Genomic DNA, 72,089 nt, shown 5'->3' on the forward strand with positions numbered 1-72,089 from the left:
CGTAATATATACTGTACATTATCATAAAACCCACCGAGTCTAATCCTATTAGTCAAATGCTTCCTTCCTTTCTGGATGCTGCAGATACTGTATTCACCTGAAATCAAAGATAGTTTATTTTTTTCATCTCATGGAACAAACTATAAAAATAATCTATGATTAACATCCATGAAAGTTGTCTTTGTGTGAAGCTTTGTGGTCTATAAATGGATGAAATATATCAACTCTATCTATTTTTGTAAGCCCTTTTCCAGGATGGAGAAGTGTTGTCTTGTTGGAGAGGCGTGCTGGTTCTTCTAGACCCACTGGTGGCCTTCCAAGAGTTGGACGGTAGCAACATCAACATCGTTCAGTAACATCCAACAGATGAACACAGAACGCATTCATGAGACATAACGAGATGAGCTCAAGTTGGAGGTCCATGTAATAACATCTGGAGATGACTTTGATTGGACCTCCAGCAAGTCTGAGTGGCTTCCAAAGCGGACTTGTGATTTAGGACAGGAGTTTTTCAGAGTGTCAAAGGGTGCCAGAAGACTTAAAAAGGGAGGTGCAGCAGCTTGAGAAAAAACAGGAAGCAGATTACGTGGGCGGCAGTGGCTCAGGGGGCCGAACGGGTCATGGTCGTACAGAAACTAGAAGGTTGGCGGTTCGATTCTCGCTCCCTCCACCCAGTCGCTGTCCCTGCCGTTGTGTCTCTGGGCAAGAATCCTGCCCACGTTGGAGCAGGAATGGCTGGAGGCATCAATTGGCAGCCCCGTTTCTACGGTTACCACCATCGGTTTGTGACTGAGGAGTGAACGAATAATAGGTGGACTTTATTGACAAGTGATTTGGGAGCCTTGAAAAGCACTGTATAAAATCCCATCCATTATTATGTATTATTATTATGTTAAAAAAGCATAATCAATACCTTTGAACTGAATAGAAGTGTGGTGTGGGGTTTGTTTATGGGATGGCTGAGGGGAGGCACGAGTGATACGATGTTCCATTCTTCTCATGAGTTTACCGATGAGGTTGATTAATTTTCCCAGGCCTGTTTCTCATTATAATAAAACTTGGGGGGGGGGGGTCACTGCAGACAGAAAATCAAAGAATACTTAATTTAATTTGAACTTTCTACTCAAGTTCTATTTTCAAAACAGTTCCAAGGAGGAAAAAGGTCAGATTCCTCCTGACTGCGAAGCCCTGAAAGAATTCTATTCTTCTCCAAAGAGTTGAAAAGAAAATAAATATTAAAACGATCATCTGCTGCACTATAAATGAAAAGAAACACGGAGCTGATTCTGCACTTTTCTACCTCACAAAGCCAAGCGAGTGTCGCAGCCAAAGGGCGGCTAATAGAATGCACATTTAGATTTGATGACTCGGTCCACAGACTAAACGGGATTTTTCAAATGACAGAACGTTACAATCATGGATGCTGATTGGAAATAGAAGTTCTCATCTAGAAGTGCCAATGGTTGGCTTTCTTACCGGTAGCCCATGATGTCCGGCACCAATACATGCGGGGGGGGGGGGGGTATATCTTGTTTATTGCTTCTTTTATCATCCATTACACAAATACAGTAAACACGTTTATGCAAAATACAATGCACAAATAAGAATCCAATTTGCAATTTGAGAAGCTGCACTTTTCTGTGTGGCACAAACATCTGGATTAGCACAAGGTGAAGTGCAAAGTATGAAACTCTAGACTAATACAATCAGTGAAATTATAAACTGGCCCATCATTGCTGTACTATGAAATAAGATCTATATTTTGCAGTCATTGCAAGATAGTTACAATCCAAAAGCAAAACTCCCAGACCGCTGATTTACTAAGCTAGAAAGCTTGTTGCTGCGTGGAACATGACGCCATGTATCATTATTGTTAGAAAAACAGATATTGTTACAAAGCAATATTGCAAATTTCAGCTGACATCTTAACTTTATGTAGCTGGTCACGGTGTTTTTAATAAGGAGTATTTTCCTCTATAATATAATATAATATAATATAATATAATATAATATAATATAATATAATATAATATAATATAATATAATATAATATAATATAATATAATATAATATAATATAATATAATATAAAAGTATTTTCTTCTGCCAGTGTCCACTTCTGACTGCCTTCCTCCATCAATCTGTTTATGTGCTTGATTTGGAGCCCAAAATCCAGTCGTACATCATAGCTCCAAGAGAAAAAAGTACATTCGGGTTGTTATGGGGGGGGGGGGGTGATTTAGAGACAGTAGAAAACCAAAAGACAGATATTGTTAAGGGTTGATAAAGGAAGGTGAGTTAGAGCCTTTCTATTCTCTCCTAGTAAATATAAACACACGTGCTCACACAAAGCAGTCCTCAATTTATAAAAAAATACTTTGTCATTCATTTAAGGATGACAATTTTTGGTGTAAAAATAAGCATTCTGTGCAACCGACGTGCATATATACGTACATTATGTAGTATCTGGTATGCAGTCAATGCAGTGCTTTATGTCAGGTGAAAGTACTTCTTGTCACATAGTCGGGTTTTGGTTAATAACAGAGCATAAACCGACATATGGACTCAATGTTTATTATCACGCTGTGAAACATAATTACACTCCAGTGTTTTCATAACTCGGGTACAGGGCAAAAGACCCGAGTGAGATTCAGTCTTCATTAAACGGCTGCCATGCAAGCCTTTGCCAACATTCTAGTTAAATAAATAAAAAGATGTTAAGCAACAGGAGAGGAAATGACTGAAATGAAAAATGCTTTATTGAGTTCATTTTTATTTTATTCCTTATTGTATGAGTTTTCATTTAGAATCCACCTTTGAGACGGTGAAGACTGAAGGGTGAGTGAAGCGTTTTACTCATTACTGATTATATATTGGATTGTCCAGGTCCATGGACTCGCCAGGCTGTTGGATTGTTATTATTCTGGTTCCACAAGGGAGAGTTTAAGATTCTTTAGCAATGAAAGCAAAGGTAAGAACATGGATAATGATTTCAGGCCATTTCAATATGCGGCTTTTATGGCGTGGTGTTTGTTTTAAATATGTTGGCTGGCTTGCCTTAATGTGCGGCTTCAGAAAACACAGGGAGACATTTCAGTCCATTCATTTTTTTACAACACAACAAAATGTCAAAATACAATGTATTGTCTGTTAGTGAACAATGCTAGTTCCGGGGCCTTGGTTAGCACCATTCATTTGTTCCAGGTCCTACTCTAACCAAAACACAATCATTTCCTATATGATATCATGTAAATCTTAATGAAACATTCCAGAAAACCAACAATGTTAACAAATTTTTTATGGTTTTATAATGAAAAAAAACATTTTAAATGCATATAAAGTAAGGATGCCCCATATTGCCAAACCTGATATGTCGATATTGTCCAACTCACAATTTCCGATACCGATATCAGCCAATACCGATATGTGTATCATGACATCTCCTGTGGTGGAATGAACACATGAGTTGTATAAGGCATTTTTTTAAATATCATTTTTCATGAATCTGCACGGTGGATGAGTGGTTAGTGGGTTTTCTCCGGGTACTCCGGTTTCCTCCCCCATTCCAAAAACATGCTAGGTTAATTAGCCACTCCAAATTGTCCAGTGAGTGTGAATGGTTGTTTGTCTATATATGCCCTGGGATTGGCTGGCCACCAGTCCAGGGTGGACCCCGCCTCTTGCCCCAAGACAGCTGGGATAGGCTCCAGCATGCCCACGACCCTCGTGAGGATAAGCGGTAGAAAATGAATGGAAGGACGGTTTTCATGATCTGGAAAAAAATCTGATACCAATTTCAAACGATATCGCATTTTTATGCTGATGTCTGGCTGATAATTATTAGTGACATCCCAAATATAAATCCATACAAAGATGATTGAAGATATGCCTTTATTCGTCCCTCAGTGGGGAAATTTGTAAGGGGGATAAAGGAACATTTCAAGTTATGTCTACCTTCACTGAAGATGTGATTGTTGCAGACACGGACACATGTTGATCTTGCTTAATTTGCGTCTTTCATTTGTCATTTCTATGAGAACTCTTTCATGCATGTACAACAACAAAACATATATTTTTTATATATTTTTGTCACCATTTTGTGGCGTAACAGCGTTAGTCTGCATGGAACCACTGAGGGAGGAAAATCAACTGGCCGTTGCAACGTGTGTCTGTGTGGACATTCTGTCCTTCAACTTGCAGCTGACCTTCACTCCTTCCTCTGCACGCTCTGTTGACCTTCATGGCCTGGATATGAGTTGGTTCTTCCGGGTCTCCCGTTACGTAAAGGAGAGCTAAACATCAAACTGCGGCTCTTATCCTTGGCCCTGTTCATCCATGGGCGGCCATGTTGGCTGTTTCATGAGCTCATTACTGACTAAATCATTCACTCGGTAGCTGGAAGAAAGCCATTTTGGTCAGACCGTTGGACCAGCCTGGAGTCATTTAGAAAAGAACCAACCTGTGCTGCTCGCATCCTTCATACATTTGCTGTTAATGAGCAATCGTCTTTGCTGCTGCCGTGTTTCACAGTCGCCCGACCGGAACTGACAGAGATATTTAGCCAGATGAATAAAGGCTGTTTTGGACACCATGTACAGTATGTGTTAGGTATATACGTACGTATGTGTTGGGTACTATAACAGCCCCAGATCTAATATTATAATGTAATGTTGTAGTGTAATTCTTTGTATCTTCCGTGTTCGGTAAATGACCAGTAGATTCTACGACAAACTCACTTTGCATTCCTGTCACTCTTACTCAAACAGAATGAGCCAACATTGGAAACTACAATTATTGTTGGGAATAAATCATTGGCAACCACATCATTGTATTTGTAATTGTATTTGTATTTGTATTTGTATTTGTATTTGTAATTGTATTTGTAATTGTATTTGTATTTGTATTTGTATTTGTATTTGTAATTGTATTTGTAATTGTATTTGTATTTGTATTTGTATTTGTATTTGTAATTGTATTTGTAATTGTATTTGTAATTGTATTTGTAATTGTATTTGTAATTGTATTTGTAATTGTATTTGTATTTGTAATTGTATAATTGATGCACTAGCAAAGTTGCCATTCATCTATGGATTATGCTTATTTCATTTTCTACGTCTCCTAGCTGTGTAGCCCACATGCTAACCCTGCAGCCTGACATATCAAGCCAATATTTTTATTTTCTATTTCTATATTCAGTTTAGAAAGGAGACAGATCCAGACTGTTTATGGTTGTGTGGGCATTCTACAAACAAATACAAACAATAAAGAATCTGTCTATGGTGTCCCAACTGTAAAAGAATCACCATCCATGGTTTGTGATTTCTATTTTAACATCTAATAATTGTCGGTGTGAAATGTAAGTCCCTGGGTTGCCATTGGACCGTGACTTTCGGGTTGCCAGGGTTTGTAATTATGCGCTTGGTTCTGTGGTGTGAAGGTCCGGTGACGGACTGCCCCGTCCTTCCTCTCTGTTGGGGGGGATGGATGTGCATGGCTGTGACACGCTCAAGGCCAGTGCTGATATCATCACCCCCCCCCCAGCTCTTGATTGCTCAACCCTGTCTGAAGGCATCTGCTTGGTTTGGTTTTGCAACCAAACATGTACCTTCTCCGTGTTTCCCATCTTGATGTCTGACCAAGATCATGAAGACAGTAAACATAAAAGCCCAAAATCTGTTTTTATTCTTCAATTCAAAGCTTTGCCTGCAAGAACAAAGCAGTTCTACGCTTTATTGCAAAGACTATGATTCAAATCCATATTTGTTACTGTGTTGCGTTTGAAGAGATGAACAACAATGAGAAGGATGACCTTAGCGCTGTGGAGATGAAGCGGAGTGTTAATGAGGGCAACTTGCTCTTGACAAATCGAGTGGTGTGTACTTCTAAGTCATCAGGCGGCTCCAAAGGTGCGGATCGTGTTGAAGGAGATTCTTTTATCACCTTAGACTTCTTATGACAAACACCTTATTTTACTCCCTCAGCTTTGCACACGGAAGTTGATTTAATATTTGATGCCTGAGCACACGTTGCTCTGATTGGATGTATTCATATACAATATCTCATGGCACCAAATGACTTGAACCGCATGCACTCACACACCTGATCCTCTGCAGACCTTCACGTGCACCAACGCAACGCAGCAACACAAGCAGGACTGAGAACACCCCTCCTTGCTCCACACGGTGGGGCCGTATAGCATTTTTATTTTTCTCCTGCCCGCCACCAAAAAGCTCATAACTCAAACAGGCTGTCCACTCCAGATCGTAAAGGCGGAGGTGGAGAGAAGGAAAGAAGGAAAGAAGGAAAGAAGGAAAGAAGGAAAGAAGGAAAGAAGGAAAGAAAGGCGAGTGGCTGCTTTATGACTGGGTGTGGGATGTACATTTTCATAGGCAGTCAAAGCTGGAATGCTGGGCTGTTGGGGGGGGGGGCTTTCTAACCACCAAAAGGCCTCACACACACACACACACACACACAGATCCAACACGACCCCCCCAATGTAGCGTTCAACTACATGCCTGATTTGTCATCCTAGCATCTTTTGCTTTTAGCTAGGCAGGTGAAGTTGGAGTATTTATGGATTTCATAGGGACCGCATGAATAATTCATGAGGCCTTATTATGGGATGTACCGATGTGACGTAGGTATCGCTCCTCAACGGCTCCTCCGTCTTTTACGCCGCCTAACTGGCATTGGACCGCTGTCCCGGTCATAATGTTTTACAATGGAACATTTCAGGCAAATAAAACACCTCACAGCTAGGAGACCCGGGTTCAATTCCACCCTCGGCCATCTCTGTGTGCAGTTTGCATGTTCTCCCCGTGCATGCGTGGATTTTCTCCGCTTTCCTCCCACATTGGCTGGCCACCAGTCCAGGGTGGACCCCCCCTCTCGCCCCAAGACAGCTGGGATAGGCTCCAGCACACACGCGACCTTTGTGAGGATAAGCGGTAGAAAATGAATGAATGAATATTCAAAGCCTTTTGTGCCCCCCCCCCCCCCCCCCCCCCCCCAGACAAGTGGGGTCTATTTTTAAGTGAACTACATTACACTAACATTTTCTTCCTTCCTCCCTTGACTACCGTTGGTCTCCTACGGCCGCAATAATGTCATCTTTCTAAAAGAAGGAATTATCCTACGGGCATTTGAAGTGAATGAAAAAGGGCAGGAAGAGAAGAATAAAATGACCTTGTGTCAGATTCCTGTTTGGAGTGTATTTCATTACCAGGAGAAAGTATATTAACAACTTCAGCGTTTCCTTCCACCCTGGTCTTACTATTAATATGGTGGACGTAGATTTGATCCACAGGAAGCTCTTCGTTTTAAAAACTCACCAACTCCAACTACTTTTTATATAAATCCAAAAAAGCATATTTGTGAGTGTTTGCATCTCACCTGCTGTGGCCAACGTAGAAGATAATTTCCTAATCCTTTTCATGAACATGAACACCTCATTAAGGTTTGGAACATCTGCCTGATCTCACGGCCTGGAGTACGTGTATGCTAGCTGTTGAACATGAAGCATCCTCCAAAGTGGAACTCCTCCAGACCCAAGTGGTGTTTTTTTTAGGCTCCCAGTAATCACGTCCATCCTGTCGTTAATCTGTCTTCAGTAATGAGAGATCTCATGCAGCTGCTTGTCGACGCATGCGTGAGTCGCCGCGTTCCAAAGGTACGTATTGCTGCTGCAGGGACACGAGGATCACGACGCACTTTACACCATTAATTCATTAGTGGGGGGGGTTGGGCTGCAGCCGTTTGTTCAGCCCCCTCTTCCAAAATTGGGAATGACGGCCCCGGTGCACGATGCAAAGTTCAGTCAAGGAACTTCATGGCCGACACTTTTGGGATGAACGATGATGGAGATTTGAAGCCACACCTCCTCATTAGTGCACGAACATACTTCATCCTAACTCAAAGCTCAATCAGGACTGGATTAGACGGGATTCATCATCGGAATTTACATGCAAAAGTGGAATAAATCTAATAGCCGATGTGCATTAGGTAATAATTCCTTCATGATGGATAACTTTCATTAACTCGTGCAAGAGCGAGGAGAACATGCAAACTCCTACAAAAGCCACAAGTCGTTACTTACGGAAAAGTATGTCCAACGTTTACAACGTTCTAACACAATTAACAACAATTAAGGCCATTTGTTGTTGTATCACGACCTCTGTTATGTTCCCTATTAGTGCTTTATGGTAATTAAACTGACTTGGGTTCAAAATATACCAGTTGTACTGCCGGTCGACAAAATTCATTTTAATTGAATTTATTATACTGGTTATGAACCCTCAAGGGGAATTTCAGTTTATACTCTGCTGTACATATTGATGCACAACAAACACACGCAGGCTTGCAAGGTGAGATATCAAACAGTGACATGAACTCTGTGTTGGAGATCAATGCCTTGCTCAAGGACACGCCAGCTGTAGTCCGAAAGCAGACTAGCGTCTCTCCAGTAAGTCAGTTTGCAGTGGCGCCCAAACCGAGACTGGCCAGTTCTAAATTCCCTACTGCCATGTGGTTTTTGTGACCGTTTTGTGACCAAGCTGTGACTCGAGAACTCGAGAACTCGAGAACTCAAGAACTCAAGAACTCAAGAACTCAAGAACTCAAGAATTCAAGAAGTCAAGAACTCAAGAACTCAAGAATTCAAAAACTCAAGAACTCAAGAACTCAAGAACTCAAGAACTCAACTCTATGAACCCAAGTCATCCACTATTGTATATTGTTTAAAAAAACAATAACAACAAAATCAACCCCCTGTAAATCCAGTAGACCTGCCCCCCCCCCCCAGAAGGCTTCTACCTTAAAGTCTCCCACATTTCTTCCACAAGCACAAAAAGACACGTTGTGCTTCGTCTCCTGGGCTGATTGCATCTGCTCACACAAACACCATCCAGCCACCAACCAGTCAGCCGTGCTTCTCTTGGGGCTCCAGAGGCCAGTTAGCAAAGGTGAGCATCAATCATTAGCCAGTGCGTCCAGGAGGTCGAGTGTAGGTGAAGAGCTCGTATCAGACCCAAAATGTCACCATAGCGAGGCTGCAAATAACCTCTGACGTTAAATAGCAGTTTTCAAGGCTTATTAAAAAGCTTTATTGAGTGCTCGGAGTTTACTATCCCAAAAACACACGCTGCGCCTTAAGGGGGGGGGGGGTATACAGTATCCAGTATCCAGCCATGCCCGTGTTCTCTTCAATTCATTATTACTGTACAGAATATGCCTAATAAAGTAGAATATATCGCTCCTCACTGGATGTATTCATTAAAAAAATAGTGCTGTTTCATTGTTGACTAGTCAAAGAATATTTTACACAAACGTTCACGACTAATTTAGTAATTGGTACAGTACTGGCATGCCAAATTGCATACCACTACAGGAACAAAATGCGTGTAAACGTGGTATTCAGTACGGTGCTACAGTGGCTATGCAGTACTAATCACAGTTCATAGTTCACGACCCAAACACAACCTAATTATTATATATATTCATATTTTTTTGAATCATGTAGTCGTGAGACACAGAAAACATCAGTTTCCTAGTTTTACCATTTCAAATACCGAGGAATGGTAGTAGCAATACAGAATAAATGAAATATATCTCACCAAGATTGTATTCATGTCTCTGTGGTGTTGTCACTGTTGAGGTGTTGGAGCTCAATCTCCTGTCAGGAATGCTTTTTAATTCCTATCATTTTCCTGCTGAAAAGCCAGGATTAGATGTGAGGAATGTTGCCATGTACATTCTAAATGGAAATGTGTGTGTGTGTGTGTGTGTGTGTGTGTGTGCACGCCAGGTGCATGTGTAATAGCCAACATGAGAGCCGTGATTGGAATCTTCTTCTTGAAGGCCAAAGCTGTGGTGAACACAGCAAACCCTTGAGCCTGAACCTCTCAGCAGCCTCAACCAGCTCTCCGTCTTCTTTAATCGCTGCTTCTTTCTCTCGAGCGTCTCAAAGCAGAAAGTGATGGATGGCCCTCGTGCTGCCTTTTCTTTTTGTCCCATTGCCAGATTCTTCTCTCTGTGTTGTTGTCACCGCATCCAGGAAGTAGAATGAGCCAATGAGGACCACCGTATGCTGATGTGGCCAATGGACTACAATTGACAAATCTGCCTAAAAGAGGCACCAGGCTACTGTAGTAAATTTGGAAATACTAATAAACACATTTCCAGTTAGCTTAGTTAGCTAGCTTAGTTAGTTAGCTAGCACCCTGCCCGAGCCTCAAAAGTGGTGCAAAGGAGCTCCAACGGTTTTTCTTTGTCACTTGTAGTACGTTCTACCAACTGTACTACTACTGTACTACCCAGTACACTGAATGGAGAGTACACTGAGTACACTGTACTTTATTGGAAATCCAATATCCAACCATGGAATCCATAAGGCTGCGTTGGTGGGAATGTGCTGTGGAAACATTGGTCCACTCCTTGGAGGACGTCTAATACCACAATTAGAGGCTTCATTAATACTCCTTGATGAACCGATGTTCCCGTCCTGAGATGGTTTTGAGGAGATGATGTTCAGCTCAATGATAGGGACTTCACAGATTTGATGAAGGGAATCATAAAAAGAATTCCATCTCGTAGTGCAAAGGACTCGAAAGGTCTATGCAGGACAAGGGAATGATCCACAGTCTCTGAAGGCATCGTTGAGTGGCAAGTCTTTGTCTGTGAAGCCGTGTTTTTGTGTCTTGGCAGTAACCTCTTGTCAACATCAGTACACAAAAGTAGCTTTAATGTGTGTGATGAAGTAGTACCAGTAGTACTAGTTTAAAGCCTTGATGACATTTGAATTATTGTCTGACTGTTGATGTTCTTCTTGGGATGCGGCGTAGGATGAGTGGACGTCACCAAGTTCAGAATATCACAACCCTTGAAACGTTGGCCTCGGTTCCATGCTGGTGGATCATCAGCCAATATGGCGTCACGCCAAGTAGCTTGTCAGCAGGAGTGGCATATTCAAATTAGTCAAAACAGTTTGTGAGCTTTGCATTCATTTTATCGTACGCGGCTTCAACGCTCAACAAAAATAACCACAAAACCGTTTTTTCAGTCAGTCCATCTTAACCAATTTAAATTAGCATTCCGGGTGATAGCCAGGCTTGTGTTTGAGCTGCTAGCTTGCTGGACCTTCATTAAGCAGCTGCTCAGGTTGGGGGGGGGGGGTTGACTTGATGAACAATCCTGCCACCATGGAAGCCAATCCACATCACCTAATTACTTTCTCTTCAGAACCGTTGAGCCTAAGAAGTCCAGAACAAGAGCCTCGAGGCTTGCCAAAGCTGGTTTGCATGTTTGCTCTCCAGATGAACGTGTTTGCGTTTTTATTTGCTTCCATGTTCTCGCAGTAGAGAGGTTAAAGTTCAATCTGTCAGGTTGGGCTGGCGGTGCAGCCGAGGAATCTGGGTAAGATGCAATTGGGGGCTCCATGAGGTGACCTCCCTTGGCCTTCATTTGGTAGGAGGCCACCCGCTGGAGCTCTTGGGCCTTGAGGTGAGATTACCGTGGGGGGGGGGGCGATGAAGCGCTACGTTCTTCCAACAGGGCAACACTCAAGGAAGGATTATTCTCCTGGAGAGACGAGCTTTCCCACACAAAGACAAGAAATTGCCTTTCTTAGGTTTGGTGTGAAGCCTGGAGCTTCAACATTCCAACATTCCAATTTGAATGTGCAGCAAACAAAAGGTGTTGTTTTGCCGGAGAAACAGCTGGGATGGTCGTTGAGTGTTGGACCATCATCTGGCTTCCCGTGTTGGACCATCATCTGGCTTCCTGTGTAATGTTTCTCTCGCTTTTCTTCTCTTAACCTTTGGACAGCTGTTCAAGGCCGTCAAATATTTGGAAACAGAGACATTTTATGAGGTGCAGAGAGACAGTTTGTTACCGGGGGGGGGCTGGGGGGGCCTCCTCTCCAAGATCCCCCCCATCACATCTTTTTATCATTCCCTTGTCTCCAACGGTACTCATCTCCAGAGTGTGAAAGCACTGGAAACTTGCTGAAATTTATCAATCTTATTCATCACAAAGGAATTTTACTGAAACTTGTTTGGTGCGTACATCATAACATCACTGGACACCTCATTAGATACACCTCCACAATGTCATAATATCCAAATATATTAGATATTCTATCCAAATGGTTGCCTTTTCAGGCGCAGCCCAGAGCTCTGCTAGTTAGTAGTAGAGTAGTACGTACATTCCCTCATTCCTGGCATTGTTCCGTGTAATACTCCAGGTCCAAGGAAAATCAGGATTCAAGATCTGGAATTGTGTGGATTGAAGATGGCACCCATAGTGTCTCTTTGAGCTTCTGCATTCATTCATTTATTTTCTATACCGCCTAGAGGAATTGAATGGAACATGGACTTTCATTGTAAACTCCATCCATCCATCCATCCATCCAGCCATCCATCCATCCATTCATCCATCCATCCATTCATCCATCCATCCATCCATCCATCCATCCATCCATCCTTCCATCCATTCATCCATCCATCCATCCATCCATCCATCCATCCATCCTTCCATCCATTCATCCATCCATCCATCCATCCATCCATCCATCTTCTACCGCTTATCTGCTGGAGCTCCACACAGAGATGGCCGAGGGTGGAATTGAAATCCGGTCTCCTAGCTGTGAGGCCTGCATGCTAACCACTTGACCACTGTGCAGCCCATTGTAAACTCACCACTTGAAAATTGGAATTCTCTCCCGTTGCCATTTAGCCAGTAAGACAACTTAAAAAAACCATTAGAGTCTTAGTTAGAACCCAAGGGATGAATAAAACCTTCAAAGCAGAGCTTCCCAAATAGCGGGGCGGACCCCCGTATTCAACTTGTAAACTAAAGCACTTGATTGTAAATGTCAAAGCTTTCAGTGTTTTAACCAACATTAGGTTTTTTTGTACAAACGTTTGTTCTTCAGGTCTTTGTTTTCCTAGATGATCTTGTATTAGCAAACATCTACAATCTGCATTCTACTGCAGTCCGTTTTTGGAGTGTAGCATAACTGTTACTACTACTACTACAACTACTACTACTACTACAACTACTACTACTACTTTAGCCTTTAGCGTTTAGCCTTTAGCACTTGACCCGACGGGGGAGGTGCTCTTAAAGTTGTGATGTTGAATACCAAATAAATGCCACGCAGTCTTTGGTCCTCTTGTGAAATTCCTTTGTGGAAGATCTTGTTTATCGTGTCGCCAAAGTTGTCACTCATCATTCACCCCCGACCAAACACTCAGTCGCTTTTCCTGTGTTTGCTTAGCTCGCTGACAGTCACTCGTCTCTTGTTGACTTCCATGACTCAATGGAGAAGATTACCTTCACGCTGTGTTCCAAGGAAGAGGAAACGCATCTTCTATCTTCTCTCCGTGTGGATTCATCTTCATGTGTGTTTGGCAATTCCTCCTGCTTGTTTTGTTTACCAGTTTTGAGATTATTTTATTATTTTTTTTAATACTGCTCCTAATAAGTACAAATAAAGTCTTTCTCATCCTTCTTTGTCGTTGCCGCTAAGCCTGCCAAGACGTTTTGTAAATGACGGACATTTCCTCCGAGGCTGATAACGATCTCCCTCTGCAAACGTAAACAAATGAAAGTACACGTATACACAAGGTATGCACGCCTTGTACTGCTGATTACTGGAGAAATGTGAAAAACACAATTTGGCCTGATATCCGTGTCGGCTCTCGCTCTCTCCATCGCCGTTCTTATCAAATCAAAGACTGGGAAATCTTTATCGCTGTTCACGTTGGCCACAGGAAGCAGATGTTATTCCGATTAAACACGCATCAACAACACTGGAAAAGCGGGACTGGGCTCCGGATCATAAAAACCTGCTGAACTTACAAACGCCTTGCCTAAAGACTAAGTCGTGGATTGGATGTTGGATGAAACTGTTCTGGTCTCTTGCCAAGAACCCCTCATGCAGGTACGAAAACTCCTTGACTTGGGAAACATCCCAATCCTTTTTGGACTCTCCTTGGACATCTCCGTATGTTTTCCTCCCAGATTCCAAAAATCATACCAGGTTAATTGTCCGTAGGTATGAATGTGAGTGTGAATGGTTGTCTGTCTATATGTGCCCTGGGATTGGCTGGCGAGTCCAGAGTGAACCTCGCCTCAAAGTCTCCAGCACGCCCACGACCCTTGTGAAGATAAGCGGAATAGATAATGGATGGATAGATGGACCTACCTGGGTCAGGTCTGGACCTTAATTATCCGTGATGAAGGAGGTTAATGTAGTTTATTAATCATACCAATATCAACTGATGGCGGTGTAGACCGCAGCTCTTTCTGTGTATAGCAACATGAATAAGTCCTACATACTGAAACATACTGGTCTTGATGGTCTCAAACTTATGTGGATATGATATCTCATTTTTATGCAAATATTGCCACTTGTTAAAACAAAAAAGACATTTTAAATATAAAATAAGCAGTTTAAGATCTTATATGTCGTGAATAAGAGACAGAAGAACATCATGTGATTTCTACTGTAATAAGAGTGCACTTCAGCACCCCTTTATTTCCTTCGCATGAGGCTATTATTTTACAAACTAGATATAAAAGGACATAAATAAATGTCATAAGTTACATGTACCTATAGCTCATTGACAAAAGAAGAACATGATCATGTGAAAAAGGAAGAAAAAGATGTTAGATCTACAGGACTAGATCACATGGCATCGGAAGGCATACAAGAACATCAACTTCTCTCTTCTGCTCATTTCTTCTTTTTTGTGTTTTGTCAAAGCATCACACATGAAGTCAAGGAAACAAACATTTTCCAGTACATTCTGGTTTCCTTCCTAACATGTCTTGCATATTTCCAAACAAGTCCTTTTATTTGTTGGCTGAAACCCAAAAGTTCCACGTTGGCGAGAGGAAAAAGCAGTGGAGCTGATTTAAGGACGGAGGTGTTTTTGTGACGTGTCACCAACGTAAGCTTCAAACGTTCACACTCACACGAGTACAGTTTGAAGACGTAAAGGACGTGAGCAAAAGAAGTCCGCCGGGTAAAACCTGGAGTTGTATCATTTGTTGTGGGATAAAAAATAGGAAAGACATCCCTTCTTTGTCCTCCAACTGGCTGCTGTTGTTCTACTGAGGCATCACGTTTAGCATCACCAGCTTGATTGACAGGTCCAAACTGGACTTTGTGGTTCTTTTTAGGCACACTTGTCCATAACACGGTGTCCAAATTGGTTTGATTCCACAAAGCGGTTCCAAAGACGAGCTCCCACATTTAGGAGCAACTTATTGTACATTGTTTTCTTTTTCCAGTCTGTTTTTCCAACGTCTGGTGGCTCCTGGATGGACACAGCTACTCATCTTAGGGACGTGACACACATTGGACACATTGGACACATTCGCACACTGAAATCTAACCTCTCACACACAAACCAAAAACAAGGCAAAAACACAAAGTCAGGATGATCTCTAAAAAATGGTAAAAAAAGGCCATCATCCACTGGAGCTTCTGGATTATATTACATTCTTCACGTAGTCTTTTTGCGATGCAGTTATCATTCATTTTATTCCAGTACGGCGCCGGATGGCCACAAGCACATGATAGGAAGAACGTCAAGTGGACACGTCAGGTGCTTGGGGATGGATTCAGCATCTCGATGTCAGGTGAGACTCCAAGGAGAGGAAGAGGAGGAAGACAACAAGGAAGGAGGAAGAATTCTGGAGGATGGACAACAGCAGCTGGGGGGCGAAAGAGAGAGACCCGTTCATTACGTGTTGCTACGTAGCATAGCATACTGAAAAACAACGTCCACCACAGTGGAACCTTGGTGTTCCGCTGTTTTCATATGGTTCAGTTTTCGGCAAAAAAAATTGCCTTGGTTGTTATACAATATATAAATGTATATACGTATATGTACATGGATGGACTACTCCCAGTAGCTTGTTCATTCAGCCATCTTGGATCACGCACCCACCACCAAATCTTGCTGAGTTCACGGATACTATACTAACCTGTAAGGTGCAACCATTTGGCAAACTCAAATAAAAATGTTATGCAAACTAGTTCATAAGCCGCATTATCAAAACGTTACACCCTTGGTCAAAAAGATGAGATTATTTCCTACGGGTCATCTCGTTTGATTCCACACATGCTACTTCCTAGCATGCTTTGCTGGACTGCTCTGGAAAATTGATAACATTGGTAGTTGCTGTCTTTTTCTTCTGTATATTTCCTTTCAGAAAGATATACATAAAGTACTACCTCTTCCTCAATGAATGGATGACTTGATCCATAAGTACGGGTTGGGTTTGAAGCCTAATTTCTAGCTGGCCCTGAACGTTTAAGCTGGGCCTAAATGCTAGCTTGCTTAAAAGCTAGCTTGTGGCCTAGAAAGAAAGCTGAATTACTCGTTTGTATGACTCTGACCTTCCTATCAGTATCGGCTTTACCATTACATTTGTACACATACGTAGTAGAGTGGAATCTCAGTTTTCATCATTTATTTGTTCCAAAAGGCCCACTGAAAAAATAATGTTTCCCATTGGAAATCATATAAGACGCCCAAAAATACATATCATAGAGAATATTTATAGTTTGACATGCAGAAGAAAAATGCAAACGAATTAAATGACAAATTGGTGGAACTTATTTTTGATTCCGACTTCCTTTGGTTGGCCCCATGACAGGTTATTTAGCAGACAGTGAGTTGTAACGTGCAATAAAGTACGGTGTATGAAAATGGGGGTCAGATTGTGGTGAAAAAGTTGTACCAAAAACCGGGGCATCCAAAAGACGAGGTTTGACTGCACGGTTTAGCATAACAAAGTAGCGATCACAAAAGCAAAGCCAATCAATTCTCACCTTGCTAACAGCTTGACTAATCCTCAGTGGAGGGTGATGATTGCTATTCACTGGGCATCCATATTGTATTTGTTTCAGACATCCTTTTGATGAAACGCCGCCATATGTTCCTTTGTGTTGCTGCTCCAATAAACCCAATTAAATCCAGCCAAACGATATTCCATTGGGAGCGCCGAGGAAGCGTCAGGGGCCCCGCAGCAGGATGTGTGAGGCCGCCAAGGCTGCGATTCTGATGCGAAGATGGGACGACCTGCACTGCCTGCTCCGTCCAGGTGAGGGAGGACATTTTAGGAAGAAAGGGGAGTTGCGTCTTGAGGGCCAAAAAAAAAGTCCAGAAGTCCAGCGAAGGAACAACATCCAGCTCCCCACCGTGCTGCCAAGTTCCCGCCCGGCCTCTGACAGATAAGATCCTCTATTTAGTGTGCGAGCTAGCAAAGCGATCCAGCCGAGACGGAACAATGGTGCTTGGGGACGTCCCACAGAGACAAAGTGTGTATGACAAACACGGTCGCATGTAAAAAAAAAACTGCTCTGCGTAGAAATAACACTTGGCCCGTGAGGAAAGGTTTCCCGTATGTCTTGCTTTTCCTTCCAATCCAATGAAGGCATTCCAGGTCGGCCTTTTGGAAGCACTTCCGGACGTTCCTCCATCAATCCACAAACGCTTCCAACAAAAAGAGAAAAAGTGCCGTTGTCCCCACTTTTCTTTCAGAGCAAAGTTAAAGTGCAAAGATGAGGTCGACTATTTCTTCATAGTTTGTCTCCTTTAAAATGTCTTTTTTTGTTTTTTCTTTGTTTTTCTAGGAAATGAAGTCACTTTGTTCCCGTTTCCTTCCCTGTTCTCAGATCTCAGACGGGAACCATTCTGCCTTGCATTTGTTGCATTTGGGAGAGCATTCCCTGGACGCTGGTCAGGATCTTGCTCTGGTGTGCTGCCGAGGAGATGCCGATGCGGGTCAGGTCCCTGCAAGAAGAGGAAGCGCACTTAAGAGCGAGGACCCGCAATAACAAAAACAGGCAGACTTGATGATCCACATGATGGATTTTGCAGCCTTCCAGAAGTTTCCCAGTTGCCGACACAGAAATCCCAATCCTGTCATTTTCAGATCTTAGATGAATGCTTAAAATAACAGAGACTGACACACGTCATAAATGATGTCTTCACCAATAGTATAGCGCGTATGACATCTGGATCATCATATATAATATTAAAGTCGCCATTTAACTACCTTGGCCTTCAAGCTACCAAATCAATAAACTATAATTAATATTTACATCCCTGTTTGATGACAAAATGGTGACATTTAAACAAAGGAAGGGAACAAACTTTAATGACACACACAAACCGGGGATGTCCAAATATGTTATATAATATCTGAATGATTTTGAACCAAATCATTTTCTGCTGTGTCAGCACAAGTACTTTGTACACTCACACGCATGTACTTGCTCTGACATCTGCAGGTTTTATTTTTCATTTATTCATTTATTGTCTCCGTCGTACTCACTCTTGTGTCATGTGGACCACCGCCTCAGGACTGGTGTAGCTGGCGGCAGTGAAGTTATCCAGGTATCGGTCCATGCCGATGGCCTGCAGCCAGTCCTCCACCGTGCCCACCGCCGACGAGCCCTCGGGGCTGCCGGGCTCCAGCAGAATGGTGGTCGGCCTGGTGAGGGTAGAAAGAACAGGAAGGCGAGGTTAGCTTGAGGTTGATCCACCACCTCGGGTCAATTTAGCACAACACAATTCAACAATAAAAATCAACCTTTAATTGGATTGGGTCTTAAAGGGGAACCACACTTTTTTTAAAATGTGCCCAATATTCACAATGTGAAATATGAACACATATTTTATATTTTGTTCCCTTTTGTTCCCGAGTTTATATGAGCTAGCTAGCAACGGCCGTCATGGGAAATACCTATTTTGATGCTACAGTGTTCCATTTACATCCTGACTTAAGTATATATATAAGCATATATAAGTATATATTAACCATTTAACCATTGACCATTTTATTAAGTATATATTAACCAAGCTACAGCGATATTAGCCGAATATCAGCTAGCATGAAAAACGATTTTTATCTCGAGGAATAACACGTCGCTAATCGCTAGTCTCAGAGTCATTCACCGACGGAAGAGAGGATACGTAGCTCTCAATTTCGCTACAAAGACTCAACAAGATGCTCGTTTGTCGTCAGCATGTTTTACCCGAGGACTGAAATGTTTGTGCTGGAAGACGCAGCCATCCCAATGAGAGCGGCACGATAATGCATGTTGTGTAATGATAATATTATATAATATTCATTAATATGACATAATATTCACCATCCTACTACTGATGAAGCCACTTTTTCCATATCACCGTGGTTATGGATACCAAAAACCAAGTCAAATAAGTTAAGTATTTAGCCTTCCTTCATGGAACCCAAAACCTAAGAGAAAATGGACACCCCCGTTGAGCCAAACTGTGGGATTTCTCCTGAAAAGTCACGAGAATGAGATCTTTCCTTCTCCTTTGTTGTCTGCTGTGCATGGACAATAGGTCCATCAGCTCCATTGGCCATGAAACATCTCCATGGGGTTGGTCAGTCTGACCCAGCTGGACTGCTCTCCAGGTTCACGAGGTTTTTAACCAATGTTGGCTTGCACAGTGAGAGAAGGACGTCAGACTCTTTAATAAGTCAGCTTTCATGGAGAGGTGGAACTTTGTAGGAACTGGTGTGCTTTGCCATCTGCGTATGTACACCTCCTCATTCCTCCTGTACCTTTTAAAAACTGCTTCATGGCCGTCACTTCTGCTAATTACTCCATGAGGAATACCATTCCCTGTTGCCGAGTCCCATTAGGGAAGCGTGCGAGTGTGTGCTCGCTCATTAAAGTCAAACAGACTTCCACTGGGCTGCATTGAGTCTCTTAACACGTGGAGGTCATTGTTGATCGCTCAAGAGTAATAACGGCTTCGCTGTACTGTAGTCATATTTGTCTTTAACTTAGCGTTACATTGTACTTCTCTACCCAGGGTCTGGAGTACTACTAAAGCTTATTTGCTGAGGAATTCACACCCGGGTTCTTTGTGGTGGAATGAGCCACATGTTGCTGGTAAATAACACGTAATGTTAAATACAGTAGAAGATTAATTAATTAATAGTCTTAATTGTGCTGTGGATGGCATCTCTACTCGTTATAAACACAAGCTAAAATTCAACCAATCAGCTGTGAGGATTGATCCTTTGTTACCGTGCAACACTGGGTTAAAAAAAATAATAAAGGATATGGAATTGATAATATTATGACAATATCAAGTCACTTAGGAAACCATCGGAGGCATGTGCTCGTTAATTGAAGCACCATTTAGCCAAAAGTAAGCCTGAACAACACATAACTGTTATTTACAAGTACTGTGTACATGCTGTGTGACGCTACAATATGAATATGAACCATAAATATTGAATATTAAGAGTATGTGAACGTCCTATCTTGTTTACTTTCCCGATGAAACTCCACATTGCTATGCGGTAATGAAAGAAAATGTCAACATATGTACTGTATATTATTAATGGTGGAGTTCATTACATAATATAGTCATTATTCATTACTTACTGTCATTTTAGCTGGTGTTTATTACATAATATAGTCATTATTCATTACTTACTGTCATTTTAGCTGGTGTTTATTACATAATATAGTCATTATTCATTACTTACTGTCATTTTAGCTGGTGTTTATTACATAATATAGTCATTATTCATTACTTACTGTCATTGTAGCTGGTGTTTATTACATAATATAGTCATTATTCATTACTTACTGTCATTTTAGCTGGTGTTTATTACATAATATAGTCATTATTCACTACTTACTGTCATTTTAGCTGGTGTTTATTACATAATATAGTCATTATTCATTACTTACTGTCATTTTAGCTGGTGTTTATTACATAATATAGTCATTATTCATTACTTACTGTCATTTTAGCTGGTGTTTATTACATAATATAGTCATTATTCATTACTTACTGTCATTGTAGCTGGTGTTTATTACATAATATAGTCATTATTCATTACTTACTGTCATTTTAGCTGGTGTTTATTACATAATATAGTCATTATTCACTACTTACTGTCATTTTAGCTGGTGTTTATTACATAATATAGTCATTATTCATTACTTACTGTCATTTTAGCTGGTGTTTATTACATAATATAGTCATTATTCATTACTTACTGTAATCGTAGCTGGTGTTTATTACATAATTATTAATTATTCTGGTGTTTAGACAAGCTGACGACAGACTTATCAATGAGACAGAGCCAGATGTCGTCATGGATACAAAGTTGCTAAATGAAGCTTCTACAAACAGCACGTCTGTATAACATCCAATACATCCCAGCCCCCCCCCCCCCCCACACACCTGACAGCGCCGTCCCCTCCGGTCCTCTTCAAGGTGTTGGGATTGCGTATCAGCTTATCCAGCATGTTGACAATCTGGCCAAACTTGGGTCGCTCCGCCCTTTCTCTCTGCCAGCAGTCCAGCATGAGTTGGTGGAGCGCCACGGGACAGTCCATGGGGGGGGGCAGCCGATAGCCCTCATCAATAGCTTTAATCACCTATGAAACATAATCAATGTCACAATGAATCTGAGTGGGCGGCTCCAAAATGAATCTTCAATAGTTCGTTTAGACGGAGCTGCATAACGATCATAGGTAGTACTTGAAATACGTAGTCGTAAGAAAATGTCATTACTTAGTTTTGACTTACATCTTGGTTGCTCATGTCCCAATATGGCCGCTCGCCGTATGACATCACCTCCCACATGACTATGCCGTAGCTCCACACATCACTGGATGAGGTGAACTTCCTGTAAGCGATGGCCTCAGGGGCGGTCCATCGGATGGGAATCTTCCCTCCCTGGTTTGGAAAGAAGACGGAGCCATGAGCAAACGTTGACAAAGCACACTGACCATGACCATGACGATGACGATGACGATGACGCATCGCCCGGTCAGGGTCACCTTCACACTCACCCGGGTGGTGTACGCCGCCTCGGGGTCGTCCTCCAGCACACGGGACATGCCGAAATCGGACACCTTGCAAACCAGGTTGCAGTTGACCAGAATGTTCCGAGCGGCGAGGTCACGGTGGACGTAGCTCATGTCTGACAGGTACTTCATGCCTGACGCGATCCCACGCAGGATGCCGACCAGCTGGATCACCGTGAAGTGGCCGTCGTTCTTCTGCACATAAGAGGGATTATTTTGAATGATGGAGCAACAAAAACATAAGACATATTTTATGCAACGTAGGCTAATATCTTGCTTTTATGGCTGATAGTGATGATAGTGTGATATTAGTGATAATAGTGATGATATTCTACATAACAGAAGTATAAAACAGACTCATCCACTTTTACAACCGAAGCTGCCGTTTTATTGCATCTCTGTGTGCCTTCCAGGCAGCCCATAGACGATATCGCTCCAAGTATCGTCATAAACGCTCACAGCCATAAGAAAAACATGAATTCACCCGTCGGTGCATCGCCGATCTACGGGTTATTTTCGACTACCGTGTTAATTATTGACGGGCGAGTGTGTTATGCTAACACCCTAAAGTGGAAACGCAAGCCGCATCCCATCTTCCAATCATAACAAGCTATGGACTGGAGGTTCACATTCCCACTATGTTAGCATTAGGACACTATAGACAGATTTTTAGTACGTATTTTAGCTCTGCTCTGTTTAAGTGATGAGGCGTACAAACGCACTGCGTAACTGATGGGCGAATAGGAGAGTTTCTGTGCTTTTTTTATTGAACAACCCATCATGACATCATGGCTCAAGAAAGTTGCAAGTTGGAATACTATATTGCGGTGGGGTAGCAGTCATAGCAGTTGCGTATTAAAAGCGTTTTTTGTAGTCTGGAGCAGATTAATTCAAATGATATTGTTCCCCGTGGGAAAAAACCCTTTCAGTTCTCATACGACTCGGGTTTAGACTGACCATCTGGACCTACGTTTAATGACCGCACACTAGCTTAAACGATAACACGACAAATGTGTTCACATAGGCCGCCTTCTGAAAAGTTCCACCTCGCCACTCGGTACTTTTTCTAAACCCAAAGTGAATGAGAAAAGTTCCTTGGGTAGAAAAAGGGCTCTTGTTGACGTAGCGGTGAAACCTGCACCCAAATCCTGTCGCTGAAGACGCTAAGGCGATCAAGGAGAAGGATCAAGATTAGGGCAAATGTTTGGGAACAAATGCTTGTAATTTGGGTGGATGACATTTCCGCGATAAGATGCAATCAGCGTACTACAGCTGCATCACGCACACACACACACACACACACACACACACAAAGAAACGCATGACTGACCCTCAGGAATGCATCCAGCGATCTGTTTTCCATGTACTCGGTGATAATCATCACCGGCTTACCTAGGGAGAGCAAGAGGGATGGAGAGAATGAAAGGCAGATGATTATGGAGGGAAATTATGCACGTGACAGCCCATAATATTCTCACGGGACGTAAGTGTGTGTTGTTTGTGTGTATTAGTGCGTCCGTCTCCGTCCCACGCTCATTTCATCATCGCAGAGTAACGGCTGCCCCCACCTCCTTTTTCTTTTGTACATGCGATGGCGTCTCCTCCGAGACTAAACGCTCCTCTCGTCTTCACGCAAATATGCAAATATGAACAGACACTGGATATGTTACCCCCCCCCCCCAGGATCCATATGACTCACTGTCCCTTTGACCTCTTCCTCCTCTCCAACTTTTGACACATCTGCCACTCTCAACTGTGTCCGATATTCCTTTCTCCTCGCCATCCGTCCATCACGCCCTTTTCCCCAAAGTCCCGCCCATTCCGCTTTGGCCTTTTTCACCTCTTCCAGATATCTTTGGGAACGTCTGTGTCTTTATCTGAGCAGGGCAGGCGGCGGGGAGGGTGGACCTTCCCTGGTGTGTCCCAGAGGATCAGGGGTAGCAGGCAGGAGGACCAAGGTTTGGCTTTCATCCTTTACAGTGTAGAGGATAAAACCTTTAGGATGCGTGTAAAGGATGCGTGGAAGCGCTTATGGTGTAAAGTTTACACCATAAGCGCTTCCACGCATCCGCGCATCAGCAGCTAAAAGGGAGAAGAAGAACAACAAAGTCCTCCGAGGACGTCCTGCGTTTTGAGGTCTAAGTGGCGCCGCCAACCGAGTGCTGACAAAGCTTTGGCCGAGAGTGGAACTTGTGAACCTCCTGCAGAAGACTCCCAGCAGCCGAGATCTGAGCCGTTGGCAGCTGAGGTCTTGAAGGTGACGTTGCTCCACTCCGCAGACCGCTCGCCATGCCAAGGGGCCGTCAGTCAGCCCCTCACCCGCCGCGTGATTGGCACCCCATTAATCACAGGGCACCCCGATGATGCCTCAAAAGGAGGAAGTGGATTTAGAGTTGGGGGAGAGCAGGGGCCGTCTTTGTCAGCCATCTTTGTTCCTATTGTTAGGCGCCTCAGCCCCGGAGCAGCCATTGATTGACAGCTCCCAAATCCAGTCTGGGGAGCGTCTGACCTGCGACCTTAAACTCTCGTTATTTTGCCCCCGCCCTCTTCCCCGCATTATCTGCATGCTAATTCCACGTTCACTGAATGTGCTCAACGCCTTTGGCATTGAACTGTGGGCCAGGGCCTCGCGAGACGGCCGATTATCACCTGCCAACAAAACCAAGAAGGAAGAGGCACGCAACAAAGGGACAATGTTAGGAAAATAATAATAATGATAATAATAATAATAATAATAATAATGGGCCAACAATCCTTAGACAGAGAAGTGAAAGACCGGCTTTCAATAACAGATCTGCCGTTATTAACAAGCACTTGCTTTTATGCAGATGAGACACTTTAATGGAGGCTGGATTTAAACATCAAGGCTGATTTTATACAATATGTATTTTACCTTTCCATAATTAATACGCCTGAAATGGCTCTGTTGGACATGCCAACAAGTTCACGGCCGGTTAAGAATTCCTTTTAACTTTACTGCCATGGAGAGGGGCTCGCTATTCAAATAATGGCTTTTTAATAGATTGCACAGACACTCCAGTGGGAAGCCCTCAGAAGGGCGAGTGGAAGCAGCGTGGCCGTTATCTGATGCCCTTCTTGCTTGGGCTCGTCAGCCTTTCATGTTGGCGGCCATCATTGCAACACAGCTCATCTATTTGTTTTTTTTCCAGCCTCTGGTTCGGTAGCTTTCCGTAACTCTCTGCTTTCTCTCGCTGTCGCCGCTGCTGTTGTTCTCCGTCGCTCCTCCAATCCATCACCTTCTAACCGTCGGCTGTCTCTTTCTCTCTCCATCTCTATTTGCACCTTCCCTGACGGCGCTTGGCTCGGATTTCTTTTGCTTCCGCCTGTCCATCTGTCTTTCCTCTGTCTTTCTCCGTGTCTGGCTAAGGTCTAAGGGTTCACCTGCAGGACGTTCTAACGGTGTTGGGAGGATCTGCAGCTTGGCCTAAGCTGATGTTCACCTTCAGATCTCGCCAAAAAGGGTGAGAGACGTGTTATCTAGCAGAGATAGGACCAGGCTGCTGCTATGTCACCACGCATTAAGGCGCTTCGTCTAGCTAGCCTCAGGAGCCTCAGGTAGCCCCCCCCCCCTTAACCCCCCCATGCATGCAACACAAAGTGCTCAGACGTGTTGACAAGACTTTCACACATAAACACACACAAGCACGTCCACCTCCACAAACAGCGTCGCCAGAGTGTACAAAAGCTAGAGCGAAGCCAGACGGAACTAGAGTAGATAGAGCCAAGGGCGGGGGTGTGGGGGGGCGGGGGGGTGGCCAGTGTTTTGCGACCGTGAAGCAGCAGATAGAGGAGGGATAGGGTATCACTCCCTAACCCCAAACACATTTAGAGCTGACACCATGATTAATGACCACGGTGCTGCACTACAGGGTCTGTTTTTGGGCCATTAGCGCCCCCCTCCCCCCGCCCCCAAATGCCCACCTTGCTCTAGTTCCCCTTCCCACCGACGACGCACCCCTCCATCTGGACAAAGGCCACCAGGAGGATGTCACAGCCTGACTCAAAACAACAAAATGTTGGAATGCTATAGTCAGGATGGGAGACATGAAGCCACCCGCTCCGCTCACTTAAATATTCCCGTATTCCCGTCAAATGATTCATCTCAACTTCCCAACTTTCAGGTGAAAGTCCTTCCAGATGAGATGAAGAGCTACTAACCATCCAAAATAGACATTTTTCCCATTTTTCTCAGTCAACGTTCCCCCAAAGGCACCAACAGGACGAAGTGATTTATTGTTCCATTTTAGGAGAGGACAATGTCCTTCTTGTGTATGAAAGCAGCAGGCGAGTGTGCTAATGGCGGGTGTGTATATTGGAGTCAAAAAGGAAAGGAAACTTGTAAATACATGAAGGTTACTTGAACAACAAATACATCATCTACCATCCCGAGTGCTGACAATGCAAGTGAAAAACAACCTACATTTGGTGACCACGCCCTCAAGGTGGATGATATTGGGGTGGTCAAACTGGCCCATGATGCTGGCCTCGGCCAGGAAGTCCCGCCTCTGCTGGTCGGTGTACCCGGCCTTCAGCGTCTTGATGGCCACGCAGATCTCTCTTTTTCCAGGCATCTTCAAACGTCCGCTGCAGACCTCCCCAAACTCCCCTGAAACACAAGAAAGGGTGTATTTTACATCAGTGTGTGTGTGTGTGTGTGTTTGTGTGTGTGTGTGCACACTGGAAGGGGTCTGCTTTGAACATTGACCAGGGTCTCTAATCCCTTGCTGCCCCCCCACACGCCCACTTTTGCAATGAGGCAGCAAGAGGAAATGGATATTGATTCTTTCTCTTTATTATTTTGTCATTGGATGACCCGTCTCCAGCTGCAAGAATAGTACAAACAATGGAATTAGTCCACAAAGGCCGATTAGATGGTTTCATCCCTGAGAAGGACAACCAGTACTACATATATGTAGTTCCATCTACAACGTACTTTTCATTATTTATTATTATTATCAATTGTACTTGAAGTATTTTTGCTGCAAAAATGCTCCTTACCAACACCAATCACTTTCTCGATCTTGATACAAGATGCATCGATCTCCTTAGCAAACTCGCGGACAGCTTGGTTCGGGTCCTCATAGGTGAAGGGGTCCACGTATGTCCTCACGCCTGAAGGAATAACAACAAAGGGAACAATGTTAGTTCATGAAGCCACAACTCTGCTTATGTTCTTTATTTTGATAAAGATGCTGCAGGCCAAGCCTCACTTTTCTTCTCCCCATCCTTTGATTCACACGAATGCTTTTCCTGTCACTGTGATTGATGTCAATGAAGATGGGGCTCATTGATGGGACACCAATACCCACGCTGAAGACTTGATAATTGGGTGTTTGGGGCAAGTTGGGATGCTAGTATATTAACTTCAAAATAGTATGTGCCCTCCTAATCTTTTATGGGCCTCGGTTGTGGTTTATGGTACATGCATGTGGTAGCACATCTGGTAGCGCTAATGTTTCTCAGGTGCTTTGGGTTACCTTGATGTAAATGCTTCTCTTCATCTGACTCCTGCTTGGCCTTGCTGTATTTACTCCGCCTACGGGTGGGAAAAACACCAAGACAGTCAGTTGGAGTCATTCGGTGACGGAGTTGTAAATGTCCATCCGGACTATAAGTCACAACAGCCATGAATGCAATGAAGAAGAACAATACGTTGATGTTTACATTGTACATTTCAGTGGTGCAGGAGTAATAGGAAAGTTGCTCCGGAGTCGAAGACCCAGGATCAGTCCAACCATGAAAACATTTTGACTTATAGTCTGGCAAAATACGGTACTCTCAAATGTCAGGTTACATGTTTGAGGAAAGTCATAGTCGATTCTCATTCAAATCCTGGCAGCTCACTTTTTAATTGTGTTCTTTTTAATTGTGGTAATTGTTTTTAATTCTGTAAAGCACTTTGTGTTGCATGTTCTTGCAGGAAAAGTGCTCTACAAATAAAGTTGGTTTGATTTGATTTGATTTTTCAAAGTTTACTTTAAAGTTGTTTGTTGTTTCAATTGAAATTCCACACTCAATACTGCCAAGGGTTAAAAGAAAACCCACAGTAATGATTGATAACAGTCATCTCGTACATACAAAAACCAACAAGGATAAGACTTTAATGTTCCTAAGAGGTAGTGTTGGGTGTTGTTTGCATATAATCCAATCAGAACTTTTCAAATAGTGCTTGAAAGCGCTCGTCACCAATAACATTTAAAAAGATGTCAGACTGTGAGTCTGTGGGGACGCGGCATTAATTAGAAAACTTTATTTGCACAATATCACCTTCAAGCACCCGTAGCAGGTGGCTAAGTATGTATTGATTTAGCACCAAAACGAGGCAGCGATACGAAAGTCTATGATTTATTTGATTGTCCTGATTTTGAGTTCATTCAATGAATCGGCATTGGACTTCCACATGATCAGTACAAAAGGGCCCATCAGGAATTTGGAATAGCGGACAAATGTGGATGTAAATGCTGCAAATCAACCTTATAGAAGAATGCCTTGAAACGGTCCAGGCAACCTACACCTGTGCTTATATCGATGCGCTACGTCGATGGTGGAAACGACCACATGTGTGACACATTGTTCTCCTCTGCAGTTGTGTAATGAGGGTTAACGGCGATGTGATTACGGTCCCTCCCCACAGTCACCGCATGGGCGCTGCAGCACAATGACGCTGGTCATCCCATGCATATAAAGGAGGCCAAGACAACCACCTGCTTGGCTTGAAGGGAGGCAATCGCATGGAAAGCCAGGACAACACAGTCAGCCATTCACCGTCCATCACCCACACAGACGCAACACACAGTCATTGTGTTTCCGTATGAAAGGCGCACACTCGCACAGACCCATTAACAAATACTAGCTGCAGGAAAGTACACATAGTATCATGAAGAAAGGATCACACAAAGTGGTTGCCGTTGACGCTGTAAGGTGAGGCAGCCCCATCTGCATGGAAAGCCATCATGTGACTTTAACAGCGTGAGATTGGCTCCCTGCAAATCCACCTGATGCCCGTCTGTCTCACTGCGTCTCAATTCCAGCCCTACTTTTTATTTCTGGCATCTCTCATTGTCCACTGCTCCCCCTTTTGCATCGCCGCTTCCTTCCCTCTCGTTTGCTTCACGGCAGGAAGCAAGGCACTCCATAACCAGCTGCCCAGATTAGAGTCCGTACGGAATAAACAGGAAAAAGGAGCAAAAAGGATGAGAAGCGGGAATGGATGCAGACGACAGGGAGCCAGGGGTCGCTGATTGCATCTCAGCTGTCCTAACTGTCAATCATGTCTCTGCTGTGGCGAGCCATCACTCATGGTTGGGACTGCAATGCACTCCAACGTGTGTGTGCGTGCGTGTGTGCGTGTGTGCGTGTGTGTGTTTTCCACTGACACCCATCTCCTGACAGCTCCTCTCCCGGTGCTAAGCGAGACATCGTTCATCACAGGGAGACACGGACTGACAGAAAACAGAGGGCGCCGAGGGAGGAGGCCCACCTTCGGCTGATGACAAAAGCGCTGATGAGGAGGAGGAGGAGCACCACGCTGCCAACCACAGACACCAGTAACACCGTGGAGTTGGTTCCATCGCCGATTATGGGGGCTGGCACTGTGGGGCAGGACAGAGTGAAAAAAGAGTGAAAATAGAGCAAGATAGCTTACGTTTCTGTCAGTTACACCTCAGGCACCATCTCCATATCTACACACACACACACACACACACACACACACAAACGTTGCTTTTTACGACCCCCCATAAAGTGTCCGGCCGTGCGCCTCATTGAAAGACAATGACAGGCCATTAGGATGTGTGCTTGACCATGTTATTATCATGCACTGCTGCTGGGATCTGCATCACAAAGGGGACACCTGGTCCCTCCATCGGTGCTCTAACCGTCCACAACAACACAACAAGGCTTTCACCTTTTACAATTTCCCTCCTATTGTTATTCTGTGCTGTCTGGACACATCCAGCCGCAAACATGAACAATATTTAGTATCTTTCAGAAAGACTTTGGACCTGAGATTCAATTTGAATGGTGGATGTAAGTACAGAAATACAGTACTGTCATTCATCTTAGTTGGTGGGCACATTTACGTAAACCTGCCCATGACATCAACAACAACTCCATCAGCAATATTTCAGTCAAAATGGTATCATTCTTCAAAACCCTGATGAAGTCTTTGCAACGTCAACAACGGCGACTCCTGAAGTGACACCTATTGCCACAAATGTCCCGATGAAAAAGAAATGGTAAATCACAAAGTATAATTCACAGTTCTGCATGTCCAAAAGGGAGTAGGAAGAAGCAGAGCTAATTTGATCTTCTTTGTTTCACATCAATCCCAATACATTTGTTCACTTCCTGTATTCGGAATGTACTCTTTGCCAATTTTCAATACCTAGTCAAATGAAAGTGGCTCATAACCGATGCTATCGTTGCCTTGCATAAACGCCATCGCCAAAGAGGCTCCACTCACCAGAGTTGGTCATGAACTCAAAGGGGCCGCTGCATTCGGCGTAGCCGGCCGCCGTGCGTGCTCGCACATGGAACACATAAGAAGTCAGGGGAGCGAGACCCTTGATGTCTGCGTTTCTGGATGAAGTTTTTATGATCCTGTAGCTTTTTTCATTCTGGTCCTGCGGGGGCAAAAAAAAAGTCAAATACGACAGGAGAAACAAAGAGAAAACAATACTTTTACAAAATAGCAAGGTTTCAACAACCTACCTTTTCATAGTACTTGACCTCGTACTCAAGGATCACCCCGTTGGCTCGTTCTGGGGGCTGCCAGACCAGCGAGATGGTGTGTCTTGTGATGTTCTTGGCTTGGACAGATGTCACCGGGGAGGGAGCTAAACGAGACAAAAAGCAATTTAATCCTGCTGTTTTCTACTATTTACGATTCCTTCTTCAGTGTTTCAGCCTCGCAGACAATAAGTCTGTTTTCTGTTGGTCTTTCATCCTTCTGAGAAAGTCACAGAGTGGGCCGCGCCACAAGGCCTTTACTTGTGTTGGCTCCTATTTAAGAAGCAGTACGACCGCATAGCCGTATTGACCAAATGAACGCATTGCCGTACTCATGGTTGAAATCCATAAAAGTCATCCAATTTGCCTCCAGGTGGTAAAATAATGACAACCTTCATTTTCAGCATGTCGTCAGGTCACCCTGGGATAGCATATTATGCTACAAAAGCCGCCACAAGAAAGCGGACAAACGATCACAAGACTTTGGCCTTTTTTGTCTTCCGGAGAGCAAATCAATTGGTTTTCATTAAAGCGCCACTGAGCGATCTTATCATGAAGCATTTCTGCAGCGGCTGATAATGAGGCCATAATTCAAGCAACGGAGCTATCTGCGTTGTGCCGCCTTTAACACATGAAGGTTAAAGTAAAGATAATGGCTCGCTCCCCAGCCCTACCTCCGGTGTATCACAGCCGCACAAATCAAAGCTCTATCTTCGGGAGCTTGCCAACATTAAAATTGGGTCATACATACCCAATAAGAGAGAAATCAATGAGTGGAGAGCAGACTGCTGTAAAAAAGCTTCTGACGGGGCGGAACAAAGACATTAGCGAGACAGGAGGAAGTTCAACGCCTCAACCAACTGAAAGTGAAACACTTCCCTCTTCTGCGGCCAAGCAGAATAAGATCAGACCTGAACGCTCACAAGGAGTCCTTATTTGACCGACACGTCTCGGTGACACGTAACCTTCCTGACTCCAGGCCATCTGTCTTTGAAAACACCACCCTGGAGTGATTAATGAGGGCTTCAGCATCCAGCGATCATGATTGCATTATCTACGATGTGATATACATCCTCGTCACTTTGACCAGAGGCTCCAGGGAGGCCAGCATTTAAGCCTACGCTAACAAAACCCTGCTTTTAGCAGAGGATTGAGTTCAAACAGGCCTGCAATGGAAGCACCGCCGTGGATTGAGTTTCAGTTGCATAAAGAAGCAGCAGGAGTGGCACTTTGAGGGGGACTCGTGGGAGCTGGGATGGAGATGAAGAGGTATGGCGTTGCAGACATCTCCTGGTAAATGGATTAACCCAAGGTTGTGTCATCCTGTTGGTCTAATGTGTTGCATCTCTGTTAAACAATTAGTCGGCAGCCATTTGTAGCCCCCGATCAATCTTAGCCGGTCCGAGAGAGACAATTTGAAGGCTCCCGTGGGACTGAGTCAGGACACTCCAGCTAAGAAAGAAAAAACCCGCAAAGGTCACAGACCTTCATTCCACTCGAGTAGTCCACACATCTATCTTTTCTCCCGAGATGACAGATATGGCCGTTTAATTGTCTTCTGCTTCTCTTGGTGCATTTTTATTTCTCCCTCACCTCATGCGAGGATGAAGATGAGTGGACTTTTGAGTGGTGTCCTTACACGAAACGGCTAGGTTCCAAACAGAACTCCATTACCAATACCAATATCTACCAAAACCCATATTGGCAGCAGCTCTTCCCTCAAACTAATGTCGTGTAATCAACTCATTAGGCTTCCTTTACTGTGATGCTGCTGCATACATTTAGCAAATAAACACTGTTTGTGCAAAATAAGACAAATCCTGCAATACGCAGAAAAGTCGTTGGACTTTTACAATCCAAAGTTGAAATAGTTGACACACTGAGCTAGCCAGCTTGTTACCATTACCATTATCGATATGGGTCAGCTAACATAATGGGACAACCCTATTTACAAACAGTACAGACAGGAACGGGGTTACCCATCAGGTAGCCATCATGTCTTCTGATATAATGAAGGGAAATCACAGGAATGCACAATTAAAGCTGATAAAGTGACAACCTTGACATCCTGTAAAACCACGTCTAGCCTGATGAGAGACTAGCCATACTTCGTAATCTTATGATAAATTAGGTGACATGACAAAATAAATGGACAAGTGACAAACATTAAACCTTGTGTGGATATGCTGATATGTTTTCATGGATCAGTGAGCTGCATGCAAATCACCTCCTAACCTCCACGGCGTGTGAAAGCCATTCCCACTGGGTTGGTGGTGGTGTTTGGGAGCCTTTCCACCCAGCACCGAGTGGCTTTGTCTTGGAAAGCATGTCAATCATTCACTGCTTATGCTACAGTATGCGCTGTTGTGTTAACATTGAAAAAGTAAGACTGAGGAGCACATGTGGTTGCCAGATTGAAGCCCGGCTGCCAAACTGGAGTCCCCCCGTTTTGCTGGCACCAAAAAAAAAAAAAGTTGGAGAGGGAGCTGTATTTCACAGTGTCAAGAAAATGGCTTCTTCTTACAAGATCTGTTACCACGCCCTGAAACGGCTGGCTCCATCTCTCCAAACACATTTGCCATCGCTGACAAACAAACACGCTTTCTCATGCTTGGATTCATATTTAGTCATTTAGTATATTCATAATTTGGTATAGATACAGAGATTTATTTTCTTTTGACACAAAGTTCTTGATCCCACAAAGGGAGCAAACGTACAGCCAGGGGTCAGTTCAAAGCCGGGCCAACCCCCCTCCAGCCCTCCAGCCCCCCTCCAGCATGATAGGGTTACACCCCGACTGATTTATGCTGGTGGAATTGTTCATTTGAGGGCAAAGAATCTGACTCCTTCATACACACACGTCTGGTTCCACATTCATGCTCACGCAATCAACAGTGCTAATGTGTTAATTTTCTCTTGGCGCACCTCTCCACTGCGCTTCCATCCATCCTCCTCACTGTCCAAAATCCATGTGCGTTTCTACATTCCAACCTGCCAACCTCACCTCTTCCTTTGCGACTGAAATTGTAACTTTTATGGGAAGGCGGAGGAGGTGGAGCCGTCTTTTCCACAGCAGATATAAATCCTAATAAATCTATCATAATAAATGCATAATCCACCATGTCTGGATGAAGGGAGGCTGCACGGGGAGGGGGGCGGCCGCAGATGACGCGCTGCATTACCAGAGGCTGAAACCAGAGATTCCAAAGCCTCGACTGAGCATTAACAGAAAGAAATCCAATCAGTCTGGAGATATTCTCTTTAACAAACATCCTCCGGCGCACGAGAGGCGTGCACACATGGGGACTTTGTTTAAGCAGCAAATGCGGACCGTTTCCTCAGACTTCAGCATATGTCACTTTTAGCATCCGTGCAGACATACGGCATACATCAGCACTTCCAGCTGCAAGCTCCACAAATCATTTGGAAAGGTTGTGAAACATGCAAGAGTGACGCCAAAAGCAACATTGGTGTGGTTAAACCTGGAGGCAACAGATTAGTCCAGAGGGATGTCGCTTTGTGTGCGTCTTGGCAGATTCCATGTGCGAGATTGCACTCGTTGGATTGTTTGTTTCCGAGCACAGAATATGTCCTACTGTTGCGAACCCTTGAACCCGGGTGTCCTCCATTACGGTTCCTACACACGGCTGTCTGGCAGCACTCTCAGCTCTCCCACAGGCAGCAAGCCATTCATCTCTATCTCCCTGACCCCATCTGATAAATCAAGCCACTGTGTCCTCAAATTGCCAGTCCAAACCCCCATTCAAGACATTCACTTTTGCCAGGGATGGAAATTAGTGCTAAAAAAGCGACACAAAAAGGGCACTTAGCTTGCCACCCAAGAGAAGAGCAGTAAAGAAGACCAAAGTAATGATCGGCTTTAAGTGGTGGAGAGCAGGGAGGGATGACCAGAAAGGATCCGCGTCGTAAAATCCATTTGCACAACAACCATCGGTTACAAAATGGCTAAATGACAAATCAACAGGAGACTCTGAACGACCCCACGGGTTTGGAAGGGCGCCCCTCCCACACTGGAAGGGAGATTGCATATTGTGCTTTCGGAATTGCACCGACGGAATCTAGCAGCATTTGCAATAGAACCTTTGTGGATCGATACAACTCATGTAATTCATAGCTTTAGCTCTAAATGTAGTTCTTAGCCCCTCACCACATGCATACTTTTGGGGTGTTTTGGTAGGTAGATTACCTCCCAAAAACGGTACAAAGAAGATACGCTCAGTTTCACAACTACTGTTCCTACTACTGACTCTTCCTCAGCTGTTGTACAAATGTAGTACAGAAGTATGTACGCAAACACGTGTTCTAGTATGGCATGAATCTATCTGGATTGGCAGGGGCTGATTCCGTAAATTGGGTCAATCGGCGTAACCAATGTCCATTCGGGCTGACATAGACATGTACATAGACATTTATTGAATAATGAATCAATACAGCACTGACTGCATATGGATATGGACTGTACAGTACACTGCTGCCTAATACATTACCTATAGTATATGAGCCACCCGGGTTCAAAGACGTATTCTCTGAAAGAGCAGACGGATGCATCAGCTTTCTTGGACGGCTTCCTTTAATAGTACAGTTGGAACTAAAAACATCCCCCAGGCTTTTTAATAACACCCCCCTCCTACAAAGTCAATCAAAGCTGATCAGCTTACCGGCCTGGTTGGTGGTGACGGTCACAGACACCGCCTGTTCTGGCCCGGGGCTCTGTGGCGAGACGCCATTCACCGCCCACACCTCAAAGGTGTAATTAGTATGGGCCTGCAGCTCGTTGATGGACACTCTGGTTCCCTTCAGGCTCAGCTGCTGGGGGCTAAAGTGGATGGCGTTGCCGCACGGTTGACATCGCCGCCCGTCAGGCCCACAGCGTTTGCACACCACGTTGTAGGTCAGATCCTGCCGTCCTCCCGAGTTCCTTGGAGGGCTCCACTCAAGGTTGACAGAGGTCTCGTTTACATTCGAGATGAGGTGTAGCGGCGCCGTCGGAGGTCCTGTGGAGAAAAAAAATGATGGTTGGAATAAACAACGTTGGGTCAAATAGTGTACCGAGTTACACTAAAATATCGTTTTTGTTGAAGGAGGGATGGAGACTTTTTTCCTGCAACTTGCATCCAGGTGACATAGTTCTAATAATCGGTGAAAAGCTCTTAATAAGTCAGCTAGTCGATTCATAAAATAGTCTAACCCATTTATGTCGACAACACGTCTATGTCAACGTACTCATTGTTCACCCTACGCTACATGGACACATCTTCAGTCATGGGGTGTCCGGTCTTTGATAACCGCCGGCGACCCAGTCAGGGGTCATCAACCCTCAACTTGTTGATTGTTCGTGTGTACCAACTACGCTATGTATGTTAGCTATTAAATTGAAACATGTAAGGTTCCCTTTTAATGTCTTGTGGCTCAAAGCAAGGGAGAATCTAGTTTCACCTTTTTTAATGAACCAAAATCCAATCAACGGGCAGATTTCTTCATATGAATGCAAATATGAATCAGCTGGTGATGGCTAAGTGCCAAATGTAACAGAAGGTCTTTATGGCCGCCACTTAAAAACTACGGACCAAGTGTGTGTTGGACACCCCCCCGCCCCCCGCCCCCACCAACCACCACCAGCCTTGATGGAAGTCTACGCACTAGTTTTCTATGCAAGAGGCAATACAGACGTGACGCAGACGCCCTCTCGTCATCAATTTCCATTTCCATGTAAGCGCCACCGTAATCAATGTGTTTTTTGTGTTGCTTTCAAACATAAGACTTGGTAATTGACTTAGCCCCCCCCCTCCCACTCTATGTCTCTCTTTGACTAATGAAGCACTGGCGAGCACACTGGAGGGGATCGATGCACGCTGAAATATGAAATCTAGTCAGTTGGCAGACTAATCATTTTGCAAAGGAAATTAATTATCAGTGCTATTTTTAGAAGACTATGATGACAATGAAATATGTCACTGAGACACTGGGAGCACCGAAGGGGACAGACGATAGACGCCCACAGGAGATGTGCCAGAGCGTTTGTGCACAAATGTTGGCGCCCAAGATCGGGTTGGGAAACATTTGTTGACTGGATGTGCGTGCGGAACTGAAAATGGGGCAAACCATTTCTTTCTGGAAAACTCATTTTAATATGGAAGAAGCGGGTCTCCAGGGTAGGGACAGACAAGACCAAGACCAGTGTTACTAATTAGAAGTAACACCCATAGTGGCAGTCTTCAATAATAAAAAAAGATTAACCACGTCTCATTAAAAATTAAGAGTGAGGATTATTGCTCTCCTTCCTTGCTTGAAACATGTCCACACTGCTATGTCAGCCACATGTGACTGCACCTGTTGCTATCCCATAATGCACCAGTGGGCAAGTGGGGAGCTGTTGGCTTTGAGTGACACTTTGTAATTAATCCCAAGGGAGTGTGCGGCAAGGGAAAATGGATTGCGGACCAACGTCCGCTCAAAATGGCCTCAACATGCAAAGTCACACGTCCAAAAGTTTGTCCAAAATAAAGTTTGAGCTAAAAGCTTTCCATTCATTTATGGGCAGGCAATTTGCTCAGACCATTAGTTCTTTCTTTCCTGTCAGCCGAGGCTTCATCTGTCTTTCTCATTTTTACTCCGCTTTCTGAAACGTCTCTCCTTCCTGCTTGCCTCCTGTCTCTTTCTATTAACGTTTGTCAGCAGACTGCAGTGCGGGGCGAAGGTAGGGGGCAGGCACAATTAACCAAGGATCAACCCCCCCACTGCGATCCATAGATATTTCCAATGCTTCACTCGAGTCGTCCCCATTCCATCTTCTCGACCCAGCCTTCCTCCAAACCAAACCAAACCACCACTAAGACAACTGGGAAAAATGTGAGACACACATCAAGGGCCAAAAGAAACCCCAAATTGTAGAACACCCCCTCTAGCCAGCAGGCAGCGGAGCAACCAGCCCCCTTGGGTGTCTGCCCATGGCCCCCAACTAGTTTGATTGGCGCACTGACAAAAATCCAGGCATATTTTTTTCACATAATTTGTCAGCCATCCAAGCAGCCAAATTATGGGATGTAAAGTGGTACATTCTCTGATGACAATCAGACAAAAAACAAGGAAGCGAAGGAAGCGACGACAAACAGTCGGTAGAGAGGACGGTTCAAAGATCAACTGTTGACCAGCTGGCGAGGAGGGGGCAAAGGTCAGAATCCTGCCAATGTCAAGTTCCTTGGGGTACAAACGAGAAGGCAGGAGATTGCGTGGCATTATCCAATCAAAGCAGCCCGGTCATAAGCTGTGGCAGCTGTTGCTGGCAGAGCCTCGGTCCAATACCACACTGACTAACTGGACCACGGGGACCATGTCGGCTCGTAACTCGATACGGAAGCGATGCCACATAATTGGCTTAGAGGGGCTTGGGATTTTATTCAACAATACATTTACTATTAATTGGCGCAAATAAATTGTGACAAGACATTTGGAACATAAAAATTGAAGCGTAAAGATTCACCATTGACACGCTGTCATCAGCAAGTACACGTACATGTACTTCACTTCAATTTGTACTTGCCAAAATAAAGCTTATACTCTTTTTCAGGACTTTGTATTGACTTATGGATTCCTATAGAGCCGCTCAGAATGCTTTCTAGATCTTCCAGACTCTATGCCTCTTCCAGCAGTGTTGTCTTGGATTTCCTGCCTCCCACCCAAACGGTCTGTGTCATTTACTCCTCCCCCAGCCCTCCTCCCGCCCAGTCCGCTCCACTGTGATTGGTCACACTCCCAAGCGCTCCCGAGGACTTCCGGAAATGTAGTTGCTAGTTTACAGTACAGCCAATCTGCAGCCCACATAAGGAAGTCCGAGTTGCAGTGACGTCAGTAGAACTATTAGTGTTGTGATGATTGGGATTATTATGTATATCTAGCCATTACAGATATTACATATCTTTCATGAAGAAAATAATTCCTAATCAAGCATTGTTTGAACCTACGCTTTATCAAACTCCAAAGGAGAAATCCAATCGAGCGGATGGTTGGGACTCATCTGATTGAATAAAATGTTGACTTGACTGATGAGTCCGCCGGAACTTGACAGCTCATTTGGGCGGGATGGGGAGCCAACTATGAGCAAAGTAACTCAACAGATGTTTTAGTTGGTAGAAATTGCTTTATGACACTTACTCAGTCATACATAAACATCTGTCGTATGGAAGTCGGACTGCTGTTTTTTGGAGCCGAGGAGAGCCTTTTTTGTGTGATGTGGCTTTTCTTTTTCTCCTTACTTTGTGGACATTTCTACCAGCAGGAACTCCAAATACCGTGACTCTGAGGTGAAACGGGATCTCGAAGGGAATGAGTATCATGAGAAGGCACGACTGTCAATAGTATTTGTTCCGCCAATCATGGTGAGTTTGGCACGGAGTAATAGAATGACTAATGAATGCAACTAAATCAAGAAAATGACGACATGCAGAACAAAAAGGATTGTCTTTGTCTCTCGTACTCTCCTCCTGTTCTGCAAGGACTGCGGTAAAACAAATCAGGAATGTGCCGGTTTATACTGAATTTGGATCTGGTGCACCGTGACTGATCACTAAGTACAACCTAGATTGAAAAAACACCTTCAAAAACATCCCAGGGTTTGGTTATGCATGTGTACGACTGTGGGAGGGGTTAATTCAGGTTAACATTGCATGGACATAATCGCAGTATCGTGTGGAGGCCTGTTGGAGTGCACAAACATTGCAGTTGTTGGTGCACTCGGAGGCCTCCATGCCTGCTTTGTAGTTTGGTTTGTCTAAGGCAAAAATGCGTTGTGCATTTACTTACGAGTGCAGGGCATGGATGCTGGGTCGGTTTCCGAGCGGAAGTAGCCCTTATCGCAGGCGCAGGAGGTGGAGCCCTCCCTGACGGAGTAGCTATGGAGTGGACACTTGGAGCAGGCGCCGTCAGTGGCCAGAGCACGATAGTATCCAATCTTACAGGCTAAAAGAGAAAAAGAGACATTTGCTTTATAGCTGCTCACCGTGAACGCTTGCCAGGCCAATGCGGATAACTTGGAAAGTCATTGGAAAAAAAATCTGATGATCCCAATTCCCTTAAGACATCACATTAAGAGACAATCATCAAGACAATTTAGCACTTGACAAGAAAAACAATGAGCTTCCTCGGAGCGTCCAACACAATCATTTTTCTTCACTTTCAGTCCTCGATGCTTCTGTTTGTTCCGACTTCCAAAGCAAACATTTCAGTATCATATTAGAATAGAAAGCGCACATTTTCATTTTAAACAAGATTAAATGACTACAGTATTTTTTTACAAAAGAAAACAGTGACAGCTGCTGGCGTATTGGACTACAGACATATTCATAGTTCATAAATGACAGCACTTGGCCAATCAGGGGCTCCGGTCTTCACATTGATTGTTTTTTACATTTCAGGCACAACACACACACACACACACACACACACACACACACACATATATATCTGAAAAATGAGGGCAGGTAACACCCCTTTTGGCAACAGTAGTCAGCTTTCTCTTTGGTGACAGTTTGATTGGGGGGGGCTCATCTTTCAAGGAGTTCCTCCATCGTCTTTTTATTTGTATATTGGCCAAGGGAGTCTTGTATTTCATCTGCTGAACCAGAGGAGGCAGACAAAAGAGCAATTCTGTGAAAGGTTAAGCACATGCGGTCCCAACACCGATTGGACCAAACGACCCGTCGCTCCAGGAAGCTGCCACGTGCGGTCAGACGTATTGAGGCAAGACAGTTGGTGGTTTGGCTTTTGGTAAATTGGCATTATAGCGATGCAAAGAGTCCAACTGGAGATAAAAATAGCACTCTGGCATGCAAGCCTTGCCAAGGTTAAAAAAAAAGCATCAAACCCGACATCCTTTTTCAGTCCATGTATCACTTTTGTTTGTACAATATTAATAACTAAAGGCAGTGCATATGTAACCATGAAACGGTAAAACTTGGAACGCCGTAAACCAAAGACCACCTGTCGTGATGGACTCATAGTTTGCAGGGGTAAGGTGATCCTCTCTAAGATGCAAATCGTCTATTTACATATGCAATACATGCTGTACTACATACTGTACATAATACAAACTAACAGAGCACAGGAAATCCCCCAAAGCCTCAAATTACTGGGAGTCTTTAGTCTTTAGGGCCGCGATGTCTTCTCTTCAACTGCTGGATTAACGTAGCACCATGAGCTGGGCTAGCCGCTACCTGCTGAGCCTTTCTTCTCCCGCTCGGTTCATCAGGGCTAAACCTTCGCTACCGCTAAGCAAAGGGCCTCTTTGATTGGGGCCTGCAGGGGTGCGTGGAGCCTCCGTTTCTTTTCTCCGCAGTTGCAAAAAGGGGCGAGATTAGTCAGGAGGTGCTTCTTATTATCTTTCTATCTCTATTTAACGCAGTCTCCTGCACTGGAATCCGTTCTAAAGACACTCGGGATTGGTGGGGATTGTTTCAGGGATTTCAGGTGACAAAAGCCGTGGCTGCTTGAACGGTTTGTACATGTGCGCTGACCAGAAAAGTGCGGAGTTGAGCGTGGGGTCAAGCAGCTGTTGGAGATGATGGCCTTCAGCAAAAAGCTGAAGAGAGAGTTAATTGAGTCCCAGGTTTCACAGTCTTTGGGTCTGAGCCTCTTTAAAGACACACGGTTTTAGGGGAAGCTACCTCAAACTGTGCACGGTTGATGAGGTTTTCAGTTCTTAAGCCATCCCAAGCTGATCCTTGAGTCCCAAACTTGCAAATCCCTGTTTGCCATCTGACAAATGTCATCTGTGACGACATCTTTGAAAATGAAAAATGTGATGTCAACACACCAGGACTTGTTTATAGCAGCGACGGCCCTGCAGACAGGAAGAGCGGCGAGGTGGTTGATGTCTAAGTCAAGTGAGGACTTTACGTCCTATCAGGAGAAGCAGCGTGTGCAAGGCAGTGGGTGGTCTACGAAACCCTGGCTTTAGAGAGGAATCTCCCTTAAGAGTCGGGATTTATCACTGCCCAGGCCAGCGTGGCAAACCCGCATCCAAGCCCAAATAGAAAGCCTTCACACCGTACACATATTGCTTTTTTCTGGATTTGATAACCAGCTTTCCGCAGCATGTTTTTATACGATGTGTTTCTTGCCCACTGATTGTCTATCTCTGTGGGCTTCCTTCCAGATAGCGCTGGTTTTTGTCAGGTGCCAAATCCCTTAGCTGGGAGATCAAAGGCGGACAAAAGACTGGTGACTTATTCTATTCTGAAAAGCCCCAAAACCCCTCATTGTGTGGGATGTCACATTCTTCTCCCCCCCCACCCCCCACAATCTATTTCATTCGTTCAATCCTCTTCATCTTTTCTCTTTCTTGGAGGATTTCTCCCATCCACATCCCAGTTGTTTGCAAAGGAACACATATTCAGAGAACAGGGTGCTATGATTTCTGATAGTTAATGAGTAGTTTTGTTTGTGTTGGGCGGCGGGATGCCGGTTGAATGAGTCGCACCGTATGAGGGGGGCAAGTAGACAAAAAGAGACAATGAGGGAAACGGACGAGCACGGAAACTAAAACCCGGCTAAGTTTTCCCACGTGGAACCAGCCTACACAGAAGGCTTTGAAAAGTAATGGACGCCAAATAAAACCTCAACCATCAACCCACACACTCAGCCGCCGCAGCCCACCATCAGTGACCTGCATGCAAAGTATAGGTAGACGCCATAACAAAGCGTTCAATGCCAGGCACTAAAAGCTTGAGAGAAACCCTATGGAACAATAGTCCTCCACAACTCGGGAATATAACAGCCATCACGCAGCACTCGAACCTAGCCTGGCACGCTAACCTAGCCTGGCACGCTAACCTAGCCAATCCCCTCTCTTATGATAAAAGATGACAAGGCAGTTTTCCTTTCTCTTTTCCCGACCGTGCTTCATCTTCTCAGGGTGTTGAAAACCCCTCCACTGTTTTTTAGTCATAACAGACAGCGAGCGTACTTCACAAGAGAAGTCTGAAGCATCTTCATACAAAGCTGCTCTTTCAACAAAAAAGAAGCGATCAGCTTTCAGGACCCGAGGGCACAGAGCGCCTCTGCTCTTGAGAGGCCACGCCGCTATTCACGCTGACTTTATGCCATATCCCTCGTACGCCACAACTCCTTTATTGGTTTCTCTCCGAGTGGATTGTGTTGTTCCTGCAGGACTCCTCTGGTGGATATCACCCAGCCTGGATAGATGTGCTGTCTAATCTGACACAGATGAATAACACCTAAGAAGCACCGCCATAGATCTGCTCCACGACTAGTCAGGATGACTGGCGCTGACTAGCTGTTGACCGTTAGCATCTGCCATAGCAACAGCAGGAGAGTGAAGCGGGTTACCTCATTAATCCTGTCACTCCGGGTTATTAATTGCCTCCGACCCTGACGGCGACACGCAGCCACACGGCCACGGAATCAGCGTGATGGATGAGGGACACACGGTCACCGGAGCTGATCACCATGATTGATGATGCACTCCATACTCATCTTAACCTTGACCTGACGGCAGGCAAGTCCAACATCTTTAGCATCTTCTTTTAAGACGGGAAACTTAATGAGTCAGCAACATGTGGATGTTATTCATATTAGCGCTAATTAAGGCCACAGAAAGGTTCAAAATGTTAATAACATTCTTTCCATAATTGCCAAAGTTGGGCTGATGCTCGTCACGACCACGAGGTTCAATAGCTTTTGTGTCTAACGACTTTTCATCAGACATTGAAATGACTACACAGAATCAATGAGCTCAGGACAATTTTGATATTTTTTGCAATAAAAATGTAAAAATAATACCTATAGTACATAGTTTATTCAGAGTTCTCTACACCTCTCACAGCAGATGAATGCATTGGGGAGCCGCCTCACATTGTTTTTGGAGGGTGCATGAACCAGCAAAAAAATGAAATATTGTTTGGAATATTTCCTGCGTACCAAGCACTCCACCTTGGTATCGACACGTAGGCATTACCTCCATCAACTCCCTCCCAATTCCTCCGGTCTGGCACTGAGACTGCAGTACAATAGTTACATCACAATCATCTCGAGTAATCCACCCAGCCTCTTGGGAATGGGACCACCATTTCAAATATAGGTCACAGGGTACACCCAGGTCTGGTCGTCAGCCAATCACAGGACAGACTAGATTCACACTCACATTCACCTGTGGACAATTTACACTCTACATGTTAGAGTCTTAATTAACCCCCACACACGAGCAGAGCATGCAAACGCCACAGAGAAATGCCCCTCTGGATGTTCGAGTGTCAGATGAGTGAGTAGTTGCATCCGGACAAGAAGGCGTCACTGGGGTAAAAGATGTACTACATAAGGGACACGAACCTGCAGTGTTGTGACCAGACCAGCAGGCAGAACCACGTGACACTAAACTAAGGCTATAACTAAGAGTATGTCAACGAGGTGAGTGATGTCAGTCAAAGTATTTGAATATTCGGTCTGTTTGTCACTTTTGGTCACTTGGCGGTGACGTCATCCTTTTTAGAAAGCAGCGGCTTGCTCGCCTACACAGTAACAACAAGCCGACTTTGCCAGTTTGCGGGCCCCCAGAAGCGTTTCCATGTGGATGACAGGCTGAAAGGATGAAATACATGAAGTTTCCACGTAGGCCGCCTCTAAGCCACGTAAGACCAGCAACTGGGGCAGCGGAAGGTACAGAAACGTGGCCAAGGTATTGTCTTACTGCAGCTTCTTTCTCTAAGATCTCGGGGGGGGGGGGGTACTAATGGGACACAGGTGGACGTGTCTTTGATTAGGCAGTACAGTTAAATGCTTTCCTGGCATTGTTTACAATGAAAAGAAGTGCATCTTAATTCAATCATAAACAAACAAAACAGGGCGCTAGGAGGTAGATGAGTATGCTAATGGAGTTACACTGCGGGACACACGTTTCGCAAACAATGGAGACAGACAAACGTTCCACTCTCTGCATGTCAAGGAGAATGGGGCAGGAAAAGGGAGGATGTGTGAGAACACACACAAACACACACTAAGAATAGGTAAGGGGAAGAGGAAGCGATTGGAAGGCGCTCTCAAAGGGGCCTCATATCCAATTCTGTAAACAAACGTAATCCACATGTCCAAACCAAACCACTGGCCAAATACAACAAAGTCACATATGGAATGATTTCACTTTGACTACAAATCAACTTTACACAACTTATAAAGTCACTGCTCGCTAAATATGACCAGCTAAGCCTGTCATAATCACAATAGGTATTAATAAGTAAAACCTAACTAATAAATGGATGTGCCTGTTTGAACTCCATAACACAACATGAAAGTTGATTCTGGTGTTCCGTCCAGAAAAAGTTGCAGATCAACTACAAAACAAACATATGTCAATATTTCTGCAAAACCTGCACGAGCTCACCTAGAAATCATCCATGCATCCATTTTTCCATGTATGTTGTTCAGCCTATCCCAGCTGATGATGGCTAAAGGTCCACCCTGGACTGGCTGTCAGTCAATTACAGGACACATTTTCAGACGGATAACCATTCACACGCTGCCTACGTATAACATAACATAGCACAGTATAAAACTACCACAACTGAAAACCCCCAGACTGTGGTCCCAGGGACAGGTTTCATATGATCCACGTCTCAGAAGTGGCAGGGTGGCTTTTCAAGAGTCGGACTAAGTTGACTCAAGTTTGAAAAGAAAGGTATTTTTAGGTTATTTGTTGACGTAATCTACGTGCAGCCTGCAGACGACAGCCTGTCTGGGGCCCCAAAGCACCTAACATCGTGCGTGGGAGGGTGTGCATGGCTCTCCGTGTGCTTTGCACTTCATTGTGTCTTTGCATTTATGACTTCTGTGTACGTATATGTGGATCCTTGTACATCAGATTGGTCTTGGGTGACTTATTCCTCAAAAGTTCAAGTCAACCCAGTGACTGTTGACTGTCGCCGCTTTACCCTTTGACCTATTCTGATGTCAATCTTCACACCCTCCGATGTCTTTGTCCGAGGCTGAGGTCATCGCTGTGGTGGAGGCATACTCCCTAGCACTTAAAATGGTGCCGGCATACTCTCGGAATACTCCAACCAGGATTCCACGTTTATTCCTTCATTCCAGCTTAGCTAACCTAAAACATAACGTGATGGTGACAGTAATAGCGTCCACAGCCACTGCAGGTCAAGACCGGACTACAGCAGGCTTGTTCAAAGAGCAATCACTATCAATACCCATAACCCCCCACTTCACCTTTCACATCTCCGGTCATTTATCAGGCCAACTAGACAGAAGTCCATTCATCATCGTCATCCTCACACATCCTGTACACATACATGTACGCATCAATGTTGTACTTGGATACCACTATATGCAACTCTCTTATTTTCCAATGCCTCCTTCTTTGCCTATTTCTTCCGTGTCCCTCCTCCGACCGTGTGCCTGCAAGGGATTGTGTCTTTCCTCTTCCCCTTCCAGCAGTATTTGACAGCTCACTGAGGATCAGAAGGGATCATGGTTTCTAATCCCAGAGACGTGCCCTCGCATGGACACACCTCTGCCTTTGGTCACTGATCCGCAGCTTTGGATCCCCGCTGCTGAGAGCCTACATATACCAAATGACATTTGCAGCTTGCCTGGAGTGAGGCTGCGCTGCACGGGAACCCTGAGGCGCGTCCGTGCACGTTTGCCATACGTGTACATGATACATGCTGTATGTAAACGCATGTACTCCCATTAGAGGTCCTTTTACTAACACGCAGCTTGAGATGGATTTAGGACTTTAAAGTTTGATGTAATCCAGGTATTAAAGGGCTAGCAAAGGCAGTTCCAACAATAAAGCTTTCTTTGAAAAGGTTTGAAAATTGAAAAAAAATGTTTCTTGTACGTGGCAACGTAAGAGGATCAATAGTACATTCCATTGTGTTAGTTACGTGAGCTATCTTGGTTTACTGTAGCCCCCATCAAATTAGTCTGGACAAAGGATGATGAGTTTGACTGATTTCAAAGAATAAAAACAACCAAGTTTTGTCATCTCAGTTTTGTCATGCTCAAAGCAAATAACGACTGTCAACCAGTCTCCCAACGCAAGTGTAAATATATACTGTGGATCCCTACTGGCGTGCCCCAGCTACCGTATATATGATTCAGTTTTCATCAAAGATTTGCGCCAAAAACTGTTGCGGTTATCGTACAGAAATAGTCAGTTTGTGTTGCAACATTCCGCAAAATCAAGTGTCCAAACAAAGCAACCTAAACGTTGCTGTAATGTTTTGTATTATTTCCTATGGACAAAAATTGCCTCAGTTTTCATACTTTTCTGATTTGGTCTGAGCTTTTGGAACAAATTCATAACAAAACCAAGGCAGCGCTGTATTAATATATACTTTCCACAAATATCAAATATGGCTACGTGTCTGTCAGAAGGGTTAAACCATCTTACTCTTTTCACTCGTTCTTCAACAAGGCGATTAGATTGGCTTACCAAATGGCCTTAAACTTGAACACTCCTTACATTTAAATCTAGGATTTCCTTGGAGAATTACCCACAGTGCCATTTCCAAGCACTGCCGTGATTATAAATAGGGTTTGAGCTAATTAAAATTGGCCCCGTGTCCTGTGCCAGGGCCCATCAGATTACAGAGCATTCCTTTATTGCAAGGCTTTTTTGTCATAAGACCTAACTGATTGCCCCGAAGCAGCCTTTGATTTGGCCACCGAATCTGTGCCTCGGAGGGAAACGGATGAGCAACCAAGACCATCCGGTTAGGAACTCGGGACAGATGTAGCCGTTTGAAGGTGTCTGCAATCACCCGGCCATTGTCAGGGAGCGAGAGTCGCCCATGCGTCTGATGAGCTGCCGGACGCCTTTGTCTGCCGCCTGAGATCCAACACCAACACCAACAGAAGGTGATGCAACCAAGCGAATATAGACGACATGATAGGTAAGACGCAAACATTCTCTGCATTTACAAAGCAGGTGTAACGATGAATTGACCACTAAAGCATACCTTGCCCTCGTGGTTTGTGTTCATCTACACCCCCCCCCCTTTCCTCCATCTTCTCAGCACTTTTTGGCCAAAAAGGCCTCTTTTCTCTCTAAAATAGCCCATGATGCCTACTTGATGGCCCTCCACTTCTCCTTCTATGTCCGTCTTTCTCTGCCTATACATCAGTCCATCTCTCTTTATAAACACCTCCTCTGCTTGCCATCTCGCAACTGAGGGAGAAAGGGGTTTTGGGGAAAGAGGGGAGGGGGGAATTTAGTGTGAGCTAAAGAAAAAGGCAGGGGCCAGAGAGCAAGGAGAAGAGTGTGCATGAGTGCGGGATAAAATGAAGGAAGACGGAGGAAAACAGCCGGAGGAACGGGAGAACGGCATTGAAGGGGCATTGAAAGAGCTGCAGGGTTGTGATGCTGAAGCCGGGTATTGATTCAGGGTCCTTTGACATGCTAATTGGCTCGCTGACTGCTTTAACCGCTCCCTCTACCCATCAAAAAGGATGCTTTTCAAAAAAGAATACGGGAGAAGAGAGGAGGGTGAAATGATGACATATTCGTACCCCCAACATATGCGGAGCCGGCACCTGGGTAAACATCCATCATGGAAGTTGTCAAATTTGTGATGTGCTAATCGGTCTAGATATGCCAAAGGTGTTTGCATAAAAATGCACTTGTCAATTACTGTGTTTGACGGACAGGAAATGATATGCATGAGCACTAATGAATGGCAGTGAGACTTATCAGAGGATGACTGGATCGTTATCTTCTACTTTTTATGTTTGCGTTCAAGAATGACCCAGGAGGTTCATCACCCTGCTTAATTTGACTCAATATTTTATTTTTCTTGGCTTATGCTGTCCATCACGAGCAAAATAAATGATCTACTGTATAAAAAGTGAAAGGTTTTCCCTACCATTGTACCACTATACAAACTCAAAGACCTATGAATCTTTACCACTTTTCTGACCTATAAATGTTGTTAGAATGTTGTATTCTTGTGTTAACCAATGCCAAAGTTTCAGGTCATGAGGATGGTGAGCCCTCAAACAAGTTTGGGATGGCTCAAAACGCTCGGTTTCAAAAGGCGTGGTAAAACTCACCCTTTGTGATGTCACAGAGGGGCGGACATCCTTATATGGACGTGTCTGTAAGCAGATAGCTGTCAGCCCTCCCCCAAGCTTTGCTTCCTCCAACCTCTCCCAAGCTCGTAAAGCCGCATTTGTTTACGATTCCTAACGACGCCACCATCAGGCACAGCTGGGTATTATCGACTCATGTTTCCATGCATGCGGGAGTGGGCGTGCCTGGAGGCGGGCTGTGGGTGGAACACATTAAAACTGACCGTTTTCACAGGAACCACGAAATCCAAAAAATGACAGCTGAATAGGTGCAGATTGTGGAAGATCTAGAAAGCTTTGTTTGCTGGCCCCCTTTAATTACATCTTAGGTGCAGTGAGTGAGCCGTGGCTTTTGAATTTGGACATTTTCTATGCTGTGTTTAATAAAAGATGGCAGCGGTGATAATATACGTATTACTGTCAAGGGGAGGGACGGGGTCGATCCAGTAACGATATCAGTGTCATTTATTTCTGATACCAGTCCATGAACCATGTCTCTGTGCTGTCAGCTTGATGTTGGCAGTAAATGCAGCTAGAACAATATAACGAAATCTTTTTCCCAATATTTCAAATAAATGTACTCTTCTGATTTGTGTTTTCTTTGGGTACTACGCTTGGCAGTGTACACACATCCTAAGCTCTGTAGCCGGCGCTGTGGGAGCAGCAAAGCCATCAAGCAGGGTCACGCTCCATCACCGGTGGCTTCCTGCCCTTAACAGGGCACGGCCAGGAGAAAGAGAAGGGTGATGAGTGTCAGGAACTGTGAAGGAAACAAATGCCGAGGCAGGCCGGCGTGCCATGCAGGAAAAGCATTTCAGCACCTTAGCTAATGATGGCTGAATTACCGCCACCACCCGCGTCGCCCCTCCCTCTTTGACCAGGCAAGGAAAGATTTGTGCATTAGAGGGGAAATTCTATTAGAGGAGAAAAAAGCCGCTAGTTTGATACTTTAAATGATTTTTTCAGCATTAAAGAAGGTGCAGTGGAGGATTTAGGTGAAAAATGTTGTCGCTTTGGTGAAATCTTTGTGTCTATTCAGCAGCACGAAATGAGCCCCTTTGGTGGCGGGGTGAGTGATGAGTACATTCACCTCCACTGCTGGGCTCCGCTCTGCTCTCAACGTCTATGCGGGTGTGCTAACGCATACTAATGAGTGTGTACATCTGCAGTGCATATTTGCAAATAAGCTTCTACTTGACTGTATTATACACCGCTCACAAAAAGGGGGAGAGGATATTTGGCTGAACAAATGCACAGCGACTTTACAGCTGAAGGGAATTTGACCTGATCTAAAGTATTGTGAGTGTTTTCTGCACAACAGGTTGATTATCACACAGAGGCGTACACCATGCCTTTTTGTGCAAAAGATTCTCCACATTGTGTTTTATCCCTTCAAACAATAACAATATAGAGCCAAGGTCAAACCGCCACACCACTAACCACATGGACAGGCAGAACGGCGTGTACGTTCAAATTCAATGCATCCTAAAAGGAAAATGGAGGCAGTTTAGCGGAAGAGACATGTGGCAAACACATCCATTTAAAGACGAAGGAGCTGGAGGACTTAGTCTGTTTACATGAAGCCACCAGGGACCATCAGGCGAAATAGAATTAGGTGGTGAACTTGGAATTGTACTCCCAAGTGCATATTTAACGCTGTCATCAGATGAAGAGACAACGGGGGTGAACGTGCAAAGGGGATGGACTCCCTAAAACCTCTTCACTGGTGTCTCAGATAAAAACGTGTCCCCAAAACACACACAGATACACACACAGATACACACAATCACGCACCAACATCCAACTTTGTTGTGATGGAAAACTATCACGATTTAGACTAAAAGAGCCATTCAACAAACCTTGTTTACTCCAAACGATGTCGACTCAATGCAAACTATTAGCTTTGTTGCATTTGAGGCGATGCTAACGATGATACAGGATGTGCTGATTGGTGATGAATTGCATGTGTGAGCGTGGGAGGGGTTGGTGGGGGAGCTGACAGCTCCGTCTAAAAGGTCTGTCACCTTCACGCCTCAACCGCACTACGTCCTCAACAAACACAGCTCGGAGATAAACAGCTTGCATATAAACACGGAAAAAGCCGGCTCCTTTTCCTAAAAACAAACATGATGCCGACGTGGAAGTCAAATTGATGCCAGAGCCCTTCATCCTCCTCCTCTCCCTCCCTGACCAGACAAATTGTGATTACCGTCGCCCCAGAGTGACATATGTAGTCCACTAATCTCCCCTCACCCAGCAGCACATCGACGTCCTCTAAAAGTACGAACCCCCTCACCAGATGAGGAGCGAGAGGATGCCCTGACCCCCACCCTTCCACAACGGAGCAGGGAAATGCAAAAGTTTTTTTTACTCAGTGGCCCCTTGGCCCTCAGCGCCCCGGTTGCCCCTCTCTCGTCTGAGCCTGGAGTGGACACCCTCGCCAGCCGAGGCCCCCCTCCAGTGCAGACACGGACTCTACACAGCTGTCAAATCCCTGACGTCTTAATCAATCCTGAATCTGCGACCCTGTCAGACCGAGCCTAAGATGGATGCGGGAGGGGATGACCTCTGACCTCTGCCAGGGGTGGAGAATGCAACTACTATATGGTCCGGGACCCCCACACACCCACCCAGGAACACCAGCCACACTGCCCCAAACAATGATGGAGGAGGGCCCATTCATCCTGGGCTGGGAACCGGAGGCTGAGGTGCTTCTATGACCCCGCCCACACGCGCGCGCACGCATATGTATGTAACTTTTAACCCTTCACTCACTGCCGTTTACTTTCCCAGGCCACCGCTAGCACCGCTGCTAGCTAGCAGGCGTGCAGTATATACTGCAGTATATACTGCAGTATATACTGCAGTATATACTACAGTATTGTGTTTCCCAAATCAAATGGTAAAAATAACTGCATAAAACGTGTTAATCTAAGTAACAATGGTGCTTCTAAATAAAACAAATGAAACAAAGATGCTGGATGGCGGGGAAAATACATCCTCTATGGAATATACCAACCTTACAGACCTTTGTTTTATGGTTGTTGAATTTGAACAAAGACAGAAAACGCACGAGTTTTCATTGGATTTAGTGAAATACGTACGTATATGATCCTCTGTCAACTAGCAAGAATCCCTAACAGCAAACAAATTATTCCTGTCTGTTCTGGAAAATAGCTTTAGCAATAAAAAAAACAGAAGAAATTCAAGATAACAATCACCCTTCTTCTGCTCCGCAGGCTCCGGTGATGGATGGAACGTAGAACCAGTCAACATACCAGTCAAAAGTTTCCAAAGCATGAGGACGTGTGTCCAAACTTTTGACTGGCAACAGCGTACAAGCAAGAGGGAACGGGAATAATCTAGGTATGTAAATCCAATCCAACCGTCCAAAGATTCATTTTGAGGTTATATCTGTGTTGGCGGTACAGGAAAACTCGAGGAACCGATGAATGCGGTCATGTCCGCAGATTGAAAACAACCTCAGCCAGAGCGCTAAATGCTAGTTGTGGTTGGGGCTTCCATCTTGACAATCACCCAAAACAAACAGTCAAGGCAAAAAAAGGAGTGGTTGAAGAAGAAGCACATTAAGAACCGGCCCTTAATCATATTTAAGATTCTGATCCAAGGAACAGAATCAAAACCTTCAGGATTTGGACCAACACCCCTCCTGCTGACCGACCACTGCTTTCGGTACTTGGTTCCTCCACCAAGTACTAAGTCACTTTGTGCTTGATTAAATTAATTATCACCTTCGTTTGTAGTTTTTTTCTGATTTTTTGTTGATATACTGTCTCTGGAATCCATGAGAATATTTAACATGAATGAAATAAAACAGTCTCTCTTTTTCACGTTCTTAACACCGGGGTAGGTAACCTGGCCTTGGCCATCAAAACCCAGCAAGACTGGACGATCACCTGATTTTCCCGGGTGAGCACAAGCACATGTAGGCACAGAGGACCATCTGGGACCACTCGGATGGCTTTGCTGGGGCTCCCTCAAGCAGCTAGAAGCTAGCCCTAAATCACCAGTCCTGTTTGGCATGCAATTAGTCCGAGATAAAGACCGCCTCATAAATAAGGAGAGGCGTCCTTGTCGGCCTCCTTGTTAATCACCCATGCTCAGCCCATGACCCCCATTGCTGAGGCCTTGTGCTCATTTTGGGGGGTGGGGGGGGGTGCACCAGTAGACTATTGTGACAGAATCGGCATAAGTTTGTCTTGACTTGTCTTCACCCCAATAAACAGCCCAACTGTCTCCATCTCACGCCTGCTTATGTTCCTGCTCGTATCTGTTTAAAACCGCATTAAAACTGGATTAAAACTGGATTAAAACTGGATTAAAACTGGATTAAAACTGGATTAAAACTGGATTATACCATCCGCAATCAAACTCCTGGCCTCATCTTGTCGTCACAAGTCATCAAAGATGGAATCCCATTGCAGAAAATTCCCATTTGGTACTCAAATAAAGGGTAAAGGAAAACGCAAGGAAGGTTTCTTACCTTGGCATTCCGCACTGCGTTCCTCAAATCCGGGGTTGCACAAGCAGTTTCCGATGGGCACCAACCACTCTCCGTCGGCTCCACAGTACATTTTTGGAATTTCTTTCTCCTCCGAATGATCTACACATGATCCGCGAACCTCCACCAGGGAGGACGTATCTGCTCCAGTGATGGTATCAGGAAACTGGGCCAGGTTTCGCACAGCCAAAGGACATTTCTTGTAGAAGACCCTGACCGACACAAGGGCGATGCACGCGCCGACGTCCTGGAAGGCTAAGTAGAAGCCCTTCCGAGTCAGCGCACCGACATCGCGCACCTCCGTATTGAGCTTCATGATGCGATCTCCGATGTCCACCTGAGTGAAGCTCTCGTCTGCAGCGATGGTATCAATTTTGCCAAACTGGTTCTCTCTAATGTAGCGCTCTTTGTCGTTGTTTGACTCATAATAGTAAAGATTGAAGGTTTCCTTGCACGTTCCCATCAACCCGGGAAGGCTGTTGCAGTCTCGAAGGGTGAACTTGATCTCGATGTAGACCCGCTGGGCACCGCCACGAGGAATCCAGTCCGTGCGGAGCCAGTTGTTCTGGTTTGGCTCCATGACGTTACACACCTGGTACGTCCGGATGGGAATGTTCTTCTCATCCATGATGCTCACCTCCTCCCACTGTAAAAAGCCCACCACCAAAAAGGTTACCAGAGAGCTTTGGACTATCTGTGAGATCACATGACTCCAATTTTATGCAAGTTTAAGTACACCAATCAATGATTGTTGAAGTAATGATATTTATGATGCCAACACTGTACATACGTAAGTATGAGCTGCTCATGTCTGGAATTACACACGCTTGGCAAAAGAGCACGCAGGGGAGATTAGTCAACTCATCAGTCTCAGCAGAGCCATTCATTGATGGCCAAACTTCATGCATATTTTATGAATTGCACCTAATAGGCGTGTTATGTTCAAATTCACACCCATAGCGATATTGATATTCATGGGTTTTGCTTGACTGCGAGAGAGGAAATGTGTAATTACAAAAATGCTTAAGTGATGCCTTTCTTCAGCTACTTGGGGAGTAATACTTATAACCAGAAGCCAAAAAGCAGGATTATATGGCTGCTGTCTGGAACCATGCAAATAGCCTCATATACGTAAGCCTGCTTTACATATGAATACCTGGTAAGACGTTGGAGGCTGAGACACACACGTTCATGTCATAGTAGGAGGAAACCAGGATGGCGGCCGCCTGAATCACATCCCCCAGTATGGCGGGATGGGTTTTTGTCAGGGCCTCCTTTATTTTACATATGATCAAATTCCCTTCTTGATATACGTAGCTTCACTTCACTACCTCCAAGGATTCAAACGGTGTTTCACAGCATGCGTCTTGTCCAGAGCTTGGCTGCGGGCATTAAAACCATAATAATATTATTTGAGGAGTGAAGGATAACCCTTCACCTGTCACATTCAATTTGGTCCCTTATCATACACAACTTTATTTAAAGCTTCCATAAGGTCAAAACATACACTACTTCCATCCTTCTATTTTCTATGCCGCTTATCCTCGCTATGGTCGCGGGCATGCTGGAGCCTATCCCAGCTGTCTTGGACGAGAGGCGGGGCCCACCCTGGACTGGTGGCCAGCCAATCACAGGGCACATATAGACAAACAACCATTCACACTCACATTCATAGCATGAATGCTAACCTAGCATGTTTTTGGAATGGGGGAGGAAACCGGAGTACACACTCCACACAAGCGGAGAAAGGAAAATCCAGGTCTTCCCGATCTCCTGACTGTGTGGCCTACATGCCCACCAGCGTGCAGCCATACGGTACAGCCATACAGTAGTTAGTATATGATAAATATGCTCTTCCACTACGTTGCTTCCCTCATGTTGCCAACTTTTATTGAGGAGTTAAGGTTCCACCTTTACCTGCTAACAGGGAAGTGGGAGAATAAGATGTAATAGTGGATGAAATAATACTACTATGTAAATGTAAATGTAAATACTGAGGCAGTCAGGACCTATCAATGATTTCCTTGTGATCCGATGGCCTATTGAAAACTGGAATTCTCTTTTCTCTGGGTTCATCCTCTCCAAATAACACCATGGATACAAATTTGTTTAGTGTTCACAAAGCATCACGTGATTACCTTGAGCCCATGATTAAACTTACAAAGGGGAAGAAAAGACAGTAAGACATTTATTGAACAATAAGCAGGATGTCTGCTATTTAAACCTTTAAAAGTCAATTTAGTTATTTAATGGTTTGTATTTATCACAAAATAGTCATCCTTTTCCATATAATAAATAACCAACAGAGTATGTTCCCATCACAGGTCCCCTGTCTGATTGGATGATGGACTAAACTGACTTGCAAAAATCAACCAAAGATCAGACTGACATGCGGCTCACCTTGTTCTAAAAACATTATTACCGCATAATCATCATTTTTACCTCATCAAAGCCACTGCAGACATCTCATTAGAGCAGGAATCGTGCTTCAACCTGCCCCGTCGAGGGAAAGCTCAAACCCCTCCGGTGGCGGTAGCTGAACCCCGCTCTACCCACTAGCACTCTATACTCTACCCTGTATTCATCCATTCCACAGGACCTTTCCCCTAGCAGCAAGCCGGCCTACCCCCAAATCCTCCCTCGCTATGGTAGAAAAGGATATAAAGTTTCTCCACAAAGGCCAATTCAATTCACTCGTCTATTCAGGAAACCTGACGCCCACTGCAGGATCACCCTCTGACCGTCACAGGGAAGGGGAACAAGGAGAAATGGAAGTGCGTCTGAGAGGGAACTATAAGGGGGTTCCAGAAGGTCTTCATAGGACAGGATAGCCGTTACCTTTAAGATCGCAGTAAATGTACCTTGATATCCCCAAGGCAGACAGCACATAATACACAATACATAATCTGGGATCCCAGGGAAGGCTTCATCCGGATAAAAAGTTCCCAAAGAGCATTGTGTATTTATTTAGTGGTCTCTTCCAAAGATGCTTCCAATGGAAGAATAGATATTGTTTTCATTTTGCACAATAAGGGAGCATCGTTCTCACAAGGGGATACTTGTTTGCTGTACTTACCCCCCCTTCTGTCGGATTGGCCACCCATCCCAGCTCCCCCTGTGCGGCTCTGGAGTCCAATAACGTGACTGGAAAACAAGAACAGGAGAAATGAGCGCGCGTTCTCAGCTTTGACAAACGTGGGCCTGGAAAACAAAATATCATAGGAGCCATATTAAAAACGTATCCATGTAAATTACCCCAAAGAATAAGAACTTTTGATTGAGTTTCATTCAATTAACAAAAAAGAATGATTTTGTCCATTTCCTTAATATCTGCTACTGAGGAAACCATTGTATGTCACAAAGACCAAAAACTTTATATTTATATTTGCAACACTAATACATGTTGAAATGTGCAAGGGTGTCCAAAGTGCAGTTTGGGCAGCATTTAAAGGCCCGAGGTTTGTTTTTTCCTGTACAAATACAACTAAAGAAAAACAAAAACAGCAGAATTTTCAAAGACAGAGAAAGTTACGAATAACTAATAATAATAGACATATTTTGTGTGTTTTATATATATATTGCATTCATTTTTATCCTTATTACAACTTAAATAAATACATAAAAATACCAAGGTGTTTCTTGTGCACTCTTTTGATTTTTTCCAATAAGTCCCTTGTGGTAGAAAACGTTTCACTTTTTTCCAAAAATGTTAATAATACCATATAAGCAAAAAAGCAAAAAAAGGTGAAAAATAAAGCAAGAAGGCACCATGCAAAAAGCAAAAGCTGAAATGTACTGGAATATGATACTACAATGTATACACTACTAACTTTTTGATTTAAAAACTATATCAAATATCAAATATAGAACATATAGAAAATATAACAGGATACAAAATATAACATTGTGTTTGTTTGGTACAACAACTACAACATTTGGAATGAAAATATGGCTAACTCTATGAAAGCATGACATTTGTTATATGAAAACAGCCGTTCTGCGTATCTATATGTGCCTATCTATATCTGCCTATATATCTATATGTGCCTATCTATATCTGCCTATATATCTATATGTGCCTATCTATATCTGCCTATATATCTATATGTGCCTATCTATATCTGCCTATATATCTATATGTGCCTATCTATATCTGCCTATATATCTATATGTGCCTATCTATATCTGCCTATATATCTATATGTGCCTATCTATATCTGCCTATATATCTATATGTGCCTATCTATATCTGCCTATATATCTATATGTGCCTATCTATATCTGCCTATATATCATACGTATGTACATATCCCCAATGACGTTTATAACATGGTGTAAGTATGCCATGAAGGTTTTAGGATTAAAAGTCCAAATCTAATCCCAGGAATCTTCGGGACGATGCTGAGTAACATCCTAACGTTTCGGGTGAATTATGGCATGCAAGTACTTTACATTGGACGGTAAAGTATCAAGTAAATGTACACGTCTACGAAGTACACACTCTCCATGTGGCCAAAATGCATAAATAGAATAATTCAATCCGGCATGAATCCGAATTGATGCGCAAAGTGCAGAGTCGGAAAGGCTTCAGTTGAGAGCAGTTTTGCCGGAATAAAGAGTATAAAAGTTCCCCAGCGTGTCCGTGTCCGTGTCCGTGTCCGTGTCCGTGTACTTCCAGCTTGAAGTACACGCCAGACGCCGTCTTACCTTCATTGGGTGGGTATGTCCGAGTGGGAGAAACAAGTGTAGAAATCACAGAAACAAGAAAGGCAACCGTGAACAAAATCCCCGCCATGAGTGCCATTTGTGCCTCCGTCTAGTTTTCCTTTCTTCTTTATTCTTTTTTTTGGAAGTTGTTCCTCTTTTCCTTTCGGGTCCTGCTCTCTCCCTCCCTCTTCCCCAGTGGAATAAGGATGGAAGCGGACACCAGCGAAAGACCCACTCGGCTCTCCACAGGCTGGAGGTGGGTCTTCTCTGACGTGTGGAGACCCCGTCAATCCAAATAGGAGAGGGGGGGCCGGGGGGGGCGGGCGGCGATACAGGGGACTTGGTATCGAGACGATACCAGGTGCATACAGGGTAGGGATACCGATATTTGTTTTTTCATGAAAATGCTATTTTATGATTTTGTGGGTTCCTTTAGTCTTAAAAAGAAATAATGATTCCTTTTTATTACAATCAAGTCAAGCCAATAATGCAACATGACAAAAAACATGCAACAATATACACTAAGTAACAACATCAACAACACATTAAATGTAAAAAAATAAAAATCAGAGATAAGACTGAAAATATCGATATCATCGTACTAGAACCTACCCGGTATGACTCAACCATTGGTATCGACACTGTCAGTGTTTGGATCGATCCGTCCCTCCTGAAAGTAGGAGGATTGAAGGATGTCCGGATGGAGATGGACTGGTGACATTTGACAAGCTATCATAACATTGGGGGGGGGGGGGGCATCGAGTGGCATTTAGGATAAACTACATCACAAAGATGCGTTTTATGCAGAATTCACACACTTGATTTTAGTAGGCACCCATCCCTCCATGATCCTCATACACGAGCCTCATAAGACCCTCGTAGGACCCTCGTAGGACCCTCATAGGATCCTCATAAGACCCTCATAGGACCCTCATAGGAGCCTCATAGGATCCTCACAGGACCGAGCCTCATTGGACCCTCATAGGATTCTCATAAGACCCTCAGGACCCTCATAGGATCCTCATAAGACCCTCAGGACCCTCATAGGACCCTGACAGGACCCTCATAGAACTCCTAAAAGCCACGCACCAGCCGTCTGTGCTGATGCGGCTTGTCTGGCTCCAGTCAAGCGCAGAGCTGGTCCAAGGTGAGCCGAACCAGGCCGAGGTCGCCACCTAGCGGCCACATTGACGCCTGTTCTGCCCCCAAATTGGATTGCAGAACAAGCAGGACTGTGACCTCCTTAATATGACAGGGAATTCCACTTTGTGGAATTGGCAGCGGCTATTTGGGATTCCAATCACTTGGTGTCGTGTTATTGATGATGAAACACCTCAGCCAGCAGGATGCAAGCAAAGATTACATGAACCCAAGGCCCCATTAGGGGGACAGGGGGGTTTCATAAGGGGGGGGGGGGCTTCAATGGCAATGCTTTTCAACTATTATGATGTCATCTTACAGCTTGGAATCATACAGTAATGCGGTTTTATTGATGCCATGGCGACCCCTAAGACAGGGCTGTCCAAAGTGAGGACGGGGGCCACTCTTGTACCGTTTTATTTGCTTTATCCACTCAGTAGAGATCAGTCGTCCACCAAGGCTGAACTATTAGCCAAAGTGCCTAATTGCCTAATCCTGCTGACTAAAATGACTGGTGACCACACCAAAACAACAAATACTGTAAGGGGTGACCAATGACCATGGTTTGGTACAAATGCTCCATTGGAACACGAGAATTAGGCATATATGGGTCATTAGTGAATATTAGGTAGAATTATTAGGTAGAACTAGGGCTCCTGTTTGGGCTCCTGGTCTGCTGCCGCTAAGTCGGTTGTTCCAGGTCTGCTGCCGCTAAGTCGGTTGTTCCTGGTCTGCTGCCGCTAAGTCGGTTGTTCCTGGTCTGCTGCCGCTAAGTCAGTTGTTCCTGGTCTGCTGCCACTAAGTCGGTTGTTCCAGGTCTGCTGCCGCTAAGTCGGTTGTTCCTGGTCTGTTGCCGCTAAGTCGGTTGTTCCTGGTCTGCTGCCGCTAAGTCGGTTGTTCCAGGTCTGCTGCCGCTAAGTCGGTTGTTCCTGGTCTGTTGCCGCTAAGTCAGTTGTTCCTGGTCTGCTGCCGCTAAGTCGGTTGTTCCTGGTCTGCTGCCGCTAAGTCGGTCGTTCCTGGTCTGCTGCCGCTAAGTCGGTTGTTCCAGGTCTGCTGCCGCTAAGTCGGTTGTTCCTGGTCTGCTGCCGCTAAGTCGGTTGTTCCAGGTCTGCTGCCGCTAAGTCGGTTGTTCCTGGTCTGCTGCCGCTAAGTCGGTTGTTCCAGGTCTGCTGCCGCTAAGTCGGTTGTTCCTGGTCTGCTGCCGCTAAGTCGGTTGTTCCAGGTCTGCTGCCGCTAAGTCGGTTGTTCCTGGTCTGCTGCCGCTAAGTCGGTTGTTCCTGGTCTGCTGCCGCTAAGTCGGTTGTTCCTGGTCTGCTGCCGCTAAGTCGGTTGTTCCTGGTCTGCTGCCGCTAAGTCGGTTGTTCCAGGTCTGTTGCCGCTAAGTCGGTTGTTCCTGGTCTGTTGCCGCTAAGTCGGTTGTTCCAGGTCTGCTGCCGCTAAGTCGGTTGTTCCTGGTCTGCTGCCGCTAAGTCGGTTGTTCCTGGTCTGCTGCCGCTAAGTCGGTTGTTCCTGGTCTGCTGCCGCTAAGTCGGTTGTTCCTGGTCTGTTGCCGCTAAGTCGGTTGTTCCTGGTCTGCTGCCGCTAAGTCGGTTGTTCCTGGTCTGCTGCCGCTAAGTCGGTTGTTCCTGGTCTGCTGCCGCTAAGTCGGTTGTTCCTGGTCTGTTGCCGCTAAGTCGGTTGTTCCAGGTCTGCTGCCGCTAAGTCGGTTGTTCCTGGTCTGCTGCCGCTAAGTCGGTTGTTCCTGGTCTGTTGCCGCTAAGTCGGTTGTTCCAGGTCTGCTGCCGCTAAGTCGGTTGTTCCAGTGCAACGTTCCAATGTGACCGTGCGGCTCCACACACTTCTGACAGCATTGTCATGAATGTGGCGTGTCTGCAATTTTGCACAGAATGTGGCCTTTCTAGATTACGGAGAAAGTTCCTCAGCTGGAAGAGACTCACCTTGCCGAGTGCCCTTGATCACAAGGTCACACAGCCTCTTTGCGCAGCCAAAACATGATAGCGTCATGTGGATCATCTCATCCTTGTGTTTCCTTTGGCTTCAAGCATCTGTACTGTATGATGGCCGTGGTTTGTTTGAGTGACACGAACAGTAACACACAATAGCAACACGTCCGAAAGGGAATAGGAAGAAGCAGAGCTTATTGAAGTATTTTTGTCTCGTATGTGTGATGTCACTTCAAATAGCTCTGCTTTGACCTTAAATTTCACCAGACAGCTTTGTGTTCCCTCCAGCATTCCACTTGGAGGTAGGACGGATTAGGTAAACACAGCAGCGCTGGGAAGCTAGCGTATGTTCTCCGTGCCTCAGCAGGGATGTGGGGAGGGATACGCAGCACATTGGGGGGGTTGCAGCACTGGGGTCTGCAGGGGTGTCTCAGTAAAGCATCTTGACAGGTGTAATGATGTTAAGTCAACATGTGGTGCAAGAAAATTGGCCAATTGATTTGATCGTAGTCAATAAGCGTATGGTCGACTTCTGGTAAAGAAGCAACTCATGGCCAAAAGTCCAGCCACTGTTTTTGATCTCTTCCAAGCTGCTATTAGTGCTAACTTCTCATGGGGCTTGCATCTTGGAGGTCCACTGATGGAGTCCTAATAGAGCAAGTGGCACTTTGTCCTCCTTTATTTGTGTCAGTGTGTTGTTGATTGATTGCTCTCCCATCGTTTCCTTTATTTTCCTGTCAAACAAAAGTCTTTTTTTCTGACGGAGGAGGGGTAAAAGGAGCGTACGCCCCGGCCCCCCTCCCTTCAGCATCCCACTCAGTTTTCTCCAGATGGCATCTGCAGCCCACACATCTGCATTGTGTGCCAATCACACACACCGACTCCCAAGAACCAACACACACACACGCACACACACACACACACACAGTCTCGTATTAACCCACCAAACTTCAGGACACTTTGAACAAACAAAAAAGCGAAAGATGGACGCTTTCTTTTCATGTTTGACGTGTCATTGTGAAAAAGCAAAGTAAAAACATTGAATGAAGGACGGTCCTTTCTGTTGACACCTGCTACCTGGGGCCGGGCTCCCAGTACACCTAGAGATGGCATACTGGACTGGACTGGACTGGACTGGACTGGACTGCAGCTGGTCTAACACAGCAGGACTAAACAAATGAGTGCTGCAGCGCAGACCAACAAGCAACTGGGCGTGTTTCATGTACAGCCTATAATATGTAGGGATGGATATCCATATCCTGTTCCATAATGTCCATTATCGATATAAACGGGAGCAACCACACTGACTGACTCAATTCATGGTTGCTCATACTTGCTGTTAATTTAGTGGCACTCAACTATCTCACTGGCACTCAACTATTGTGATGGTCTTACGCTTGATGTTAGGTTTTTTTGTTTTCGACATAGCACATTGGTTCAGGCTGAAACGCTTCAAAGTTTGGCTGTACTTCGCCTCAAAAGATACGGACTGAACCATTTTTGCCAAAATCAGTGCCATCAAACGAGTAGTGTAACGAGCCAGCAGTTAGAGTTACATTACAGGCTGAACCCTGACTGCTGATTGGTTAAGAAGAGAGCAAGCATGTGTGTGGTTGTGGGTTGGAGGAAATGGGTTCATTTTGAGTCGACTATTAACTCCGTGGATGTTACTGTTTGTGTCAATAAAGAGGTTTTTAATTGAGCGGATCTTAGTGGTCCATTCAATGTCCGAGTATTTTCATTTAGCGTAGGAATGAGACACCAATCGCTACCTAGTCTTTCACTCTGGTTACCAGCATTTACATCAGCACCAGAGGTTGGAGACCTGCACTCCCAGACATGAATCCCATCAAGCATTTCTAGGACGTCATGTCCTGTTTTTCCACCACCGCTATGTTGCACCACAGACTGGACAGGAGCTGACTGATGCCCTGCTCAAGGTCCAAGAGGAGATCTCAGGTGATCTCAGATCTCAGGTGAACGCCACCGAGCCTCATTTTGATGCATCAACCTGTGATCTGAGTGATTCAGAATCCAGATCCCCAATGGGTTAATCATTTGGATTTCTATTGATCGTGGTTATGTTATTTAGTCCAGTATTTAGGAACGAATACTGATTTATTTATGGAAACTGTAATATTTCATTCATTGAAATCGAGGATTTGTGATTAAAATTCTCCCTTCCTTTTTCGCTGCGTACCTCATCAATGTGGGTGCTCGGTGTTCAGATGGTGATATCGACCAGACGTCAGCAGTCAAAGAATGCCTGGGATCTTATCCAATCAGTCACTTGGCGTCACACATTGATTGCCGACTATGCAAAATCCCCCCCTTGCCCGCCCCCTCGTCTTCTTAGAGTTGAAGTCATTGTTTTATCTAAGCCTCAGCTCACTCCTGCTGCTCCGAGACCCCGAGGCTACTGGCCAACACCTCCGGATCCCCAACGTCACACAGAGTTCCTGGGGCCAAAGTGAGGAGGGCGGCCCCCGGGGGTCAAAGCAAGTGGGAGTCGGGAGAGAAAAGGCAGAAGATGAAAGAATCAGCAGGACAGCCATGTTAAACCACAACGTCCAAGATGAGATCAGATCTACTGGACTGGAAATTCAGTTGATGCAAGCACGCTTTTTGTGTGAGCCTGTGGGACTTATCTTATCTTATCTTATCTTATTGTCATTCAAATCTCCTTATCTTTGCAATGCTTTTGTTCGGTGGTCAAGCTAGCACAAAATGTGTGATGATCCCTGTCACATTTTCATTCTTAGTGTATTTGAATTCTTATCCTGTGCCAGTGAAAGTGCATGCATCTTTTACATTTGTTTCCTTCTTAGCCTTTTCAAATTACCCCATCAAAGATGATGAATTATGTTATGTTTTACATTATATTCGTGCTCTGATTCATATCACACTTTTGTGAAAATTCAAAAAGTCCATTTAGCAGTTTATTTCTATTGATGTGGATGTGTGTTGGTTTATGATATTATTATTATTATTATGGGACTATGAAAAAAAACATGCTCATTTCAGTTTAATACCAGGAATACTCCATTTGAAATGAGACACTGCATGGTCATATTCACGTCTGGCACAAGCAGTACGTTTCAAGTATCCATTAACCATTCCCTAGTTTTCTTTCAAGTGTTCTACGCTAAAGGCATTTGGCAGCTGCAAAAGGAGAAAAAGGGGATTTAGAGAGACTAAGATATTTTATGGCATGGCGTCAGGTACTTTGGAACGCTTCTTAATTGTTATATTTCAAAGAGGTGGAGAGATGACAGCATGGAGAGGACATGGCTTGTATGTGTGCCTCCTAAAGGACATCAGCTACAGTACTTCCTGTGTGTACACAGGTCATCAAACGTCAAGTAGAAGTTTCCCCTATAGTATTACAATCTCACAACCACATTTGACGGTAATATTATTTTGTGCGTGTAAGTCATGTTAGAACCGAGGAGACCAACCGAAGGCAGTGGGAGTTTAAAAATACCCAGAGAACATTTGGTCTTTCAGCTGCTCCTCTCCGACTAAACGGTGTTCGAGAAAGGTCCACAAGAAGTGTTGAGTTTTTCAGAAGAAATGTAATCAGGTCAGTCAACAGGTTCTCGTACCCAATTACCATTTGGTCCTATATACCGTTTCAGCTTCAGTCAACTTGCGGCCCATTAGACCAGACTGTTTATGTGTACATAAAATGGTTGAACGTACCAGACTGCATACATACCCGACATTGCTCAGGACCATCTGTTACAGTAAAGTATTACCACAGACCGTGTACTGTATAGCGTATCATGCAGTTTTACCTTTAAATAAACTAACAGTACAATCTGGCTGCAAAGAGGCCCATGAGGCAAAGTAGTACGGCAGGTGAAGGATGTATACTGATTGTGTATCGACAAGGTCAAATTATTGTCAATCATATATAAATATTGTCCACGACCACTCCAGCTTGTAGTCCGCCTCTCATCCGAAGCCAGCTGGAATTGGCTCTGCGACCCAAATGAGGATACGTGGTATAGAAGATGGAAGTAGCTGCTCCCTTTCCTTCTCCTGGAAAAGCTATGATACTTTGTTGTAAAAGTTGGACCCCTTCCTGGTGAGCTTGGTTATATAATCCCCCATCTTTGGAGTGAAGTTCATTTATTCATTCAGCATTCCACTTGCCCCCCCCCCCACCCCCACCCAATAAAACATGCAGGCATTTGATCTTTTTGGAAGAACAGCAGTGACAAGCACCTTTCCTCAATGCCCAAAGCAACGTCTTCTGGTCAGCAATTGCCTCTCCGTCCCCCGTGTCTCTTTTTTTCTAGTTTATGGCCTGCTTCCTGCTCTTGTTCATTCTCTTTCTGCAGCTTCCCTTTCTTTTCTGCATGAGCTTCCTCTCTGGAGTTCAACATCTTGTAGGTCCCTTAGAAATAGGAAATAGAGGAATTAATGAAGGTCGGGGTTATGGCTGCTGTGGCGGGGTGTCACGTGTCATTGATGAACGTTTCTTTCCTGTATTTGATCAGGAAATGTGCAAATTTAACAATTTGCCCTTAATAAAGTTTTTAAAACGGTTTGAATGATTTAATGAATACCATACCAATCATCCATGAGAGAAATTGGTACCGATAACAATCACATGGATTTAAATGTCATTTTCAAAATTGCTATGGGCTAGATGATATAATAAAAAAGGGAACCATAAATCACCTTCATTTAGACAAAAACATATTTGACCTTTTCACTGGTGAAACACGAGTGAAGGAAAGCCAAGTAGGTTGGAGATGCTCCTGCAGGCTGCATGCTTCCATAGCACCAACCAGAGGTGAAAGGCATTTAGCTTATGTGGAAATGGACCGATCTGGATTAGTGGCCGGAGCATCCCAAATCTTTTATACACCCTGGACTGGTGGCCAGCCAATCCCAGGGCACATATAGACAAACAACCATTCACACTCACATTCATACCTATGGACAATTTGGAGTGGCTAATTAACCTAGCATGTTTTTGGAATGGGGGAGGAATATAATACATAATATTTGGATGTAAAGTTCCAGCACTTGATATGTAAGAGTGACAATGACTGAAGCTTCCCAACCAAAGAGTGCAAAGACTTAATATTCTGGTCTGGCCGGCTAATTAATTCCTCTTCTTGTCTTCTCTTCCCACGTCCTTCAACCTCTCAGAGCCGCCCGGGTTTTTGATGGCCAAGGTGGGTGAGCTGGGGCTGAGCATGGTAATCACCTAAAGGTGGGCTGGTTGCTATGGCGTTCCATTTCTTACTGAGCTGCACGGAGAGAAAACGAGCATCACACATACGACATGATGGCGCATCGGCTTCATTCGTCCTTTTTTTGACATTTCACCCTTAATCTCAGTCATTATTGACAGCGAATCTGTACATAAGGTCTACATCGTGTGTCATGTCTTGCACAGTAAGTGCGACATGAGGAAAAACTGCATACATGAACTAATTGCTGGAACTAAGCCAGCTAAGATGTCCCAAATCGAGCACAGCCAACTACTCACATACACACGAAGAGCATGAAGAGCAAAGATAGAATGAAGACGGAAGGTAACAACACCGTGTCAGAGTCGCACCAAACATCGAGCTGCAGTGTTCGATCCCCACGGACCCAAATTCATCCAAACCGGCTTTTACCCGAGCAGCCAATCAGGGTGGAACGCAGAAAGAAGAGGTTGGTTCTGATCTACCAGACGTGTGTATCCTAATCCTTCCACGGTAATGTCACAAATGTAACTTCTATTCCTTCTTTCATGGCCCAACTTCTTTCACATACACACTTTAGTGATGCACACACACACAGGTAGCGACTGTGTGCCAAAATAGCAATTACCATCCCACAGTGGGAGATGGAAGCAGCTGGCCTGGACCAGCCGCCTGCTATTACTGAGGTGTCATCGCATTGCGGTGTCTCTATCCAATATGGAGAAGAATGGCAGTGTGTATTTGTGGGTTATGGAGGTTCATCTGCATTGGAGATGAAGGTAGAAGTACAGTGTGTGTTCTCATTGTGTTTGTACGCAAAAGGGATTTGAACTTGTTCCATTCTTGTCAAATTGGCAGGCAGGCAGAATCGACAAGATGGGCTTGAAAAGATAATATTGTTGGGCTGGAAAGGCGATGGACGCATTTAGAATACAAATGAGCTACGTCACGTCACACAAGTATGATGACATCATAAAAAGTTGATGAAATGACAGCACTTGTACACGATTAGGAATATGTAGCACGTAGCAACACTCACAAAGGAACATATCTGGCAAATAATAATTCTCATTGTGCAAACGTTGAGCGCTTTGCAAGTCGTATTTGCAGAGTACCTGAAGATGGTTGTCACGTTCTCTGAAGCCCAAATGAATATCCTTGGTATGATACCATGGTGCCAGAAGTTCTTAGCATTCACACACGATTTCATCTTCATGACCCCAAAACATGTTCATCTGGTTATTTTTGCTGGAAAAAATAACATTGAAAAAAAAATGTATAAATTAATAAGTAGCAGCTTACAGTGTAATTCAAGTGCTGTACAGGAAAGAATCATACAATCATCCCATAAAAACAGAATCATTCTAAAATCATTCAATACAATTCCATCAATCATTCCATAAAACAAAGAAAAAACAAAAATAAAAATTGAAAAGTGCTGATAAAATACCTATGGTGGTAACCTTTTTAAGTTTAGAAGAAATAAATGGGTTAGCTTGCTAACTGGCTAACTTCGCTAGCTTACTGGCTAGCATCAAGAGTCGAGCAACGTATTTTATTCATTCATTCATTCATTCATTCATTCATTCATTCATTCATTCATTTTCTACCGCTTTTTCCTCACAACAAGAAATGATTGTAATGTACAGGTGACTATAGGGGTCTCTAATAATGTTTAAAAAACGTATTTAGAAAGTAGTTTTTTTATTTATTGACACTGAAACCAATGAAGTGATATAACATGGGATTACTGTATTTATTTTTTATTTTACTGTATGTTGTACACCTTTTATGATCATTATGGTTTATATTTTAGCATCTGCTGCAACTTGAACCACCAGGGACTTGGACCTGCATCAAACGTATTCCAACACGGAATCAACTTGCAGCTCAAAGCAGGTGCAGGCTTCCCTCGGCCCCCCATGTATACGGATATACAATTGGAGTGAAATCCCATGCCCCCCCCCCCCCCTTGTGGTCTAACCTCAACTACAACCAGTCTCTCCAGTTCCTCCTCAAAGGTTGCAGGTTTGTTGCCCCTTCTGTCTCTGCATGGATGGAAGTCAAGAACCCTCATTGCGGCGTTCAGGTCCCCACCCCCCCAACAAGGTCCACCCCCTATCAGTTCCCCCCTTCTCTCTATCTAGCTCTCTCCCTTCGTATCTAATCACAGTCCATTAGTCAGCCCATTAAAATTCCTTTGTCCAATTTGGGAGGAATGTTCCCCGTGTGGAAAAACAGAGCGAAGCCACAATGGTGCCTTTTCAAATCGCTCTTGACTTTTATTACTGACAGTCCCAGAGTCGTGCCGTTCACCTCCGAGCTGCGTCTTTCACTTCCTCTCGTGTTTACGTCCTCGCCCTTTCTCGTGGGCTGTACGCCCGACACTAATGGCGGCTTTAGTACACAATTTATAAACCTAGCCTACACTCTGCGGTGGGAACATTAGGTAGACTATTGGGTAGACTGCTACATGCGCCTATGCTACGTGCGCCTATGCTATGTGCGCCTATGCTATCTGCGCCTATGCTACGTGCGCCTATGCTACGTGCGCCTATGCTACGTGCGCCTATGCTACGTGCGCCTATGCTACGTGCGCCTATGCTACGTGCGCCTATGCTACGTGCGCCTATGCTACGTGCGCCTATGCTACGTGCGCCTATGCTACGTGCGCCTATGCTACGTGCGCCTATGCTATGTGTGCCTATGCTACGTGCGCCTATGCTATCTGTGCCTATGCTACGTGCGCCTATGCTATCTGTGCCTATGCTACGTGCGCCTATGCTACGTGCGCCTATGCTATGTGTGCCTATGCTACGTGCGCCTATGCTACGTGCGCCTATGCTACGTGCGCCTATGCTACGTGCGCCTATGCTATGTGTGCCTATGCTATGTGTGCCTATGCTACGTGCGCCTATGCTATGTGTGCCTATGCTACGTGCGCCTATGCTATGTGTGGCTATGCTATGTGTGCCTATGCTATGTGTGCCTATGCTATGTGTGCCTATGCTATGTGTGGCTATGCTATGTGTGGCTATGCTATGTGTGCCTATGCTATGTGTGCCTATGCTACGTGCGCCTATGCTATGTGTGGCTATGCTATGTGTGCCTATGCTATGTGTGCCTATGCTATGTGTGCCTATGCTACGTGCGCCTATGCTATGTGTGGCTATGCTATGTGTGCCTATGCTATGTGTGCCTATGCTATGTGTGCCTATGCTATGTGTACATATGCTATGTGCGGCTATGCTACGTGCGCCTATGCTATGTGTGCCTATGCTACGTGTGCCTATGCTATGTGTGCCTATGCTACGTGCGCCTATGCTATGTGTGCCTATGCTACGTGCGCCTATGCTATGTGTGGCTATGCTATGTGTGCCTATGCTATGTGTGCCTATGCTATGTGTGCCTATGCTATGTGTACATATGCTATGTGCGGCTATGCTACGTGCGCCTATGCTATGTGTGCCTATGCTATGTGCGCCTATGCTATGTGTACATATGCTACGTGCGCCTATGCTATGTGTACATATGCTATGTGCGGCTATTCTATGTGTGCCTATGCTATGTGTGCCTATGCTATGTGCGTCTATGCTATGTGTGGCTATGCTATGTGTGGCTATGGTATGTGTGGCTATGCTATGTGTGGCTATGCTATGTGTGGCTATGCTATGTGCGCCTATGCTATGTGCGTCTATGCTATGTGCGGCTATGCTATGTGCGCCTATGCTATCTGTGCCTATGCTATGTGCGCCTATGCTATGTGCGCCTATGCTATGTGCGCCTATGCTACGTGCGCCTATGCTACGTGCGCCTATGCTACGTGCGCCTATGCTATCTGCGCCTATGCTATGTGCGCCTATGCTATGTGCGGCTATGCTACGTGCGCCTATGCTACGTGCGCCTATGCTACGTGCGCCTATGCTACGTGCGCCTATGCTACGTGCGCCTATGCTATGTCCTTCCTGTGTGGTGTCTAGTGAATTACCTTGAACCTGAATTCTGACGAGTGGGATTGAGAATAGTTGACCAAACTGTGGGTATCGCTCCTGACACGGCTGACATCCCAACCACACAAGTCGACGGTTTTATCAGTCAGCTCCTGGGACAGCGGCAGCCAATGACAGGCAGGTATGACAGCCGAGGACATGCTGATAAAGTCTAATTCCAACTGGCACCACATGTGGTTGGCTTCTCCTAGGACAGTTTCACCCACACTACAATCCATGTGACTGCTGGTTTTGGCACCGGGGGTCTTCCTTTGGACCTTCCACCCTGCCTTGGCCAGGATAGGGCTCGCCATGCGTGTCCGTGTGCTTTATGATGGACGTTCAGTGCTTTGTTATCTGTCCACTAACAGATAGATGCTAACAAGTAGATGCTAAGTGGAAGGCAAGGTGTCAGGTTGTGTGACCGACACCTTTTTTGTCTTAGCTTGAGATCCGAATGTTCATGTATTTGCAATACTGTATCGCAATATAGGTCATTGCGTTACATATAGGAAGTCAGCTCTTATACAATAAATACATTATACTTAACCATGACTCGCCCAACGTGGCATTCTGTAACCCGAGGACCACCTGTATCAGAACCTGCATTGACTTGATATTATAAAGTCACCGTTTTGACAATAATATAAATCCCCTTATCTTCGGATACATAGTCACCAATACGTACATTATTGCCAGTGACTTCAGTCAGTGACTTAAATATCCGCCGATACACCAGGGCGGTACACCAGGGCTTGTAAAGTTGGTGCTCAGCCAAAGGTGACGAATAGGAATAGATTGGCTCCGTGATTAAAAGTTCAGACAACTTGAAATATCTACAGTACAACATCATCTGAAGCAGTTCGCAATCAATATGATCTAATAACGTGACAAAAAACAAAGGACAAAACTACAAAACATAATAGATGGTTGGGAATCATTTCATATCATTGAATGGAAGAAATACTACAATTGAATGTTCAATGTAGGGCAGTGCTTCTGGCAATGGTTAGGCCAGCAGAGAAGGCCTGAGCGCATCCCTGTTGGGTATAAAGATAATAAAGAAGCATATTTAAACCCCAGGATGGATGGACGTTTCAACCTAGCATCTGAAGTAATGGCGTCGTTGTCCCTCCTTCCCCACAGTAGTCTTTCTATTTATTTTGTCCATTTCTAGTGTGACGTGTAACAAATGAGAAGAGAAGTGAAAAAGCTTGGTGTAGCACCCGGCTGGTTGTGAGGGATCCTCCTTTACTGTCCGAGCCAACGACCATCACACAGGAACTGAGCTGTCTCTTCAAAGAACGAGACATGTCAACACTACTTCTCCAGCCAAGCTCTTGGACAAAGTCTGGCCCGCTGGGCAACTACCTGTCAACAAGCTCTTTTATCGCCCTGTCCTCCATTCGCACGACCCCCGCTCCTAACGTGCAGATAACTACTGTAGAATGGGGGGTTTGTCAGCCACAGGAGAAGTTTGGAGGTCTTCCCTGCTGATGTTCACTCCCTCATTTTGGTGTTAAGCTGATCTTTTGTCTTCCCGTGTCCTCACATTAGCATTGCACTTTGTTGGGCTTCGTTTGGCTAATTGAAGGATGTTTATTGAGTAACGCATACGGTTACCAAACAAGAAGAAGACCAAAGGAGGGGGAAATATTATATATACATATATATATATATATATATATTATATTATATTCCACAAATAAGCAGACCAACTGGCTGCAGAAGCTAAAGGAGGTCAACTTATTTTAGTCTGTTGTCTAAACAATTAGACACAGCAGCTACAATCTCCAAGTTGGACATAATTAGTGTCCTAATTAACTCCGAC

General features: G+C 44.6%; 1 protein-coding gene and 1 long non-coding RNA gene across 2 annotated transcripts; one reads left to right on the forward strand and one right to left on the reverse strand.

The window, feature by feature from the left end:
- Positions 1–14,473: 14,473 nt before the first annotated feature.
- epha4l (eph receptor A4, like) lies at positions 14,474–58,247 on the reverse strand. Its single transcript, XM_058080079.2, has 18 exons — positions 57,977–58,247; positions 56,346–56,413; positions 53,252–53,915; positions 39,457–39,612; positions 35,316–35,651; positions 30,619–30,743; positions 30,371–30,530; positions 29,387–29,498; positions 27,384–27,442; positions 26,905–27,018; positions 26,327–26,512; positions 23,216–23,277; positions 21,871–22,080; positions 21,605–21,754; positions 21,257–21,453; positions 18,351–18,509; positions 16,843–17,806; positions 14,474–15,719 (listed from the first exon to the last, which is right to left on the reverse strand). Exons 1-17 carry the CDS (start codon positions 58,071–58,073, stop codon positions 17,692–17,694), a joined length of 2,970 nt encoding a protein of 989 aa, XP_057936062.2. The 5' UTR covers positions 58,074–58,247; the 3' UTR covers positions 14,474–15,719; positions 16,843–17,691.
- LOC144899690 (uncharacterized) lies at positions 47,524–52,887 on the forward strand. The gene is made up of 3 exons (XR_013628031.1): positions 47,524–47,573; positions 51,987–52,113; positions 52,619–52,887. It is a non-coding gene; the product is annotated as an uncharacterized LOC144899690 (long non-coding RNA).
- Positions 58,248–72,089: the final 13,842 nt, after the last annotated feature.

The sequence above is a fragment of the Doryrhamphus excisus genome, linkage group LG8 (genome assembly GCF_037039965.1).
Source record: "Doryrhamphus excisus strain RoL-2023G ecotype Guam linkage group LG8, RoL_Dexc_Guam_v1.1, whole genome shotgun sequence".
Lineage (NCBI taxonomy): Eukaryota > Metazoa > Chordata > Actinopteri > Syngnathiformes > Syngnathidae > Doryrhamphus > Doryrhamphus excisus.

What these genes read in the sequence shown, in the direction of transcription:
- epha4l (XM_058080079.2), bottom strand. Translation starts at nt 58,073, where the DNA reads ATGGCACTCATGGCGGGGATTTTGTTCACGGTTGCCTTTCTTGTTTCT. An exon ending in CGTCACCACCAACCAGGCCG is followed by an intron (nt 30,744 to 35,315) that starts GTAAGCTGATCA and finishes TGTCTCGTTTAG; the next exon opens with CTCCCTCCCCGGTGACATCT. An exon ending in AGAGAAGCATTTACATCAAG is followed by an intron (nt 27,019 to 27,383) that starts GTAACCCAAAGC and finishes TTATTCCTTCAG; the next exon opens with GCGTGAGGACATACGTGGAC.